We start from the raw sequence: 72,089 nt of genomic DNA, 5'->3' as shown, positions 1-72,089 counted from the left end.
TTTAAGTTTAGATCTCTTCTAAATCAGTAGATCTGACATTCGATTGATCAAATTCAGATTAGCATATCAACATGTCTAACCAGCCTAGTCAGCATGGGTAAACTCGAGTCAACAAATAACCTAGCATGAAACTAAATCTCTCAAGATGGCCGGGCAAGTTAAGATGAGTGGGGGTCCCCCTGTTGCTTTTCTTAGACACCAATCAAAATTGATCAGGTCAGACAATGGAACCAATTAAATAACCACCATCTAAATACTTACTTTAGACACTAAATTGGATGATTAGAATCAATTAAGTTAACCTATTGAAATGGATCTGAACCATTGAGCCAAATTTGATCTTGAGTCAATCAACTCACATCAAAATGTGAATTAATGTAATCAACTACAACTAAACTCAATTTTGAGCTCTTTTGACCTAATTCTAATCAATCATTGATTAGGTTCAATCAACTGCTCAAAATCGATAATGGGTTCTAGCCTGATCTAATCAATTTGATCCTAATTGTAATTTGATCACTAGACCTAATTTGTTCAACCTATACCCACATGCAATAGCATAATTTCAGATTCAAAAATAATTTTTAGATTATATTTCATTGCATGCATTAGTGGCTTATGATCTTGAAACTATTTTAGATCTAAATCTAATATCATATATCATATATATGTAGTTTTAGATCTAAATTAAAATATGTATCACATATACATCAAATTTTAGATCTAAGACTAAAAATAATATATCAAATATATGTATAATCAAATCTAAAATAATGATTAAAATATTTTAAAAATATATTTTAAGAAATCGATTCGCATCAAATTAGGACAACTTTTTCAATATAGGGGATAAACCTTATACTAGGATAATCTTATACCAGTTTGATATAAACTTTTAATCATTTTAATTTCAGATCTAAATATAAAATAAGATATATCACATATACTAATTTTTAGATCTAAAAGATTGATTTAATTACTTTAAAAATAATTTTTCAAAATCGATCAATCTTATGTTAGGACAACCTTTACAATATAGGGGATAAACCCTATACCAGGATAACTTTATATCAGCATAAGATCAATTTTAAATAATTAAAATTTTTAGATCTAAGATAAAAATTAGATTATATATGTCTTTAAAAATCAGTGGCTCTGATACTACTATTAAAAAATTAGGTAGGATGCATGTATAGATTTCAAAAATCTTTACAAGAATAACGAAAAAATAATCGGATTAAACCCTTTAACCCACATGCATTAGATCTTATCTAATCCTATCCAAGTTCAGAAGTAAAGATATATATATAATCTAAAAATAAAATACATATGAGATCAAATCTCAATATCTTAGCACGAATAGAAATTCACCGCTACCGATGATCTCACGTTCGAAGGTCCTCGAGCTGCACACATGTCCGACCTCTACAGGTATCCATCGGGATCAACTTCGAATCCTTCTTCTCATGGTATATCTTTCTTCTTCAAGTAGAATCTTAGCCCTTTAGAATCTCAATCAACTCTGTGGAATCAACTCTTGAACTGCAGCTCTTTTTCTCTTCTTTCTCGCCATAAAAGAAAGTCTCCTTAACCTTGGCATGTAGAAAGGTGGGATGCCCAAGTTTTGGGCATTGAAAAGAGAAGAGAGAGAGGGTGTGGCATAGAGAGGAGAGAGGGAGAGAGAGATCTGATTTTTAATCAAAATAACTAACTCATAAAATCCTAAGAGGTCTTCTCTTTACATAGGTCCTTTCTTGATCCAAATAGAAATCAATTAACTTAAAAAGGCACATCCTTATCTCATAAGGATTTCTATCTTTTTAATCTGATTTTTTTCAATAAAATTAGATTTAATTGGTAGGACATGAGTCCCTTTTGGTAATCATATGAGGTGCCCCAGTTAGATAAGACAATCTGAGTGGGTGCCCCATGGAATATAGGGCAGGTGGTTGGTGTGTCAACCCTTGGCACTCCATTCTAGGATTTTCATTCAAGAGAGGTGGCATGGCTCCTCTCTTTCTCTCCTTCCTTGCCAAGCTACAAAAGGAGGCGGGCCCCTGTTGCATTATCTAGGGGTTGGCACCCCTTGATCCTGTCAAAAATGGAGGAAGGCGCCACCCTTCTTTTCAATAATTCCACACACACATTAGGAGATAATGAGGAGATAATTTAGTCAACTTATTGACTTAATCCAATCCTCTTGGGCTCATAATTAAATGCCCAATAAAATCTAAATAGATTTAGGTTGGGTTTAAGACTATGGACTTGATCCAATTGAAGTTTCAAAAAGAATTAGGTTTAACCATGTGCTAGTATGGTTCTCTTAAACCCAATAGGATTTTAATAAATTCTAACCCAATTAGAATTTCATAAATTCAGTTGACAAATTCAAGATTAAATCTCTTAATGTATGATCCCATAGGTTTCATTCTATCTGATAGTGAGATATATTGTAATCTCTATCACAATATCGTCAAAATTCTTTTCGATGGGTTAGAACAATTCCAACTTTATCCTTTGAGAGTCATCGATTATCAAGATGACGTCTGATGAGTCTCACAATCTATTAGTGACACCGAGCAGTATATAGTAACAACCTAGTAGAATGAAAGTATGAACCCTTAAGTACGATTATCATATGATTTAGTCTTTCTATCGTGAGTCCCGACCTGACGGAGGTCATGGAGAACTCGTCAGACTCCATCGTCAGTCATATGCTTGATTGGCTCGACTTAAGTTCATTTATGAATTTTGTAGAAACTCTTTTTCAGTATTTACACTTGCTTTGGCCAAAGACTTTCTGAACTCAGTCTCACGAATCACATAGGACTTCTTCTTTCTATCAAGGTTGATAGATTCCATCGAGGTACATTTCACTCCAAATAGTAAATCTGAACCTATTGAAGCTAACATATACAGTAAGGATCCAATGGCTAGGGATCAAGAGAATGTGCAGTCAAACTTAGTAGCCTCGCTGCAAATAGTCAATGACACCTAGGTCAAAAGATCACTCACACCACTGCAGCATTGAGAAGATCACTGATGAGTAAGTAGACATAATGTGGTTTCTCATGCTGGTCACGCTCAGTACAAGTTGTTCTCTAACAACCACCCACACCCTCACACCAGTGTCCCTACACTGCAGATCCAAGACTCATTTGCCTATAAAAATGGTGATTGTGCATCAATCTTGAATAGATGGATTACTATCCTCCGTGATGATCCTTTGATCAGGAGCATTTAGAAATTAATACTAATTAATATATGTCTCAAATTCTCAACACTTTGAGAATATATAAAAATTATCTTTGTTAATTTTTAGGACAAATCATGGACATATAAATATGATTGAAATAAAAAAATATTTTTATTGATAATAAAAAATTATAAGTACAAGTTTAATCTTTGAAATTACAAAATGTATCAGCCAATATTTGACTTCTTGGGCACAACTCTAACACTTATATTCTTCCTCAAACTCCAAATTAAATAAACATAAGAAGGGATCTCCATTTGTCAATGCAAGTACATAAGAAAGCTATTAAAAAAATTGGAATGGAGATCTCCAAGAGCATTGGCACACCCATGAGCCCTTCATGCAAACTAGATAAAGATGAGAATGGTAAGAGTGTTGATTTAAAGCTTTATAGAGACATGATAGGATCTTTGCTATATCTTACTACTAGTAGGCCTGATATTATGTTCAGTATTTATATGTGTGCAAGATTTTAATATGATCTCAAAGAATTACACCTAAATATTATTAAAAAAATCATAAAATATTTAAAAGGTACTCAAACTTTAAGCCTATGATTTTTCAAACAATCATTCATAGACTTAATAGGATATTCAGATGCAGACTTTGCTGGATGTAAATTAGACAGAAAAAGTTCTAGCATAACTTATCAATTTTTTGGAATAAATTTGATCTCATGGTTTAGCAAAAAATAAAATTCAGAGGTATTGTCTATGGCCAAGGTCAAATATATTACAGTCGAAAGTTGTTGTACTGAAATCTTGTGGATTAAGCAATAACTCGAAGACTTTGGCGTAAAATTTAATAACATTCCCATAAGATGTAATCATACTAGTACAATTAATCTAATCAAAAATTCTACACAACATTCAAGATCCAAACACATAGAAATTATACCATTTTATTAGAGAACATATTCAAAACAATGCTTGAATTTGTTTATTCTAAAAAATAATTAGCTGATATTTTTCAAAAGCCATTAAGTGAAGATAGATTTTGTGAAATTAGAAGAGAATTAGAAATTTTGGATCCTTACGCTTAGTGCTATCTTTTTGATTTCACTAGATTTTTTTTTCAATTCTTTTGGATATACTAATGTAATCACTTCTTGTAATTATTTTTTGAAAATCAATAAAAATGTTAAAAACCTTTTTTGAAAATTAAGTGTGCTTAATGATTGTTAGTTGTTTAATATTTATACTTATTTGCTTGATGCATTGTACGCTCTATTTATAAATCTGAGGAGAAAAATATAAAGCTCATTTTTTAAAATCAACTAATTATGCATAATTTAGAAGAAAAAGGGGAAGGATCAAGAATGAATTTTCTAGCATTTATTATGAAAAATAAAGGAAGAATACATTATTGAAAATATTAAAAGAAAAATCTTCTTTGTAACTAAATAGCAGAAATTATTTTGGAAGTTAATAAAAATAAAAATTATTGATGATCATTTATCTTGATCTATTTATACACTCTTGTTATTTTATTCATTTGATATATTTTTAAAAAATTATTATTATACTAAAAGAAAATTTATTGATCAATATTTATACTTTGATTAGAGCAATCATGATTTTTTTATTGAACTTATTTATTCATACTTTGCATGATTTGATCCTATTATCATTTTTGATAATGTATTAGTATCAAGCTAAATTTAAAATATATTTTTATATTCCATTATGATTGATCATTTTTTAAAATAAATTTAAAATTTACTTTTTTTAAATCTTCAAGTGGTATCAAGAAAAATTTTCAAGCAAGTAATTATTTGAGTTGATTCTCAAAATAATTGGTATGAGGATGATTATTTTCACAATCGATATCAAGAAGATTTTTTTAAAGAAAATTTTCATATTCGGTATCAAACAACTCATTCTTGCCTTACATTATATTGCTTTATCTTTGGAAAAAGGAAAGAATATTTTAATCTCAAATATATTTTGTATTGACATATTCTTGATATGATTCTATTTGAGACAAATTTGAAAAATTCATATTTTTTTTGAATTTAATGGAATGATATCTCTTAAATAAAAGGAAGAGATATCTTTTGAAAAGATAAAATATATCTTATGCCTGATTTTGATACTCCAAAATCTTGAGTTTTGAATAAGTTCTATCTTTCTTGAATTTTTTTTTTTAAACTCAAGCATTTTTTTTTAACTGAATTTGAGAAGTATTTTTGAATCTATACTTTTGACAAAGGAGAGTAGTGTTATCAAGTTTGTATAAAACTTAATATTACACAAAATGAAACACATTTTCTAAAATTGGCCAAGGTTAATTTAAATTTAATAAGAAAAAAAATTTATTTTTTTCACTCTCAATTCTTATTTTTTTGGAAGTCTTATTCTAAATTTGAAGTTAAACTCAAGTTTAATCTGAAAGGAAGAGAACTCAAATCAAATTTTGAAAATTGAATATCTTTAGATTTGAGTCTTTGTTTGATTTTGTTGTTGCCAAAAGAGAAGAAGATGTGTGATGAGTATAATGCTTGAAATGAGTATATGTATATATATGAAATTTAGTATCAAATGCCTAAAATCTAAATTTAGATAAATTGAAACTTGCATAAAGTATTTGTTCACATGTGTTTACTTTGTCACTTCATAATTTATATTGACATATATTTTGAAGTAAATGAAAAATATAACTCCTATTGGCACTATCTTGTGTATCTTTTTTAGCACCTTTGTTATTTATGTAGCAGATTTATTTTATATAATCAAAAGGGGGGAGTAGTTTTTAATTGATGATGCCAAAAAGGGAGAGTAAATATATTATTTGGTAAAAGCAATATTTTTTGAAAATAAAATTTTCAAAAATAATGTGACTTTTATTAGCCCTATATTGTATGCTTTGTGTCATTTATGCAGCAGGATTTACCAATTTGAAAATTTCAGGGGGAGCAATGTTTTAACCAAAAATATAAATTTATTTTTCTACATTCATGATGTCAAAAAGGGAGAGTGTTTTGGTGCAACATAGTATAAGCACAAATGTATACTTGCATACATGACCCCTTAGCTCCTTTAGAAAGAAAATTGCCAAATAAAAGTGAATGCCTTTATAAGATGCATTAAATTGATCATATATGTATATATCTTGATCTCTAGCTCTTCATTTTAAATGGTACTACCTTTCTCTAATATTAAATTTACTTTATTTTGCTTATACTCAAATATTTTGTGATCATCATAAAAAAGGAGGAGATTGTTGCTCCAAAGGATATTGCTTCAAAGGATTGATTTTGATGAGCACAAAATATTTGAGAGGGGTACTAATGATTTATATCTTTGAAGATATTTTTAAAATTAATTTTAAGAGATGCATTAAATTTTTGATTTGTGAAAATATTGAGAGATGGCTAAAGTAGCAAATTTATTAAGTTAGAGATGTAATTAAAGTTTTTTTGAAGCCTCAAGATCATTCAAGTTGATATCAAATCATTTAGAGGTAAATTTCAAAGTTTTTAGAAGCTTAAAATTAAAGAAAAGCAAACTTGGGCAAAAAAGGGCGACCCCTAAGTCAACCCCTTCTGAATGGTATGCCAGCACGCAGGATTTTTTGAGTGGCATGCAAAAAGAGACGACCTCCAGGATGTCCCATGTGAAAAAGGACGACCTCTAGGTCGTCTCCTACTGTTCTTGAGTCGAAACAAAAAGTCATTTCTTGACTAAGGAAAAAGGGGCGATACTTTTTCAGGGGTCGACTTAAGAGGCACCCCCTGTGACGGAAAAATCTGCAATGATTAGTTTCCAGTCCGATTTTGGTATATTAAATACTTTTTAAACTCTCTCTAATGGCTCTAAATGACTAGTAAACCCTCTCTAGCATTGATTGAGGATATAAAGATATTCAAAGGAGGAAAAAATCAAGACTTATTAAGAGAAAAAAAGGCATTCAAACAAGTTTTTAGCTTTAAATCAAAAATAAACTTTCAATTCAAGTTTAACCACCTCTCCAAGGCTCATTCACCTCTCCATTCCATCAGAGAGTGTTCATAAAAGCTTCTTCATCATTGTGTAAAGTGCTTTTACTATTTTATTGTGCTCATTGAGGAGCTAATTTATGTTTATCATTGTAAACCAACTTTGTCTTACTTGCTATTTTGAGTTTGAGTTTTGGGAGGTTTCAAATTTTGAAAAGATTGATCCAAACCTTAAATCAGAGTGTAAAAGATTGATTTGTATCCACTAAATAAGTGTCTAGCTTGGGATAGCTAGGATCGGTGAGATCCGACAATATAATCATTGAAAATAATTAGTGGATTGAAATTCTCAAGTAGGAGCTTGGAGAGTGGATGTAGGTGCAAAGTTGGCACCGAACCACTATAAACCTTCTTGTTTATGATGTATTGATCTCTTTTATTAATTTTTTATATTAATTTCTTACCTAATTGTATTAGTATCCGGCACATCTTTTGCTCTTATTCTTGCACATTATATATCATATTCAAAGCATAATTTTTGTGATTCACTCCTCACTTAAATTTTTAGTAACCCAATTCATCCCCCTCCTCTCTTGGGTTGCATAGCTGGGCAACATTGATTTATATTAATGAATCTCATAAGTTATTAGTGAGCTATTTTTATTGGAATCAATAAAATTGGAATTTTATTTTCAATACCACAACTTGTGTATAGATTGATTTGATATATTGAATATGAAGGCAGTTCTTGCATGTCTTGCAGGGTTAAATCCTAGGAGCATGCGACTATCTATCATAACTAGCTCGATCATTGAGTCAGAGCATGATAGTTTAGTAGTATCAAAGCTTAAGTTCAAGATCATGAGAACCTAGGTTAGTGAGAGTGGGATAGAATTAAGATTTTGATTGAATATTTGAAAATAATTCATGGAACTAAAAATTCAATGAACTGTTTCCTAATATCTGATTTTATTTTATAGATATAAATTAAATTTCTTAAAAATTTATTTTGGAAAGTATAAAAGATCTATATTATTAAAATTCTGATTAAATACACCAAGCCTAGTTCTAGAAAGAATGTCATTGTGACTAAATAATTAATATATAGAGGTATCTTTTGAGTAATATAGATGGATTGTATTATATTGTGTTAGCAATAGATTTATTTTGAAAATTTGATACGATAGGATAGCAATCTTAAAATTATTGAAAGTCATTTTGAATTAAAAAACTATAGTTGTTTTGTTGATAAAGTAAGCAGAAATAAGGTAATCGAATGATTACTCAAAATATTATGAGTAAAGAAGACTTTTATAATCCTAGCAAGATCTAAGTAATGAAAGGGCATTTTATTAATAGTTATTAAAAATAATTTCTGCTATCTGATGTTTTGAGTGGATCTTCTAAAGTCGATTCGTCTCTTTAATTATAATGCTCTAGCAATTTACAAGATCATGATAGATAAGTTAGAAATTGATTTTTTCAAAAGAGAGATATTGATTTTTAATTGTCTAATTGAGTTGTCAAGATAATCTAAAGTTGGTATGACCCGAATCAAATTTAGAAGTTAATATTTTGATCATACAATGGTGCAGACATGGCAATTATCTCAAAGGATAATTATAATCCAATGTACCTAGACAACAAAATCTTTGCTTGATTTTATAGAATTTTAATTTGGGATCTTTAAAAAAAATTTGAAGAAGGTTGATCAGAGTTGTACAATGGAAGTATGGTAGTTTGAGTCATTTAAATTTGATTGAAAATATTGATTATGGTTTGAAATGTATTATGATGGAAGATATGATTTTTCAATGAAAGGGGCTTTTATTCATAAAGAAAATATGAGCATTATAGATTCTTAAACTAGTCATGATGTGATTATATTGATCATGCCAAGAAAAGTTTTAACCATCTTATATCTAAGGTTAGTTGATTGTTAATTAAATTTGGCCTATTTATCAAATATCTAAATAAATCTAGTATGATTTGTTCCCACCTTATGATCTTAACTCTAACATAGGAGTCATGATATTGATATTTATTCTTCTCAGATTTAATTTTTATGATTTAATTTTGAGATCACTTCCATAATTATCATGGATCATTTTTGCTTAAAGCGATTACCACATAATCATAATCACCTTCACAGTCACCTGATAATTTGATTTTAGTCAAGATGGGCCATTACCTTTTAGGTGGGATAAACCTTCATCATAGTATCTCTATCAAAATTTATTTGAAGCTCTATTCCAAACAAAATTAATTTTAATAAGATTATAAGGTTTTCTCATCCAATTAATCCTAACACAATCTTAAATGAACATGCATTTGTCTCAATGTCAGAGTCTCAATCACTTAATTAGTACTAATCTTATTAGTCTATATCTTAATCTTAAATGCGATAGAAAGCTTCTGATCACACTGATTTCGATTAAAGAGAGATGAGATCTCTGTTTGTATATCAAAAGGACAAAATTTCAAAATTAACATAGAGGTGCCGAATTGTGAAGATTCTTGAGAAGAGTCTATGCTTTGGTATAGGTATGTGCTTAAGGATTGTGGTTGACTCGAGAGGTCGGATTGCTTACAAGCTTTTAGTAATATGATCATATATTCAGTTTGACAGAAATACCAAGCCAAGATAAATTGATAAATATAAGTTTTGGGTGAAGCATCTTTAATTTCTGAAGATACAGATTTCTCAAATTTCAAGAATAAAATTTTATTTAAGGTGGGAGAATATGAGAATCGGTTTAACTGAACTCGGTTTGGAGTGAAGTTAATAAAGCTTGCTGACTCCACCATAATTTTTCAAAAATACTTTGATCAAAATAGGGGAACCTTATCTTTTGCCTGATCGTCGGTCATGGATGAAGATAAGGCCACCAAGCGGCTGGATAAGAGTCATGCGTCGGTGGAGAACAATCGAAGGCCGTTTGGGAGGTTTACACTGATAAATGGCCAGACTTATCTGCTATTGGATTGACCTTTATCCCCTTTCTAATTCTTCTATTTAAACCCTAACCCTCCTCTCCATTGATCCATCATCAAAGCCCTATGACCTCTCTCTCTCTCTTATTTCTCACCTCCAACAACCATCGGATTGCTACAATCTAGCCATCATCACCCAAAAATTCTCTTTTCTCCCCAATTTTCTCTATTTTCTATATTTTGGGAGCTTTAGGGTGTGATGCTCATCAAAATTTGCTCCACTGGCTGCAACCCATCACAACCACGATCACTGATAAGCCTTCCTCCCTTCTTTTCTTTTCTTTTGGCCTTGGGTGCCGCTGCCATAGCGGCAAGGAGCAGTATCCTTGTATTTTCTTTTCTTTTGACCTCCCTATGCATGACTAAGCCACCATCATCGTCGGCACTCCAATCAACCGCTCTACTCTCTCTCCCATGGCAACTCTATCCCTAGTTCGACTAGGAAAGAAAGAAAGAAAGAAAGTAAAAGTAAAGAAAGAAAAAGAGAGAAAGAAAAAAGAGAGAGAGGAAGAGAGAGAAAAAAAGAGAGAGAGAGGAAGAGAAAGAGAATCGGACAAGATCCGATTCGATTAGGTCTAAATTTATCTCTCAATGACCAACTCAGACTATCTAGATCGAGGCCCCTGATTGGACCTAAATCAAGTAGGATCTGATCCAAAAAGAATCCAATTGGCCCAGACTGAGCATCTCTCTCCTTTCTATGTTGGTTGAGTCAAATCAAATAAATCAGATCTTGATTGATCTTTCTTTTGTATCTTTTTCTTTGGATCAGATCGAGCCTAATTAGTCTAATTTTTTTTTAATTAATGAAATAGATCTGATCTAAGATTTTGATATAGATTGGAAAGAGCATGGATATAAGGATCATACCATGAGTCGAAGGCTATAATTTTTGAATTTGATTGATCTATGGCTGTAAGTTTTCTTTTATCTCTATATTTTTTGTATATAATTATGTATTTAAAAATTAAATTTTATATATAAAAATTATTAAAATATTTAGAATCAAAAAGTTTAGAAGTATGTATTTTATGCATGAAAAGTGATTCAAAATTATGGATCAAACATGATGTTACCTTGGTATGATTACAAAATTTGAAATAAGATGATTTTTTGTTTTAATGTTGCATGACCTTGGAAACAAGATTATATGTGTTTAACCTTGTATAAATTTTGAATAAAATCATCCTCTTGTTTTTGAAAATGAGATGTGAAAAACTTGATTTGACATCATTATGAAAATAAGTATGATTATTTGGTTATGGTGAAGTTATGAGAAAAAACTCTTTAGTTAGACTATGATCTAAGTCTTCCCAACAGGACTAATCGTTGGCCACACATCAGAAATTAGTTTCTTTTTGGTCTAGCCAGTTGGAGCTAATTACTAGTACATGCTGATGCATCACATATTTATTTTCAGGACTAATTTCTTTATCCTATCACGAGACTAATCGTAACCATATGAATCAGAGCTAGTTTCCTTCTAGACCTAATCAAAAGAGCTGATCATTAATATAAGTTGATGGATTGTGTATTTTGTATTCAGGGGCTAGCCTTTTCTAATCTTGTCATAGGGTTGATCGTGGTCGTAGTCATCAAAAACTGAGAGAGATATTTAAGTTTTATTATTATGCATGGCATATTTTGAAAATTAGAATTATGTTGATTTATACATCTATTATTGTTAATTGTTATATTTAGAAAAGAATTTAATCATGCTTGATCTCTTAAAGATATTATTAACTTACTTAACCTATAAAGCTCACTCATTTTCTTTTTTTTCAGATCCAAAAGAGTGTAAGGGGGCTAAAACCAAAGAGTGAGGAGCTTAAGATCTAGAGGACATTTACTCTTTCAACAAATATAGATTTTGATTTATGTTAATGAATCTCATAAGTTATTTGTGATGGCTTGGTCCAGTTGGACCAGCTCGTTAGAAATGGCTAAAAAAAAAATCCACCCAAAGAAAGAAACAAAAAAAAAATGGGAGAAGACTCCTATTGGGAGTCTTCTTCTTTGATGAATCCCAAAAAGAATGGGAGTCCTAGGGCCATCGAAAACCCTAGGCCTCTCCATAAATAAACCCTCCCTCTTCTTAAGGTCCTCCACTAGCAAAGATCAAATCTCTTTCTCCCTCTTTCCTCACATTCAAGCCACAGCCTCCTTTACTTGTGCTCACCAAAATCAAAGTCAAAACGTCTCAGAGCTTGAGGTAAGCCTCTCCCTTCTTTCTCTCCTTCTTCTCTTTCTCTCCATGGCCCCAAACCTCACCGTCAGCCATCGATTTCGCCGAAAACCCATCATGAAGAAGTCTCTTATTTTTTATCTTTTTTTCTTTGATTTTGTCGCCATTCGGCCCTCGCCACGGCCACCCACTGCTGTCCATCATCGATCGCACCAATAGTCCTCCGATTGTGCCACTGCACCACACTGAAGCACGAGCCACCAGCCCCCATGTCCCTCATTTGTTCAACAAAGGAAGAAAAAGATGATGAAAAGAGAAGAGAAGAAAAAAGAGAGAGAGAGAATTCTCTCTCTAGTCTCTCTCTCCTTTTCTCTTTAGGATTTTCTTCTCTTTACTCCTCTCTCTCTCTATCTAAACCATAAATCCCAATATGCATCTAAGATGAAAACATAACGATCCAAAGACGGTTCGATATTCATGCAAGATGATGGACCCCACCCTAGCCATATCAAATATCTTTCAAATCTGCTATTGATAAATCTATTGATCGATCTTGATTTGATTGCAATTCATACTTCATGATTCTTTGATCGAGTGACCTAAATTTGACCCTCAACTAGGAGACCTTGAATTACCTGGTATCTCGCTACCTGTCGAATCGACAACCCAACATACAGTTTTTTTCTTTATGCTTGAATTTATCAAATAGGAATTAATAATATTTTTGACATATTAAATAGTTTCAATAAATATGTCCAATGAAGTTTGAAGGGTTAGGATTCAAGAGGTGAGTAACCCCAACACTTCTTATTTACTTTTAAAATTATCAACCATGTTATCATAAAAAAAATATTCTATATTTTCATAAAATAAAGATGAAGTATATGTATTGTGAAATTCATAATTTATCATAAAATAGTGATTTATAAATATTTTAATATGAATAATTTTTTATGAAATATGAACTCCATACTTATAAAATGTTTATCTTGTTATAAAAAGAATGATTTCACGATTATTTTACTGTGAAAAATTATTTATGGATTATGAACTTTATGAAATTATCTAGTATCTTATTTATATATAATTTAAAAAAATATGATTCGATGAAATATGATTTAAGAATGCTTATTTTAAGAAGTATAATAAAAGACTCTCAGACAGCTATGTACGATGCTACCAATGGATAATAGTAATTGGCATATGATCTTGCCAGTGAATAATAGTAATTAGCATATGATCCTATCAGTAGATAATAGTAATTGGTATACGATCCTATCGACGAGTATTAGTAGTTGGTATATGATCCTGTCAATGGATAATAGTAGTTGGTATATGACTCTGCCAATGGGCAATAGTAGTTGGTACATGATTATGGCCCTGTCATTGGTATAATAGTGATCTTAGCATTTAGTCTAAGAAAATTATTAAGAAGCATGAGATGACAAAAGGACAAATATTTTATGACTTTATCGATAAAGTTAACCTAATTTATGAATTTATAATTGATGGTAAAATAATATTAGAAACTATGTTTATAAAATTACATGATTTATGTATATGCAAGAGTATGATTTATTTATGATATACTATTATGAAAATTTTATGTTCTAATGATAATCATCTTCTATAAATGATTTATTGATGCATATATAAATTTATGATTGACCTGATAAAAATGTGTAAGGTTTGCTTGTTGAGCTGGTATAGCTCATATCTTTTTCTTTTTCTATCTAGACAAATAAGGTTAGAAACGAAGGATGATCCAGACTTGAGGGTCTATGCTAGTGAGCTTGAAGATTTTATAGCTAAGTCACAATTTATGAAATGATTATAGACTTATAGTGAATTATTTATAAATTTTGAGATATAGATTGGTATTTGATTTTTGATTTAGTTGCTTTGAACCAATTTTGGTTTATTTGTTCGATGAATAATAGAATTGGATCTTTTATTATATATCATTTATAATGGATTTTAGCTGATTATGATTGATAGACTTTGTGTTATTGAGGGTGGTACCCTTTGGTAGTATGTCGTATTATGTCCCAGATTTGGAGAGTGATATTATTAGTGAGCTATTTTTATTTGAATGAGTAGAATTGAAAGTTTGTTTTCAACACCACTGCTTATGTATGATTGATTTGATATATCAAATGTAAAGCGGGCCTTGCATGCCTTAAGGGGTTAAATCTAGAGATGTGCAACTATTTGTCATGACTGGTTCGGGCCTCGGATCGGGGCGTGATAGATACTAGTTTAAAAATCAAATAAATCATGTTATTTAATTGTTTGAGAAGATGTGAGTTGTGTTTTATTGGCTTCCTTGCTACAATAGCAAATTAAAATGCCTTTAGAGAAGAAAGCTTGCAAAGTTTGCACGCTCCATCTCCTGAGTATTGTCTTAAGCTGATATTATAATATCCAACATGAGCCAGATCTTTTTATTTTTTTTCCCTTTTTTCTCCAACCTTCTAGATTTTTTTCCATATGCGTAGAGCTTTTCAAATCTCTTACAACCTTCATGTGTTCAGATTTCTCTATACAACCCCATACCTGCTACTGCCTCCTCTTGAGCTTGTTGCACTTCCAATGTAGGATTTTGCTAATCACATTTTGATCCAATAATGTCTGCATTGTGCAGCATTAATCGTTCTCCTTTATTGTATCGATTTGATTTCCTTAAAATCTTGTGAAAAACCTTCTAGTGTTTCATAGTGACCACCTTATTCTGTGTTTCTACCTTTACAAGCCCATACCTGTTGATGCCTCATCTTCATGTTCACCACATATAACAATGTGAAACCAGTATCTTTTAGTATATATGATTCCCCCAACTTGAAAAGGCTAGGTTTCTTCCTTCAGTCCAGAACTATCAAGTTACATTCTTGTGAACCTTCACTCCATACTATTAAAGAGAATTGCTTGCTTAGTTCACCATCTTCTCCTACTACATTAATTAACAAATCTTCACACTAATTGCTGGTCTCATGTGCTTGTAAGTTCATTTCATTCTACTTCCAGTATCCCATTATTTTCAATAAATGGATTTTTTCATAATTATGACTTCAAACTGTTTGACTACAACTTAGTATAAACCAACCGAGCCATGGACCATTTGGTGCACCGATCGATATGAAATAAAGGTACACGTCAAGTAGGGCATATCAGCATTATGGAAGGAATCCTAACAACTCCAAACAACACTGTAAGAGAATAACTCAATTTTCTTAAAGTCTTGTGTAAAGCCTTTTAGAGTTTCATATTGACAACCTCTGTGTTTCTACCTTTATGAGCTCATATCTGTTGATGCCTCATCTTCATGTTCACCACATACAACAATATGAAACCAATATCTTCTAATATGTGTGATTCCACCAACTTGAAAAAGCTAGGAGTTTTTACCTTCACTTCAGAGCTTTCAAATTGCATTCATGGGAACCTTGACTCAAACTACATAATTATTAATTCTACATAAATGATGTCTACATTGAAAGGCTAAATAACACTTATATTCTTGCTTCAAGCCTTTTGTATGGACTTATCATGGGAACTTCTTAGCAAAGGATATGGTTCCACCATATGCAATCTCCTTTGATCCCTAGTAGTACCGAGGCATTGACAAGTATCATTACTTCATTTATTTCAAAAAAGAAAAAGTTTGACATTAGTTCTTGAAGTTTCATCTCCTGAATCCACTTGCATATGGCGATTTAGTCAAAATACCCTCTAGCATTATACCATCCAAATTGATTCCTTACCTCACACTACTTGCTGGTCTTATGTGCTCGCAAGTTCATTTCACTTCAGCATTGGGTTCACCACTACTCTCTTTTTACTGAAAAAAAAAAAAAAAAAAAGAAGAAAACTTTACTTTAGCATCCCATTATTTTCAATAAATGGATCTTTAATAATTATGAATTCGAACTGCTCGACTACAACTTAGTAATAAACCAACTAAGCCATGGACCATTTAGTGCACAAATATGAAAGGGAGGTAAACGTTAAGGAGGGCATATCAACATTATGGAAGGAATCCTAACTACTCCAAACACCACTGTAAGAGGATAATTTGCATTAAAGAGGCTTTATGTGTACCGAAAGAAGGGGCATTAAGTTGACATTTACAAGTTCAATTCAAAGGCACTTTTATTTTCACTCAAGAGATAGTAGATCTAGAAAAAGTGCCATCCAATGGCTAAGGTAGACCAGCCTCCCCTCTTACTTTCTGATGACCAATTTGTGAGAATGGTACTGGAGTCTGAACATATGGTCCCTCTCCAGGCTAGATCTAAAAGTCATAGTTTAGACAGATTCCAAGGTCTCGCAGCAGACTACCCTAAAGGCAAAGGGCTTTTGTTGCATACAATTATTGGTAAGTCAACTAAGAATATATTCCAACAAAAATATTGGGAAGAAATTGTATATGAAATCCTCAAACTATGATTTCATGTTACATGGAACGACATACTAAGAACTCTCAAAGCTGATAGGCCAGGTGGAGTATGGTCTTGCCACCAACTCTTAAAATGATCTATTATCTTTCTTCTTTTTTTTTTTTAAATTTGATAAATATTAAATTCTGATTGATGAGGTGGTAGTTTGGTTAGGCACTCCATGGACTTGCAACAATGAATCCCTGGTTTCCCACGGTCAGCTTTATAGCAAACTTTGTCGTACTCATCATCTTTTCATCTTGATCATTATTGGATAATGGAATGAACAAATCCTTCATTGACTATAAATAGCAGTGACCAGTATTCCCCACCATAGTCAAGCCATCAAGGTTGGATCTTCTGCAAAATCTATACTGGTAATCTGTTGCAGTTAAATTATTGACAAACTCTGGAATCTACTCTTCAAGTTCGCATGAAGGCATTGAAATATGTCAGCTCAGCTAATCATCGGTTGACACGACGGCCCATCTCGGTTGCCGAATTCCAATGAGGATTTGCCAGAATTGCACTCATCCAGACCTAAAAAAATAATAAAGCCATGCACAAACAGTTGGAAAGGGTCATTCAAGGATCCAAGCAGACTATGCACACAGCACCAAGCACACACTTGATGCAAAGCAATTAAAAAAAGAATGCAAGGGGAGTGATTTTTAATCAAGACATGTCATAACCCACATCACCAAAGGATCAGACAAGGGGTGCTTGGTTACATGGTTTGGAACCTACATACGGGTTCGGGTTGTATCCTTTATGTAAAAAAAATGAAAGATCTGTTTTCAGAATCTCAACCGTTGGATTGCATTTTGTACAGCGTTCGAAGTATAATGTGCCTTCATGATCTATACCAGTTGTGTTTCGAAAGTGTTGCAAAATGCGATCCAACGGTTGAGATCGCGAGAGTAGATTTTCCATTCCTTCGTGCAAAAGATACAATCCAAACCCACCCACATGCCTATCAATCCACGTAATAATGCCCTTATTCTAAAGCAAGTTCCCCACAATTTAATAAGGGATGGTTAGGGAAAGGAAGGCCTTTTAATAAGAGATAATTAGAGTCAGGACTCCCTTATTTTATGTGGTCTGGATTGTGAGATGTCAGCATCTTCCTCATGCTTAGGAACGCAGTATGGTGAGAGGGAGGGAGGGGTAAGGAACCAAGGGAGGACCAAATGGTTTTAAGAGAAGATTTAGGTCTACCAACTGGTGGTTGGAAGATTGAACACCTTAACAATTCCAGCACCAACTCCCAAGATTGAAGGAGATAGGACGGTCCTTCAGACTTGGCTAAGAAGAGAGGTAAAAGAAGAGATAGAAAAGAGAGAAACAGAAGCCATTCTCATGCCTTTTTGAAGGTGAGGAGGGAGTACTATTCTCACGTGCAAGTTTAGAATGTTGGGTCCGATGATGATAATCTAATGAGATTGTGTGTGTGTGTGCGAGTGAGAGAGAGAGAGGGAGGGGAAGAAATTTTAAAAAAGAATCATTACTGCACTTATTATATTAGTCTGGGTGGTGGTATTGGAGATGAGTAATATTATATAGGAGGAGGAGCAAAGGAAGGAAAAGAAATCGCAAGGGGGCTGGGTGGTGATTTGAATCCTTGGGATCGGTTTGTCTCCGTATTGGGAGAACTTCCCACCGCGGATCGGCTGCGAATTCGTGCTTTCCTGCTCCCCATAAGGTGCACAGCAGCCCTCCTCCAGCGGCTTCACTCTAAACAAAGTCTCCACCCCTCCTCCCTTTCTGTCTCTCACAGTCTCTCTCAGTTATTAATGTTATTCGTACCCACCTAGAGGCGCATGTATAATTCTATATCTACACTTTTTCTTTGTACAAATCACCATCTCATTTATTTCCTCTTCTTCTGCTGCTCCTTTTTGTCTCTTGCTCTTAATATACAATTTATTTAGTCTAATTATTCTTTTGTATCTGGTGGGTGCAACAAACTTTCTCCCTGAAAATTTGGTTTTTTCTTTGCAAGGAATAATTGACTGGAGATTGGTTCTGTTGTTTTTTTTTTCCTTCTTGGGTGCTCTCCACTTTCTTGGGTTTAATGAGCTCTTCTAGAGATGTGGTTGGTGTTCTGTTTTCCTATTTTGCTTAATTTTGGTCTTTGGCTGCCCTGCTTTTGAGTTGGGGAAAGCGTTTCTTTCTCTCTTTGTTTCTTTTGTTCTTTTGGGGTATGGGGTTTGGAATTTTTGGGACTCTTGGGTGTGTTGAGCAGGTAAAGGAATGGAGCTTTTGAGATGGGTTTTGGGTTTATAGGTGAAAGCCCCTTGCTTGAGAGATGCTAAAACGGTGGGGAGATAAAGTAGAATTATTTGGGCTCTTTTGGTGCTGGTTCTTCTGTTATTTATTTCTGCTTTTCTGTTGGTTGGCATAAATTATGGTGTGCTTTGAGCTGAAATTGTGGGAATTGAGATTCTGATATCTTTCAGTAGAAGTATGTTGCTTGCCTTACTTTTGGATATTGTTCAAGCATATAGCCTTAAAAGGAAAGAAACTCGGTTTATTTGTTTGATTGTTTATCCAGGTTGGTCGTGAGCGTGGTTCTTTCATGGCTGAACAGGTGGAACAACTATGAACAGTTTGCTGCTGATTACTATTCCGATCATTGTATCAAGGTAAAGGCCGGAGGCTATGGTGTTCAATCATTCTATTATTTGTTTGTGTATCACCTTATTGATCCTCATACGTCCTTAATTTGTTTCTGTAGTTTCTTTGTGTATCCCTTTTTTTTTTTTTTTTTCCTGATTATTTTAATTTAGTGGTTCGGAAATCATCCTCGCCAGAGCAGTTACTAAGCTTAAAAGTATGAGGAATGGCTGCCGGATGCCAGTTTATGATCCAATTTCACCCCCTTTTCTTCTTTTCATGTTGTTCTCAAGACATTCTTGGTTACAAACGAAAATCAAATCAATAAACCATTTTATATGTATAATAAATGCCCACTACTTTCTCTTTCAAAATCTATGCTAATTTTTCCCCTATGTTTAATGATTTATTAGTTAGTCTTTGTATGTGCCCTTGTTCTGGTACCTGCTGACCTCCTGTTTTCCTGTGAACAATTTCTTGCTTTGAACTCATTTCTTCACAGAGGACTCGAGCTTTCTGTATTCTGAAAAGTAATACAGTTGGGAGCCTTCCTGACTCCTCATGACAGGCAGCTAGCCTACTACTGTACCCAATATTGTAATGATTTATTCTTCATCTCCTGCTATTTCTGAAGATCTCGAACTGCTTGAAATCGAGGGAGAGAGAAATGGCTACTTTCTACACCAGCTCTACCAATCAAAGAGATGCCATGCCAAACCTGTGTCTAAGGGATCCAGGTCATACTCCATATCCTGAGCCATCAATTACTGGCAACATGCTATATCTTAACTATCCATCTTCTAGTCCATATTCAGATGCTTTGACAGGCGATGCTCAATCACAGCAGAACTCTGTCGAGCTCCCTGTTCCCACTGCTATGATTTCACAAGGCTCATCTGTGGAAGGTGCTCACATGGTGTCTTCTCATCTTGGCAAAAATGCTTATAATGCTTGGAGGGATGGGAGAATTGAGATGTCATTCATGCAAACAATTGGTGGGCCATAAGTGGTTCAGGAAATCTTGTTCGCAATTCTGTTAGTAATGAATGCCAGATGGGTCTGCAGACACAGTTGGGCACCTTAAATGGACAGAACTTGTCTTTGCAGCAGTCAAATGTTTCCACCATGCAAAACCAAGGACTGTCACTGAGCCTTAGCACAGAAATTCTGGTTCCTTCATTTCAATACAGGCCTACTAGCTCAGACATATCTCTCTTTGGGCCACACCAGTCAAATTTAGGTAATGGTGGCTCATGTAGAGATGATGACTCTGGAAACAAAAATATGCATGCTAACCTCTCTCCTTATGGAGTTTCTAGTCATACAAGTTCCGTTCCAAATTCTAAGTATCTCAAGGCAGCACAAGAGTTACTTGTTGAAGTTGTTAATGTCCGGAAGGCTTTGAAGCACAAGGCAGATAACGGCCAAAGTGTCCATTCTTCTGCTGGTACCACTGGTTGTAAGGATACTGATGGGGCATCAAAGAGTGAAGGGATGCCTTCGAACCCTCAAGAGTCCACTGCCAACTCTTCTAGTGAGCTCTCACCCTCTGAAAGACAGGACCTTCAGAACAAGGTCACGAAACTGTTGGCTATGTTGGATGAGGTGCGCATACATTCATTTTTCCAATACAAAGTTCCTTTAGTTGAAATTTCCTTGATATGTAGGAAACAAAAAAACTGTAGGCTTTACCAGCAGCAACGCCACTAAAATTTTGCTAGTTATTTCTCCCAATGATTAGTATTTGAGTTTTTTTTTGATATATGTTTTAAATTAACAGAATAGTTGTAATTTCTCATTCTGTTGTGTAATCTAAGTTTTATTTGGATATAGTTGCATGTTTCCAAGTAAAACTGGAATTTAGCATGAATATATATGTCCATCTGTTTAGCACTTGTTTCTTTTTTTGTATTAGACTGTTCAGCAATTGCCATGATGAGTAACTTGCATTAACTTTCTGGAAGTATCTTCATCATTCAAGTCTTTATTGGCGGTATATTTGCTGCTTTATGCGCAGTTTCATATATATGTATATGTGTTTGCTCAAGAGAGATGTCTACGTTCATAAGTAGATAAATTGGCAATCTTATTGCCTGATCACTAAAAGTCGCCATACATACTCCATTGGAATCAACCACTCTATTTTTTTTTTAATATATGTTTAACGAGTGTAGAGGCACAAATGAAAACTTTTGAGAGATTTTTTTTCATGGTTTTTGTTGACTCTTATATTGATTTCTCTGAAGGAAAGAGGAAATTTATTTGATAGACCCAATACATCTGTTCCGTAGCCACATCAGGTGAGGCCACCTACTAACCCCTGAGCTGATCGCCTTATGTGATCAATCAAAATTCTCACACTTGATGAGACAGTTCTTGCTTTAGATATATCGATGCAACTTTAACAATTTACCACTTTAAGAAGCTCACCTATTGATTTTCCATAGTTTTGTCATGTACTGCCACTGCCTTGTTGGCACGTAGGTCGGGAGTTTTGCAAAATTGGTATTTCTGCTTTCCACCCTAAAACTTTTTGGATTCCTCCATTTTATTATTGCCTAAATGGATCTGTGGCCTCCATTAGAATTGAAACTCAAAATTGGCCTTGCTTTATTACTTTTCTTATGAATACAAGAATGGATGAACCTAATCTCTTTAAAATCAGAACGTATGTATTGGATAACACAAGCTTCAATGATAATATTGTGTTTTTTTTGGTTGAAAATCCTTATGTTCTTCTCTTTCCAACATGCTAAATAATGACCGTAGGTATTAGACAAAATATGATGAACCAGCACGGTATTATGTTTTCATTATAAAAAAGTGTTATTGAGGAAATTTGAGACTGTGCTTTAAGATATTAGAATTATGTAACATCTTCATGGCATCATTACAATTCATAAGTGAATTTCCATATAACTGTACTTGCATATTGTACAAACTGAGTGTTCCACTGATATATGGTGAAACAAGGTAGAAGAAAGTGAGAAATGAATATATTAGAGTACCTTAGAGTGTTGATTAATTAAGTACAAAGTGATGGAGCATTGATTGAGATGGTATGGAGTACGGACATCTGAAATTGAGGTATGAGATGGATCCAGTATCGTCGTACTATAATTTGTGTTGAAGGACGTAAAAAAATGAGAAGACCTAAGGTGACATTGATGGTGGTTTCACGAAAGAATATGGAAAAGCTTGACGTAAGGGCCTAGGTAGGAATATTTGTTGAGTGAGGATGAACAAATCTAATGTCAAATGGTTAGGACAAGGATTGATGATTATGGTTATGGTTTCTTGACTTGTTGGAAACATTACAGAGCTAATCTGCACCTTCATGTGATAAATGTAGTTTTTTGTTTATCACCATATAGTTTTTTTGCGTATCACCATGTCCTGCTCTGGACTTGAATATTGCATATCATATGTTAGCGATCATTCTTGTGATTTCTAGATCCATCTAACAAGTAAAGGATGGTGTCCAACATTTTGAAAACCTTCGATGAAGCAGTTTGCACGGTTTCTGGAAAATGCATCAGGTATTGGAAGCTAGTAAATGTGGAGTGCTTCTTTAGTGGTCTGTTGAAGTGGACTTCAAGAAAATGGTATAATAAGAATTAGATATCTCATAGAAATTTTAATTAAAAGTGATTACACATACCATATCAGAAAATGTAAATGTTTTAGGTTACTAGCATGTTGAATCGCACCCTAATTTGTTCCATGGTCTCAGTCCCCATGCATGGTAATCATTAAATCTATTTAAATCCTATACTGTGATTTGACAAGTTGATGGTCCATGGTGATGTGGGTTCAAATTTAAAACATAAACGGAAGCATGAAATCTGATCTCAACTAGCTTTAACCAACTTCATGAATCATTTTTCTTTGATAAACCCTATCAACTTGCTGCTTGCTAGCATTTCAAAACTATAAAGAGGTGTGGACCTCGTCACATCGCCTTGCAAAGTTGATGACTAAAGACAACTGTGATAGACATTTTTGTTTCCTCCTTGAATTATGCCAAAACTCTTTTTTCACCAACTAAACTTTTACCTACAATTTACTTAAAATTGACCAAAATCCAGATATCCAGTTTGGAAATGTGCTTTGAGGTTATAATACAATGGCAAACTCATTTTAACTTTAGGTATCAGTTATTGCATAAACCTTATAAGTTTGATACTTTAGTTGGTTTTTGCATCAAAGTTTTTTGCCAGGGCAGCTATAGATTTGAATTTTTAACAGTACAGAAGGGTTTGGTAACTTCCTAAGGTTTGCATTTTTCCCTATATATTTTGGAAGTAAACCACATAATAGATTAAGGTTCATACTTTGGATAAAGTCAGTAGAATGATGTTTATGAATTTATGGGTTTACAAGTTGATCTATATATTTTTTTTAAAAAAAATTAGTTCATAAAAAATAGAATAGTGAAATTAAGCTTATGCTAGTTATACTGCTAAGTATTAATTTAAAAATTACTATTTCCATTGTTTAGGAAGATTTTAGGCTGCACATGGGCAGCCAGGAGACTAGGTAGGTGTGAGGTGGGTTGCAAAAGTCAAGGCAACTTAATAAACATAGTGATGAAAATAGCTATATCCAAAAAAAATCGAAACATATCCAACAAGATTTAGTAAGTTAATGAAAGCTATCAACTTGAGAAGAATCATACTCATAAATCAGTTTCATGCTCCATGCTCAAATTGGTTGCAAAATATTGTGGTAGGCACTAGGTGGCTGTCCGGTGCCTTGTTGTGGTAGGTGCATAGATGGCCACAGTGGCAATCATTTAGAACAATATATTTATTGCTTATATTCCATGCAAAGTTAATGAACATTGCTTTATCTTAGAATTTCCCAGTGTCTTGTTTTTGCCTCTTAATTAACCGATAGCTTATTAGAGATAACAACATCATTGAAAAATTATAGACAAGCTATTAAAAAAAAAAAACTAAATCCATGAAATGAAGGTAAGTGAAATTTTTATTTCATTTTTGTTATTAAAAGTGCATGATTAAATTAATTTTTGTCTTTTTTTCTGAAATCATTTAAGTGATGTCATAGTCTGTGGATTTAACATCAAGTCAAAATATCAATTTTCCTCTTAGAGATTTTGTATTTCTTGGTTGATTTGAAAAATATTCAGGAATTTTCTTATCAAAAAATAGTATACAATTGATATCTTGATTTCTACTAGATTCATAAATCTATTTTAAATTTTGAAAGCAATTTTCAGATAAGAGTATTAGAATAGGGGAAATATATTTAACTTATTAGGAGATGGCGGTCTATATGTAACTAGTGTTGGGAACTCTGCAATATGCCACCCTAGAGAAGACAGGGATGGCTGTGACCTGTGAGTATAATTAAAAGATTTTTTATCATTTATAACTTTCTAAAATAGATTCCAATCTTTGGCTGGTTCACTTGTTTCAGTCCCTTAGGGCAAGAGATGAGCAATGATAATGCGTTTCCTAAAGATAAGAGTTTCTTTTCATGAGCAGAGAGTGGAAATGTGCAGTCAGTCATCCAATCCAAGGAATTTGTAGGGACATATACCCATATGTTTATACCTATATAAATCATGGGTGGATGCATTTGTGATAAAAATTTGTGGATCCATACCAGTCTTCTTTCAAAAAATAAATTATTTTATTGCTATGCTTTATGATGAGTAGAAAGAGATCAAATCTACGAACAAGGATTTAATTATAAATTCAGTTTGATTATTACAAAAGGAGATGGATTCTTCCTATGAGGGGAGTAAACCTGGGCATTGTTACATTGGCATCCAAGCTTGTATCTCACCCACCCTCAACTAAAAGTCAAAGTTTTTTTGAGAATAAAGTAAAATATCAAAATTGTTATATATCAGAAAAAGAAAACAGATGTTTTGACGCTTGTATAAGCTGCTTTAATTTTATTTATTGGCCAAATGAATATGCTCAGAATTCTTTTCCGTTGATACCTTTTAAATTACTTTTCTAATAATGAGAGAAGCAATGAAAATACAATTTCTTTATAAAGACAAAACATGTGCCTTTACTAGATTTTTATATATTATGGTTAATTTTCATTCATTGTTTTACCTATAATTGTTACCATTAAGCCGCATATTAGAGGCTTGCGATAAGGCTTAGTAACAAAGAGATACCATTCTTAATTAAAAGGACATGAAAGATAGGTTGAAAGAAAAAGAAAAAGAAAATTTGTAACTTTGGCATATTGACTGTGAGATTTTTTTAGTTGTATTTTTCTCCTTTTGCTTAAAACTACGTGACATGGAATGGTATGCTATTTTATGGCTTAAATGCCTTAGGTGCTATATGTTTTCTCAATACCCAACTGCCTCCACTAATTATATGAAACAATCTTTGTGTTCAATTACCACAGGTATCAATTGTTTTACCATCATCCAAATCCATGTATTATAAATTTTTTAAAAAAAGAAAATCAAATTCATATGCACTTTTATGAACACAAACAGTATGTTTTACTTACAAGGAGAAAATTTCAAATATAGGTAATTAGATTTCAATTGTTTTAAATAATGCTTCTTGGGTTATCTGTAATTCTAACATTTTTTTGAAAATGACACTTCCTTACTGTTACTTCACAGTAGTTGGTCCACGTCATTCACTTCTTGTCATAGTAGGAGTGGAGTCATCCGCTATCCATCAACCGGCTTCTTGGTATGATGGGATTAAGCAAAGAACTTTTATTTGGGAAGTGACGTTCAAATTTTACGGTTTAGAACTTAAGGTGGATTTAGACAAATCTAGGTTTGTATAGCCAAAATTACTGTATATTATGCCCTATGCATCTATCTAATCTAGGTTTTGCTTTCAATTCTGTTAATGTATGAGGATCATTTTTGTTAAGACATCAAATGAAGTGTGTGAGATCTACAAAATTCTGAATTATCATAGAATCTTAGTTTCAAAGTTATGATGATTGATCATGATCATTAAAAAATAGTATTACCCATATGTCAACTCAGCCACTTTTACTTTTGGCTATAGACCACTTCTGAAGGGTAAGATGAGATTGTCAATAATGTATTGTGAATCAGATTTTTAAAACTTATGCTGGTGATGTGATGGTTGATATGACTGGAGTATTGGTAATGCTACATAAAAAGTGTGGAGTCATCAAGATGCCTTTCTAGGTTTTTTGCTCGAGTTCCAGGCCCTTGACTTTCAAAAGTGTATTAGGCAGCTGCAAGATGGACAAATTGCATATGCTTGAGCTTTATTTGAAGAGATGTGACCTGTGAGATGGATGAATAGGATCGTGGGAAGCAATGTTATCTAGATCCTTGGCATTATTGCCAAGTGGATGTGTCCTCAAGTGTTTGGCACATGGACTCCAGAAATATAAGCACAAGGATATGGCACATAATGGACATGATATATGTATGCATTCAGATGTGTACGTACATACATAGACATATTTATAATGTGCACGATAATGTATGTCATATTAGACCTGTCATTGGGTCGGGTTGAGTCAGAACCTGGATATCCATATCCAGACCCGATCTTAGTTACTGGTATCGGATCTGGACCCGAATACCCAACGGGTCTAGCCTTGAAGTATCAGATCCGGACCCTAAAGGGTCTCGGGTATCCGGACCTGGTTCCGAGATCCGAAACTCATTTAAAGTCTCAAAAAAAAAATCTAAGAATTATACAATAACCTAGAAAAACACCTAAAAATTATACAATCATATGATCATACAAATAAAAATATAAAAGTTATTCAAATTCAACAAGTAAAACTCCAATTAAAGCATCCAAAAACATAACAACATACAATTATAATAACAACATACAATTATAATATATATATATATATATATATATATATATATATATTATTCAGATCCTGGATCTATCAGGTCTGGGTATTAAATATCCAGACCCTATCCGTTTACATGATGGTTTATCGAATCCGGATCCGGGTCCGGGTAAACGGGTCCACTACTAATACCAGACCCAGATCCGTCGGATAAATACCCGCGGGTCTCGGGTCTGGACCCGATCCATTGACAGCTTTATGTCATATGTGTATTTATGCATGTATGCTAGGTTTAAAATGCTATGGAATCAGGCCATCCAATTTTTTCATAAAATGGGATACCCCACACATCGACGCTTAGGATGGTGGATGTTTCATCATGTCCAAGGTTTTAAATCTCATGGGATGGGGGCATCCCGCATCTTGCCCCATCTCAATGGCTATCCCGATCGGACATCCCGATACACGCTTGGGATGTCTTTATATATATATTATTTTTTTTGAATTTATCTTGAAATTTTACTGAGTACTTATTATTTAAATATTTTGAACTTTTAAGATAAGACACAAATGAATATGATTTGTCTGATTTAAAGGAATATATAGGATAGGAATTCTGGCCTAAGCAGTATTTGATCATGCGTGAATAGATGAGTGTCAAATGAAGTCATGGGCATCGATCAGAGCAATTGTGTGGGGCCTATGAGTATGATGCTCAGGCCAAAAGAAATCACAGACTTGGAATATTTTGAGAGCTATATCTTGTAGATGTGATCGAACGGACGAGATCGAATGGATCGCATCGTGCAACCCATGAGAGAAATCCGTATCATGATTGCATGCACCAGGTGCAACTGGATCGAGTCAAATCCCATAATGGATGGCATGCACCAGGTGCAATTGGACCGCATCAAATCCCACAGTGGATAACACGCCATGCGACCCCTTGTATTTCACCAATTCCCAATTGCATGCTATCGATCGTGCATATGCTTCAGGATTTAGCTTGGTTCACTTAGACTTGGTGCGTGCACTAGGTGCAATTGGACCGCATCAATTCCCATGGTGGATAACACGCCACGCTACCCCTTGTATTTCACCAATTCCTGGTTGCGCACTATCCACTATCCAAGATTTGTCCTGGTTCACTTGGACCTGGTGCGTGAAATAATTTCTTGTCCGAAGGTCCTGAACCCTTTTTCCTTCCCCTGCAGTCTCTCTCCTCCCTCCTGAGTCCCGATTGGCTCTTGCACTCTGCATCGGAAAATCCGATGGCCTCCCTCCTCTCTCTTCCATTCTCCTTCTCAAGCTATCCTCCCACCGACGTACTTTGCTCGAAAAATTGGAATCGAAGAGCAGACGCCATGCTCCCTCCAGCGACGATGCTGATGCCGATGCACGAAAAAGGTCAGTACTCCCCTTTCCTTCATTCTCCCCTCCTCGGGCGACGAATGAGCTATTCGAACTTCGAATCATCATTGGCATTTGAAAAGAATAAGTTAGGACATGGCCGAGAGGGCCGTATCGGCCCCCGATCCAAATGGGATGAAGATGAGATGGTCAGGATGAAGGCCAGAATTGCGTTTCGGGGTCCTGCACCCATCCCTAGTGCCGTAATGCCAACATCAGCAAGAGACTTCAAAGTGGCAAATCTAGCCATACATGTTTTATTGTGTGGTGATCAAATGTCAAAACATTAACACCCCATACAGCTTAAAAATGAAGTGTCTAGGTAGAGGTAGAGCAAGGATTAATCTCAAGGGGGTCCACATGCGTTGTATTACATATTTAAAAACAATCAGAACATGATGATCATGGTTTTAAATCCCATGGGATGGGGCTGTCCTAATTTTCTTATGAAATGGGACGCGTCGCTACCTCAGTTTTCTTATGGAATGGGACGCGCCGCTATCCCGCCCTTTCCCGACACTTGGGATGGGAGATGTGCTGATCGGGATGTTAGTGTGATGGCCCTGTCCCAATATATAGAATGGTATCCCATCCTGGTGTCCCGTGAGACGACGCACTGGGACCTGAAACTTTGATGATAGTCCTATCAATGCCATACAGTTTCAACATAAAATTGGCACCAGTATGAGTATCAGGATGCTGAAAACCATCCATCTCGGTGCGTACTAACCATAGCAATGTGTATTTAGTTTGATCCTTAGTTGCCAAAATCTGTAGTTGGTAGGGCTGCAAATATGGGAGAAGTAGATACTTTAAGAAGCACTTCAAATAAGGAAGTACTTATGAGGTAAGAAGCTTCCAAAGTGGGTACATTACTTCAGGTAGACTTTTCATGATATTAAGGTTTAATCCTAATATCTTAGGAAATCTACCATGACATGATCTATTGTTCTCACTAAAGGACTCCTTAGTTTTGACTTCATTGTTTTAGCAGGCTATCTCAACCTACAGCAAAATAGAAAAAGAGAATGTCAGTTGGGTGCCAGAAGCAAGTTTCCTGTTATATGCTACATTAAATATTAGTTTACTTTTCATGTCACCTTCCACTAGAATGAATGTGCTGGTCTGCTGGTGATATTTAAGTTTCTTCTACAGGGATTTTTTGTTGTTTGTCTATAAGAATGCCATAATGTCAATCCTTTGATCAGCAATGGAAATTTTACTATTATTATATGTTAACTGTATTCTTTTCTGGAAACCAAGTAAAGATTTTTCAGATGGGGTTTAGCTCTGTTTATATTTTTATGGGTACGGAGTTATGTTTATCTGATGCCTATTATTTACTCTGCCCATTATTTACTCTGTATCTGTTCTCTCCTTAGCATAAATGAGCTTAGACATGCAAAGGTATACGTATCATGGTTGGTATGTGAAGGAAGCGATCAAATATCACAATACAATAAAAGAGGTAGCTAGAGAGGGCCTTAGAAGTCTGCAAGTACCTGACATAATCTTATTAGTATGCCAAGATCCAAATGGTAATCAATGTGGAAAGGCCCTACAAGAAATTCAACTGATATATAATGTCAAAGAGTTCACACTTGTAAAGGCTAGTCGAGGCACATATTTCACACATGAGTTTACCCTAATTAATCTTTCCAAGATAATTTTTGATAAATTTCAAAAATACTTGTTAAGGAGAAAGTTGAATTGTATAAAATTTCCAACATAAAATTTAGATTAGAGTACTACTACAGATCACTCCTCATATTGCTGCTTATTTCACGAGGTTGATGTGGCAGTTAGGTATTGGTGTGGTACAGGGGTAGGTCAGTGGTGTTAGTGGGGTCCCACCTACCACTCAGTCAATCACTGACTTCCAAATTAGACCGAAGGACTTAGTGATGATCTGGCACATGATCTCTAGCTTTTCCATAAATTTTAATATTTTTATTGACACATGATTACTTTTAATATCTTGAGCAATATACCTATATATCTACAATGACTTCTGTGCCCTTATGTTAAGTGGGGAAGTTAGTTTTATAATTATTTTAAAAATATTAGACTTTTTAAGGATTTTCATTTTTTATTCTGAACTTCGATTTGTTGTAATCAGATCCTCAAACTTTTATAATATTGCAATTTCTCTCCGAGTGCTATTTTCATCTGATGATCGTGACGGAATGTCACGTGCTATCATATGATACATAATGGAAGCTGATGTAAAATCCTAAACATCTTTCCTATTTCTTCTACTTCCAATTTCATTACTTTTTCTCCACGGCTATCTCTTCTAAAATTCCACTTCCTACACCACCATTGGCACCTCTATTTATACCATCATCATCTCTAAATCTGGCTCCATGGAGGCTACAACCACCATCAAGACTACTTCCATCACCATCCTTTTTATCAAGTGTTGAAAAATTTGAATTTTAAGGTCACAAAGATCTTGGTTGTCTCTTTTTTTTTTGTTATTTATATTTACTTAGAAAATTGTGTGATTGATAGGGTTTTTGGGTTTGTAATTATTCGAATTATTGGTTCGTTTGATCTATAGCTAATCTTATAAACTCACAATGCTAAACTTGGAGAACCTAAATTTTTAAAGAAGCCGAGAAGAAGATGAGAACAACCAATCCTAATCCTGCATGCTTTGTTCTCCCATCTTCTTCTTCTCAAGTGGGTTTTGCTATAAAGGAAAAATAATGAAATGGAAAGTAAAAAACCATAGCTAGAAAGAAGAAGTGGGGAAGAAGAATATTAAGATTCTACGTCAGCTAATTCTATACTACATCAACTTCTACTATGTCACGTGATAGGACATGACATTTTCATCACGGTCATCAAATGGAAATAGCACTCAAGGAGAAATTGCAACATTATAAAAGTTTGAGAACCTGATTGCAATGAATCGAAGTTCAGGATAAAAAGAGAACCCCCAAAAAGTCTAAGGTTTTTAAAGTAATTAAGTCTTAGTTTTATTATGCATCACTAATGATTTTTGATCCTTCAAAGAAGATTAAAAGTATATTCATTACACTTTCTTTGTGCATGCGTGCATCTGTGTGTGTATCTTTGCGCTTATTATGATAGAAATGCTTAGTATCCCCTTACACATTGAACATAGAAAATATAGGTTGGCATAAATTTTTTTAAATAAAGAAAAAATTCATGCCTTGCTCCCACATATTTGTTTTTTTCCTTGATCATGTGCATTGCTTGTGTTTATTTATAGTATTGAATGTTAAAGAAAATGAAACATGCATCAAGAAACCTAAATTAACAAATTTTTAAGTTATGAAAATTTACTGATAGAAAAGGGATAGGAAAAAGAAACCTAACTTGATATAAAAATAATTTTCCTTGGAGAAATCCTTAATCATGTCCACTACATGTATCTTCATTTCTAGTACTAAATCAAAAAAAAAAAAGGATCACATATAAAGATGTTTAAATTAGTATTCTAAATCGTGAAAAAAAAAAGAGACAAGAACAAAAAGTGGGAAGGAAATATAAAACCTAACTTAATAGTTTTGTAAAAAAAATTAAGTTTATGAGGAGAAATGGTTTTATAGGTACAACTTGGTTAACTTAACCAAAACACCAATATGACCCGCACTTTGTGAAATAATTTTAATTCTCTCTATCATGGTTTCCCATACTGCCCGATACTGGGCATACTGTACCAGTATGCTGTCTCATACCATACCAATACTCAATACACTATCTAGTACCATACTAAACCACGTACCAACACGATAATAAGATGGTACCAGTATAGGATCCCGTACCGAGACGGTGAATTTTGCTTTCTACCAAAAGAATTAGTTTTCTAGAAAAAGACTCAGTTTAAAGTTGAGGGCAGCGTTATTTTTTAACTTACATTCTATTTGTAACATCTTAAAGGGTACTCAACCAAAAGGTTTGAGTGGCTTCTCTTTTGATTGGAGTTGGTCTTTTTCTTTTTTTGGTGGTTGTTGTTCTTGTTGGACTATGCTAGATAATATGTGGTAGGAATGTAAGTCTTAATTGAAGGGAGAGGAACCACTACCATGTTACCATGTAGTGACTTCTTGTTGGAATGTAAATTTTCAAGGCTACCCTTTAAGGATATTGCTTGGTTTTGTTTTTTGCCCTTGCTGGATCACGATAAATAAAATTGTGAGAGGCGCATGATATTTGTGGGATGGATGAAAAAAGTGTGGGGCTATAGATAGTGTGAGGACAAGGGACAAACTAAAGCCAAATGAAGGGAATATGACTAAAAATTTTGGTTCATTTTTTAGTAGTGATCAATGAGAAGTTGGAGCCATGAGAACTACCTGGCTATTGTAGTATATTCTTTTGATAAATAAGCATTTTAAAGGTATTTGTCTAAGCTGCCTTGATGGGCAGGATTCCAGGCTTCCAGCCACTTTGCCTAGGGCCAAGTCAGTTATGTGGTCCTTTTGTGCAGCCTGTTCACATACCAAGCACCCAAGCAATTTGCTCCCCAAGCCACCGGGGCCTTGGTGATCTTGCTGTCTAAGCAAGTATTAGCTGAGCTGTCATTATGCGAAGCTAAAGCAGGCAGTTAACCCCCCCCTCATCTGTTGGTGCCCTAACACCATATATTTGGTATTGTTTATCATTTAGAGTTGCCATGGGTAGGGAATGTCAGTTTACTAATAAAAACATGCACCAAAAACAGGTCCTTAGGTACATGTAAGAGTATTTACCATTTAGACTTCTTAATCTATTTGTACCTTCCAAATTATTTTATTTCTTTTTTGAATTTTAACATTTTCTTTACATAATCTGCCTAGTGAGTAGTGACTAACTAAAACTTGCATTGATTGTTTCCTTGACCATCAAAAAATCATTACCACTTTTAGAACACTTATTTACGAAAAAAAAAAAAAAGCATTGCAAAAACCACACCAATAATGAAGAAAAACTCCTGAGCTACACTATGAATTTTTTTCCTTTTTTCATTTTCTTTTGACACATTAAAGAATGCAAATTAATTAGATATTAAGAATTAGTAGCTGGAAAGAGCATTGAAGGAAGCAAAAATGAAAAAGATTTGGCTTTACGTGACTATGTGAAGTTATTGAAGAGGGTGTCAAGACCAGAGACAAGGATTTGGAAAAAGAGTGGCTTTATAATTATCAGGCATCTGCATTTGATGGAAAGATCAAAAGAGAAAAACGATGAGCTGGGCCCACTTGTTGCCAACTTGGGGAGAGCATAAGTGCACCACCTGGTGATTTGGCTATTTATGTTCTGGACATAAACAAAGAATATGCTGAATAGATGGTCAGTGTTGACAATTTTAGCAGTAGTTCTGGTGAGGCAAGTGAGTCTATAGCATGTGAGAAGCATGCATCTAAAATTGGGCTTTAAACTTTACCTTTTGTATTGTAATGCTTCCCATAGTTAAGTTTTCCTTTTGATATTTACAAAGAAAACTATGAGCTTACATCATTTTTGAATGATAACCATAACCATAACTATCAGGCCATGTCCCAAATATTGAGGGTCACCTTAATAAATTCTTGTTCATCAAAATTCCTATGTACAGCTGTCTTATATGTTAAAAGAAGGGAAGCCCCAGCATTTATGAATATTGAACTTGGATTTGTTTCAAAGTTGTGTTTTGCACAAGAGCGAACTGACATCAACTCTGCACTGTTTTCATGTGGGACTTTTAGCAGCATCTGTGATGGTTATTTGTGAATGGTCTAATTAATGAGTATTAACATGGATTTTCTACATCAGAATTGTGATGGGGAAGTTCAAGGTTAAGGGTTTGAGAAATGAAACTATGTAAAGAGTATACATTAGACTGTAGCACTAGTGAGAAAGAACAAGTGATTATGAGCCATGATTTGCCGACATATTGGTATCGGAGCATACCAACCGTACCAACACCATGTTGGTGTTGAACCAGCATGCAGTTTGGGGAGCATACCGAGTGCTGGTACGTTGAACCTGTCTCCATGCCAGGTGTACTGACATGGTAAGGATGGTCCCAGGATAGGATCTGACTCTGTTATGAGCCTTCAATCAAGGTTCCAGATTGATGTGCTTTAAATACCTATAAACAAAAACTTTACCTTGAGTCTGTTGTGTAGAGAAATGAATGGACAGTCGACCAGACATTGCTAGTACGGTTAGTCATGATTTGTATGTTGATGATGTTATTGACTGATTCTTACCAATCAAATTGAGGGAAAAATTTGAAGTGCATTATCATGGATGGCTATGCCATATTTTCTACTGTTTGAAATGCTTGTGTTAGAAAAGCCTAAGGACAATATCGGAAATGAGTAATTAGAGGAAGCTTAAGAGGTTGCATCAGTAGAAGGCAAAGTGATAGAGCACTTACTGAAAAAATGTTCATGCATGAAATTTCTGAAGCAAGCATTCAAAAGGGGAGATTATTGAAATGTGCGGAAGCATCAGAAAGGAGGTAATATATATTACGAGAAAACATTTGATAAGGATAGCATTGTTATTTCATTAATCCTTGATATGGACCATGGGCAGAGAAAAGCTGTATCTTGTCTTGGTTTGTTTCTACTATCTATTGATCACTTTCGTCACCTCTTAAGTAGAGGGTCCATTTCAAGTATACATTGGATACTTCTGCTTATACCTTTATCTCATTTATTCTATCATCATAATCACCTTTTACATAGGGGATCTGTTTCAACTTTATATTGTATACTTCTGCTTCTGCCTCTATCTGATCTGTTCTATCATCAAAAGCTTCATTTTTTTTCTTTCTGATTGTGTTGAACATTATACACGCACATTGATGTTGAGATTTGAGGAGATGTCCCTAATCTCTGATGAAAGACTACTGTATGCCCCTTTATCTCATTGATGCTGATTGCCTTTCAAGTATGTAATGATTACTCCTGCATGTACCTTCATCTCAGCTACTGCATCATAAAAAGCTTCAAACTTCTTTCTGATCATCTTGATTCTTGAGTACTATAAGGATGCAGTCACTGATGTTGAGTTGCTGTTGCTAATCTCTGAGGGAGATTATCTTTGTTTTGTGACACCCTTGGATTATTTGCTACATTGTATAACCATCCATGCCGAGGAATCAGAAGCATACCTTCTTTCACTGAGAATTTCTTAATGGATCTGGGTTATGAGTTCTTTTAATAAAATTTCATTGCTGGTTCAAAGGAGAGGATGGCAATAACTGAACTTATCTCTGAAAACAAAGCAGAAGATTATGTACAATTTTTAAGGATAAGTATTTAACTTGAACCATGTTCACAATTTCATCTTGCATTGATTTTTGGGTCTAACTGAAGAAAGTGTTTACTATTTATGATTTATCAATGCAGAAAAGATGCATTGATCAATATTCAGTTAGATTCACATATGAAACTTCATAAACCTGAAAGATTTTTGGACAAAGGGCTCGAAACATCCTGAATTCTGCCAAGAAGACTACTGCCAACAATATGTTGTCAATTGGATCGATGAGGATTTGTGTGCTTTACTAATTTTATTGCATGATAAATGTTCTTGCTCTTTATCTGTGGATTAAGTTGCACTTCTTTTGTCTGTCATTGCAGGTCGATAGCAGATACAAACAATATTACCATCAAATGCAGATTGTAGTGTCATCATTTGACATAATTGCAGGTTTTGGAGCTGCTAAACCTTATACTGCACTTGCCCTTCAGACAATCTCTCAGCACTTCCGCTGCCTCAGAGATGCCATTGGTGGTCAGATTCGAGCTACACGGAAAAGCCTTGGAGAACAAGACAGTTCAATTAGCCAGGGAGGTGGAATTGCTCGCCTCCGTTACATAGACCAGCAGCTAAGGCAACAGAGGGCCATGCAGCAGTTTGGTATGATGCAACAACATTCTTGGAGGCCACAGCGGGGGTTACCCGAGTCATCTGTATCAATTCTCCGTGCTTGGCTGTTTGAGCACTTCCTTCATCCGTAAACTTCAACTACCTCCTCCTGTAACTTCGATGATGTTACTGTGTATATTTCTTATTATAACTGTTTTTTACCTAATCTTTTGCCAGTTACCCAAAGGATTCTGAGAAGCTGATGCTTGCAAGACAGACAGGCTTGACAAGGAGTCAGGTTTGCTTCTCACTATTTATATTATCGAGAACTTTAAAGGATTATCTTTGGGCTTGGTTAGGATGTTTGCCCCTGTTTAATGATCAAAGGCATGTCTGATTATGTAGGTTAATTAGAGAGCAAGTAAAAACTGTCATAATTCTACAGTTCTACTGTTAGTCCCTTATTCTGCCTATCTGCACCTCTACCTTCATCATATATTATGTTGATTGCCTTCCAACTTCCGCTTCATGATCCTTACACAACTATGTCTGTGATCACAGCTCCTCTATGCACCAATATATATGAGCTCTCTTTGCACTTAATACCATTGTTACCTAGACACTCGCATCCAACTGCAAAAAATTGAGTCGGATACATATCCCAACTGGATGTGTTAGACATTGGATGCTTATGAATTTTTTTGTGGCTTTTAGGGATTTGTAGAGAGCTGGACTCTAACAATAACGAGGGACTGTCCATCATGACATTAGAAGATAAGAAAATGTCTTTAATTTATAAGATACAAATATTATCATGGTATGCCATGCTGGTGTATATCAAGCAAACTGCACTATACACTGCTAAACGGTATGTGGTATAGGTGGTGCACACATATGCCAAATTGATCCGATAGCAAGCATGCCGCACTATAACTAGATGGCAACGTCAAGGTTTTAAATCCCATGGATGGAAGTATCCCGATTTCTCTATGGAATGGGATGCCGTGCTATCCTGTCCCGTCTTGTTCTGACAGCAAGCCCGATCATGCATTCGGTGAATATCCTCCATCTATTTCTCCTTCTTCATTCATTTCTTTCTTGTTTTTCTCTTTTTTTTCTTTCTTTTCTTCTTTCTTTTTTTTCTTTTCTTCTCCCTTTTTTTTTCATTTTTCTTCTTCTTTCCTCATTTTCTCCCTTTCTTCATATTTATTTTCTTTCCTTCTTTCCTCTTTTTTCTCCCTCCATATGGATTTTTGGAGTTTCGAACCCATCCTGGTCTTGTTTTCTCATAAGAAGGGGATAGGATGGCTAGGATGCCCCCATCCCATCGGAATATAAAACCTTGAGTAAGTATAGGGTCTGGTACACGATTGAGAACCTTGAATATGATATTGTTTGATCAAAATTGTATGCTATCCTATGTATCCATGTATCTTCATTTTCTCTAAGTGAGTCATACAATTGGATACGTGTCTAAACCCGATTCCCTATTGTGTGATCTTATGTTGGGTCCCACTATCTATATAATGCGCACTGTCAAACATACTTAAATCACTTTTTTACCCATCCTACACATGGCTCACCATAATATTATGTTGCAAGTACAATATTTAGAGCATGACCCTGTTCAATCCATGACAATCAGGTGCCATTTATTTTTATTATCTCCTCGTTGTTTATCATCTGCACTCCCTTTGTCTAGGTTTCAAACTGGTTCATTAATGCACGAGTTCGGCTTTGGAAACCGATGATTGAGGACATGTACAAAGAAGAGTTTGGTGGCACTGAGATTGACTCAAACTCTTCATCAGAGAATCCGCCCAAATGTAAGGATGAGATCCGATCTTCGGAGGACCGGGAGGACTTACAAAACTTCTCAGCAGAAAGAAGCCAGACAAACCAACTTAATGACTCAAAGTCCAAAGCCATCCACACCATGGATACAGGTGGGGCTTCTGCCAGCTTTCAACATGAAACAAATTCTAATAATGCTTATATGAATCTTAAACTGAATGAGCAAAGACCAACTAGCGATGATGGTAGCCTTCTGCAAGACACTCTTACCCACTCGGATGGGAGTGGGAGGTATATGGCATATCAGATGGCTGAGGTGGGTCGGTATGGGAACACTGGGTTCTCACTCACATTGGGCCTACAACACTGCGATGGAAGCGTTCCTATATCAAACAATCAGCACCGCTTTCTTACAGTGAGGGGGGAAGATATTTATGGTGCAGCTGCTCCAATTGGAGCTGATACGGCTGATTATGAGTTCATGAATATGGAGGATCGGCAGCACAGATTCGGCTCATCAAATCTACAGCATGATTTTGTTGCTTGAAGCACCCATTGTTGCAGTGGTGGCTGTTCACATTTATGACGTTGGAATAATATGCATGAAGCTGCCGTTCGATACCGCTTGCAATTGTTAAAGAAGAAAGAACCATGAAGCTGCCATTTGATACCACTTGCAATTGTTATAGAACAAAGAACTTTAGGTTGATATACGCTGTAATATAGGAGTGAGATAAAGCGAGTTGGTGGAATATACAGGGTAGCATGTTGTAAAGATAGAAGCATAATTTTGTGTAATGTGTAATCTGTTAAAGAAGAGAATATGTAACACTATTATTTGAGTATCATCCTTTTGTATGCTGTTGGAATGGCTTTAGCCCTAGTGTGATAATAAAATTTCAAGAACCCGTGATGGTTATAGGTCCCTCAGGTGAAACCAAGCATCTCACCTTTCTAATCCAATGTGGCATGCTATGGATGAAGGATCTTGATCTAATTCTTTCCCATGGTTTATGTGTTGATGGAATGTTTCATGTACTGCAAATAAGGGTTACATTTGTAGCTGTGTACTATGGCTTCACATGATAGTGATTTACTTCTCTATCACAAGTGTTGTGCCAAATCAAGATATATGCCAGAACTTGCAAGCACAAAAATTGATATGCAACCATGCATCAAAGTGTGGTTAGAACAAACCTAGCATGTATAGGATTGACCTTGTCTATAATACTAAAAGAATAAAAGAAATTAGAGCTTGTTGATAGCACCAGACAGACTAAATGAAAAGCCATGAGTGAACCTAGGCCTGCTTTACTTTTCCTAACAAGAGAATACTACGGTAGAGCGCGAGACCTGTATCAAATAAGATAGATGCTTCCGTCGAACAGAAACAACCATCTGATCAGTCCAATGCTGGGGACCTCCTACATTTGTTCTCCTCCCCTTCCAAGATGTTTGAATGATCTCTCCAATGTAGAGTAGAGGTGCGGCAGTTTGTATAGTCAGGATCAAGTTGCGTGCAAGACCTACATCCAAAGCGATAGAGCCAAATCCTTTCTGTCATCCTCTCCCAGCACCAAAAGAAAGGAGAGACATAACTTGATACCGGCTCCTCAAAATTTGGCAGTCTCAACTTCATTAACCACCATCTATTGTATCACTTTCTGGCCTACACCTGCTATCTCAAGTTCCAGATTGAACTAATTTATTGATATGAATCATTCATGGGTGAAAAGTGAGTTTTTTGAGGTCTTGGAAGATTGACGAGATGAACTGCTGGCTTTCGAGTACCAGATATCCATTTAAGACACTATGGATGTATTTATCCTATTGACACGTCCGAAGGAATCAATTTTGGATTTATTGGATGGCAATTCACAGGCAATGCACATACACCATACATCACATACATGTTTCAGAAAGGAACAACAGTTAAGCGGCGTAGAGATGCACTATGTGTCAGACATTTTTGATGCAGCACAATTACAATTGAACAGAATTACCAAAGAATAACATGCACTCAAAAGTATTCAGATTGTATTTAGATTTACTGCAACATTTTCAATAAACTACTAGAAATTTCCTTAGATATCTATAAGCATGCGACGGGAAACCACGGCACAGGCTATATCTTTCAACATGGAAAAAATTTATGCATTATTTACAGCAGAAGGTTGAATGAAGCTGTCATATCGAAGTCTCTCTATACCTTTAGATGGCAAACTCATCAAACTGGGCACATAATATGAAGTAGCACATGTATGGTTTGCAGAATGATTAACAACCAAAAAGCTATACAGATACACAGTGTTGACAACATTCACCATCTGCATTCAATTGATCAGCCCCCAAACAGCTTCAAAAAAGCATCTATAGTCACAAAACATAAAGTGCAGCTGCCAATTTTCATCAGTCCCTGCAGAAGGAGAAAAAGAATGCTAGCTAAAAAATATATAGACAAAAGTGAGGGCAACAAAAAAATGCAGCAACAGCAAAAAAAAAAAAAAAAAAAAACCTTTAGATTGTGATCCATACTGTAACAAGTCAGTTGCAACAGTCAGCTAAGATATCAGAAGTCAAAAGTCCTGTGAATAAGTCATGGGGATTCACCTGTAACAACAAAAATTATTTATCAGGAAAAGCAAACCTTGCATACTAGCTGATAGATTACGGAAACACGCATTGTTAATAATCACAGACCTTCTATACAACAGCTTCACATCTTCTCTCAAATTGGGGCTTTCTAGAAACATATCCTGACTGTTTGAAATGTCAACCGTTTCTAACTCAAATTCTTGATGATCACAATATTCATCCCACTCAAACCACATCTTGGACATCAGCTCTTTCCTGAAGGACATGCTATGATCTTCTTCCTCTGGGGAATCAGCAGCCACTAATCTGTAAGTGTATACTTTTCTCTTTTGGCCAGGTCGAAATGCATGGCTAATTGCTTGACGGGTAACTGAAGGGTTCAGGTGAACATCCAAAATCACAATCCGTGATGCACCTACAAGAGATATGCCCTCCCCACAGGTCTTGATTGAACCAAAGAAAACTTTGGCATCAGTGGATTTGTTAAATTGGTCCATGGACCACTCTCGATGCTCAGAACTTGAATCGCCAGAGATCATAAAAATCTCCTTCCCCAAACGCCAACCCTTCATATTAATTACCAACCTCTCCAAAAACTTCAATGAGAGAAGGTAATGGCTAAACACTAATAGCTTCTCTCCAGTAGACTCAGACAGAGACAATAAATTGAGGAAAAATTTGTTTTCACACCATCTCTTACATTCATTGAATCTAAGATATTCTCAAACTTCTCATCACTGAAAATGCTATCTCTGTCTCCCGCAGCATTTTCTGAAATATCCTTGAGCTTTGGGTGGATATAGATGGCACTTCCCACAGAACTTCGCTTGAACTTTTCAAATTTTCCTAACTCTCTGACAATTTCTTTCTGCTTGGAACTGAGATTCAAAAGTACAGTAAAGTCAACAAGCCCAGGAAGTTCCTCCAAGAAATCACCTTTATAGTAATGAAGCACATTCTTTGTTAACTCACGGAGGTCCTGTATTACTGTAACTCTCCTCTTATAGCTGTCATCATTCTGCAGAGTTTCCTCAATCAAATCATAGAAACAATTATCAGTACCATTCCTAGACAACCTCCTATTACCTGATATTTTTACCCTGATCAAGATGCGCTTAACAAGAGCACGAGAAGACTCCATCTTCAGGAACTTTGGGCATACAAGGTTCAATATATTAAAAACCTCTCTTACATGATTCTGGAATAAGGTTCCTGATAGTACTACTTTACGTGGTGTCTGAACTTTTGCAAGCGAGTGCAGCACATCGGTATTTTCATTTCTAGGAGTGTGGCCTTCATCCAGAATCAGAAGGCTTGGTACCTTCAGCAGTTTTTCCTGGCATGCAGCCGCTATACTGTCAACAACACCACCACAAACAATATTTGCAAACTGCTTATAACCCAAAAACAGGATGCTCCTATTCCCTTCCCAACTTTTCAAAACATCCAGCTGCTGAGATCTACTATCAGCCTTCAAGGAGTAGAAATCATACAGAAGGATATCTTCCACTTGCCAGTGCTTAAATTCCTTCTTCCATGTTTCTAAAATCCCCTTGGGAAGAACAACCAACGGTCTTGCAAAGGGATACTTTGCCAAGAAGCTCTGAATAAAGCTAATGAGCACAAATGTCTTACCAGATCCTGGAGCATGTGCTAATATGCAGCCCCCCGGTTTCTCTGTCACCAAGTTTTTGACCAAGAAACTAAAACCTTCCATTTGATGGGGCTTCATTTGTTTTGTATGTCTTGGATGAATAGAAATATCAGCAGCTATAAGTTCATGTTCAGAGATCTTAGATTCAGAATATTTAAGTCCATCTACATCTTTAGATTTTTTTGACCCAGACATGCTCATCCTAATTGCCCGAGGTCCCTGATCATACAACACAGAAAAAGTAAATTTGATTGCAAAATAAAACCTAACCTTCTCATAGATCAACTGGTTATATTGCTCGCCATGGTTCAAAGAATGACAAATAGGAAAACTGAGAACATACTGTAGTGCCATCCCTTCTTCCACAGGTATTCTGGAAGGAAATGGTTTCAAAAACATTTGGATCATTTGATTATGACGCACGTCTAGACATCAATGTGGATCCCAATTTCAAATTATGCTGTTTGATTAATAATCATCTTCACTTGACTCTTATAAACTCTAAGACGAATTTTGGCAGGTTGCTTTATGATTCATGAACTTGAAATGCATGGCAAATGAAGAAGGTTCTAAGTGGCCTTCTAGATTTCACTTATGGCCTCATTCAATCCTAAAGTAGCCTTGGCTAGAAAGTCACATTCAAAGAGAGAGTCATGTCCACTCAAGATGCACCACAATTGTCATGGCTTAACTTGAACCCTAATATCAGAACAGAAAGAATACCCACAGTCAATTGTAAGTAGCCAAAAATGAAGACTGACATTCAAATCACGAAAAAGAGGAAAGTGGAGTACTTTTAGCAAAATGAAATCAGACAAAAAATTAGGAGGAACAGAATACTAAACAGACTTTCTTATCTTAGCTATTAGATTGAAAAGATGCTGAAAAGGAGTTGGTAGAGTTCTATACATAGCAATAGAGTTCTATATATGGTACAATTTTCTTTTCAAGCTCATTATAGGTTTCAATAAATCAGAACTCATCAACTAATACCATAAAGTGCACCAGTATGAAATTTTCTGCTATCATAAGATACCCCCTTTGCATGCATTCTAACAAATCTAAATGAAGTTTTTAATCTAGCACATCTAACAAAGAAAGGGATCCTCTATGTTGTTTGCTTTATTAAGCAATACATTAAACCAGGGAAAAGATATGTAAGGTTATTCCAGTTTGGAATGCCCTAATATAAGTTCGGTTCTGTTTTTCATGTACAAGAGGAGGCAGAAAGGATCCTGCCATAATTAACAGATACAGATGATGATTCCCTAGGAAGAATGAGGCAACCAGATTCATAAAATTTTTTATTTACGTAAGTGGGCAGATTCAAACAACTAAGTGCATGAATCATACCTGCCCCCAATTTTTGTTTGGCCCACACATCAAGTGCAGCTGGTCTGTGAGGTTCATATTCTATATGAATGTTTTTCTCTGACTCATTTTCTTACATGATTTTTCAACAATTAAATGGAAAGTTATAATTTATAACCAACAGGACAAAGTTAGAGGGGAAAAATACATCGTATCCATTGTTTCTTTTTTTTTCCTTTTTTGAGAAGAATTGTATCACTTGTTTCAGCAAAAACAATCGAGTATCGTAGGACTAAGATGATTAAGACTAGAAATAACCAAATAAATAACACCTGTACTTATCACTTGTACTTATCAAGAAAAAGAAAAAATCAGCGCTATAACTCAAACTACAGTAATTATGGTATCCCAGTACCTTCATCCATTGGTAATCAAAAATGGTCTCAATGCTTTTCTCAATTACTCCACAAATCCGGCACACAAGACCCAAGTCATCCTCAAGCAAAAAGGAATGGTTACATTGTTGCACTTCCAGTACAGGTTCTGATCCATCCAATGATGTAACACCCTACAACCAGCACAAACATTGCATCATGACCATATTGCATTTGGATCATCATACTGCATTTAGAAGAAAGAATAATGCTACAGTAGGCAACCAACATTTTGATCGCTGCAAGAACTTCAAACATATAGAGACACAGACAGAAGAAATCTACTCCTGTTATTGTGCATGTATGCACGCCTCTACATATAAAGCATCACACATTTCTATACAGCTCATGCAGCAAGGATGAGCTTGAAATTATTGTTTTCAGAAAGTGTCCTTTTAAATCCAGCAATCGCTCATGAAAAGTTGGAAACTTTGTATATTTATACACCCTTCTGAAAAGATTTCATTCTGTCTACAGCTTTCACAAAATTAAGATCTTAGCATCATTTTTGTCTATATAGTACTTAATAGTGCAGTATAACAGTAAATGAAAGAAATGAGATTGCAAAACACTGGGGATAGTTTAAATATAGAAAATGCCACTCTCACCCCCTCCCCAACCCCACCCCACCCCAACAAACACACACCACACACCCAAAAAAAAAAAACACAATGGGCATTTCGGTTAATATCTTCATATAGATCTGCACCTTCTGATTTTTATTATTGGATATAATTGGCAAGAGGGCAAGTGGTTTCTCATTAAAAAGGTGGAAGCCACACATCTGATTAATTGAGTTCCATGATCAAGCCCTAGTAATGAAAATCTTCCACCCAGACCATTGCACCTGCTTTGGAACGTCCAAATTCTTGCTCTGGCATCAGCTTCCTAGGCAGATCTGCATTTTTTAGAGCTCAGCTTTTCCATTATGGATTACTCAAGTCACAAACATGTAACCTAAACCTATTAAAAGTAGGATACAGCATTACTGTAATGTTCATATATGGATCACACAAGCATTACTTCTAGCCAATATATTAACCATTGTGGTTTGAAAAATCCTCGATAATTCTGTTATCCTATTTCTTCTCTAATTCTCTCTTTCTCTATATACTCTTCTATTCTCTATGTTTCTATCTTTCACCCTATGGCCCCTCTCCCTATTCTTCTTCTTTATGTTGTTTGTATTGGATATCATGCCTTAACACTATAATAGTTTAATTCATTAGATACTTTGTGGCATTGGTGAATTGACATTTTTCTACACCATGCTTGTCCGGCTATCTTATGTTAGTCCGAGATGTCTGACTAAGTACAAGATACCTATGATCCACAAGAACATTGCAGGAAACACAGTTCCATCAAGCAATTGAGGGATAACTAAGCTTCCACTTTCTGGTGTATTAAACCAATCACAGCAAGAAATAAGTTTGGGTAACTTAATCATGTAGCTGCTAGGTGACTATATTTTTCTATCTATCTTCCTCTATTAGTTAAGCAACAGGTCCACATCATCATTGTTGTGTCACTAGATGTTGACTGGTCAACATGTGAGATTTTTGGTTGAATCACATTTTCAAGACAACTTGTGTTTTCATTATCATTATGATCATTGCATGTACCATGGAAGCACATTTTTTTCAGCACATGCTAGGAACAAGTTCAACATGTAGGGATCACAATCCCACATGAGACTACACACATGCTCACCAACTTGACCTGCATCTAAGAGCATAGGTTGTCCAAGTGCACAAGGCAAAGAGTAAGTCACAAGTTTACATTCACACGGCCTGCTGAGGGCACACTATTATTGCCACAGCTTGTGAAAAATTTAATCAGATCTGCAAACCAGTGCGGCAGAGTAATTAGATTGGAGAAAAGAATCAACCAGACAGTCAAGATTAGCTATTTGTCAAAAAGAGTAATAATTTTTTTGAGAGACATAAATAAGTAGTACTACTTATGTTCTATAAAAGATTTTTCTTAGAGAAATAACTTGTTCAGCATTAGGTGGAACTCCAGATGCCAGCTGCTATAACACGAATTGGTTATGCATCAGAGGATGTTACTTTTACCTAAGTTACAGCAGACAGACCTAAATGCAAATGGTTGTATGATCATATGGAGGGAATTATGATACAATATGCTGAAATCTAAGAAGCTTGCAGTGATTTTGGTCTACCTAATCACACATTGCTTGGGTATCAGGGTCACAAAAGATGCAATAGCCAGTAAGTCCAATTAATATCAGTTAGTTTGGCATCTAACAGTCCTTATGTCAAATTTCGAATCTTAACCTACTTGTGCAGTCCTGGGAGCTTAAATTTTAGCTTGGCTATTTTATAATCCTGAACCTGTTTCTAGGACAATGGCAGGAATACATTTGCTTTATAAGCTACTTTGACCCTTGAGAGCATCATATAACAATAGGCAAGTTTTACTAGGCTCAAAGTCCATGTAACTGATAGGGCCTGCTTGGGTCAAAATGGACATATAGAGTCCATAATTTTCATGTTAAGAAGGAAGGCAAACAAGAACTAATTAAAAAAAAACTATTCCCTTTGCTTCCTCATTCTCTCCAAGTTGCCTAGTACACAGATGTCTATCTCTTCAAATAATTCAATTCATAAGGCATTGCAATGATTATCTCCCTATTGTTTTAGGGTAAGGATTCACAAATCAGCTTGATGACCTTGTCAGATTTTTACAGGATGAGAACATCATCTTTGAAGTCTCCCAAAGCATATTGAAACCCTGTGCCATTCACAAAAATCACAATCTATGCATCTTCACATTTTCTCACTTCAACTATCACATTCACCAGTTTAGCGGCTATGATATATCCCCTATGCTTTCCACTCGAGTCAACTTGACCACTTGTTTCCTATTGAAGAGTATTTTGCTAGTTAACTACTAGATACTCCTAAAGCTTCAAAAAGAAAGATCCAGGATCCATAATTTGGAGGCCAACCTGTTATACACTGCTTTCATTTGTTTGTTTTTTCTTGTTTTTCTTTCCTTTTGCAGGTTCATGAACAAGACAGAGTGTGGAGTTAGTCATCCATCCAAGAAATTTGCATTATAACACATACAAACAATATCGAAACACACACAAATACACAATATTTGAATATTCTATAGCCAATAACATAATCATCCAGCCTTATCCCCACTATTTGGGGTCAGCATCAACATGGGTAAGCTAACTAGAAAGATTTTTGCAAAAAACATAAAGTTAATACCTTTGAATATTCTATAGCCAGCGACATATCTTTCCAAAGATCTTCTAGACCATCATTGTCAGAAACTCCCTTAACATCTTGATCATGATGTTCCATGATTGATTTATGATCATGTCTGCCACCAAAAGAAACAGGTGATGAACTAGCATCAGATTCTTTTGCCACATTATCTTCGCTACAGAAAGTTTCAGCTTCTTCCTTTTGACCTTTCTGACCTCATATTTCTGGTTCTGCATGTGGTAATAATAATATAGATAATTCATAAAACAGAGTTCAGCTTCTTTTAAAATCAACACACGTATCAATATGTAAGAGAAGTTTATTACAATGCCAACTCAAGAACGTAAATAAAGTCAAAATATATGGAGGAAAAACCTTCTGTTCGCTGACAACCTGAAAAAATTGCAAATATGCAACATTGTTATCAATAAAATGATGAAAAGCAGGAGTTACAAAAAGAATTAAAAGGCATACGCAAGCACATCAGTATAACTTTTACGATTATAAAAATAAAATTTTCTTCTCTTTTCAAAAGATAGTTGGATATAGTGAAAACTAAGGGCATGTTTGGATTATTGAGCTGAAAATTCTATGGAATTCATAGGTTGGGCTAGTACAACCAACAAAATCATAGGATTATAGGCCGGGCTAGGCCTATATTCATAAATAACTAAGAGTAACATTGGAGTGAGCCAGCCCAAATCCTATAAAGCTAAGGCCTTTTTTTTACTCCATATAGGATTCGGGCCAGTCCACTTCAAAGTTTTTCCTGGGTATTTATGAATATAGGCTTAGCTCGGCCTATAATCCTATGATTTGCTGATTGTACTAGCCCAACCCACGAATCCCATAGAATTTTCAATCTAATCATCCAACAGGAACTAAAGCAACTTTTTCTCCTAGGACTAGATGATTTGACCTTGGCATCAAGGTTCCCAATATCAATACCAATCCGGCTAGCAGTCCCACCTAAGGGAAAATCATGGCAACAAAATCTAACCTATAATTAGGGCTAGCAAAATATGATCTGACTCGTATTCGATCCGCCATAAACATGTTTGGATTTAGGCTAAACGGATTTGGGTCATAAACGGGTTGACCCATTTAATCCGTTTAATAATTGGGTCGGATATAGGTTTTAGATATCTGACCGTTTAACCCGTTTAATATTCAGATCGGGTTGAGTCAGATAACCCATTTTAACCTGTTTAACCTATTTCTGACCCATTTAACCCGACCTGTTTAACCTATTTAACCCATTTAAGATCCGTTTAACCTGTTTAAAATCTTTTTAACCTGTTTCTGACCCATTTAACTTAACTTGACCTATTTAACCCGTTTAACCTGTTTAACCTAATTTGACCTATTTAATAAATGGGTTAAACGGATCGGATCGGATTACCTGTTTAATAAACAAGTCAAGTTCAGGTTTGAATTTTTGACTCATTTAATAAACAGGTCGGATTTGGATTGACGATTTTTTGATCTGACCCATTTATGACCCGATCCGTTTATGATCCGACCCGACCCGATTGCCACCCCTACCTATAATTTATCTGAGATTGTGGAGGTAATAGCTATCAAATATAACTAGCTTATAACCCCATGCGATACATGAGATATAATTTTTAAAAAAAATATTTTATTTTATTTATCTATTCTATTATATAGAATTATTTTATTTTATTTATCTATTCTATTATATCTATTCTATATGTATTTCAAAAATAATTATCATAATAAAAAATTATATTTTGTGCATAGCATGGATTATAAGTTATCAGACAAATCTTGTGAAGATCAATGATCCCAATTCTGTGAAGCTCCTTTATAAATCCATCATTTCTTACTACTTTTATCTTTAACCATTTTTAAACTTTTCCATCTCTCCTTCCGCTTATCCTTCAATTCTCTCCTAACACACCCCCCAAGTCTCCCAATAGCAGATCCGACAATGTTGCTCGTCGGCCACCACTGCCACCAATGGTAGCAACATCTTCGAGCTCAAATAGAGTAAAAATATATCAATATAGTAATAAACGACGGTCTTATGAGATATCGATCATAAATCGATTGATGAGCGTGCCTCCAACTGATGGCTCATGAGAGATTTAAACTTTAGAAATGGAGAAAATTTTTTCTTTTTTTGGGTATTGAAATTTTGAAGATCTAAACTTTAAAAAATTTTAAAAAAAAAATAGAAATCTAAACTTTAAAAATCTTTTTTCTTCTTTTTCTTTTTCTTTTTCTTTTTTTTTTCTTTCTTTTTCTTTTTTTCTTCTTCTTCGCAATAATTCTTCATTGTTATCCTCCTTTTGAGAATAATCAAGGATCTCATGAAATCCTTCTTTTCTTTTTTTTCATTTTTTCTTTTTCTCTTTTCTCTTTTTCTTTTTCTAAAAATATTTTTTTCTTTCTTTTCTTCTCTCTTTTCTCTTTTTCTTTCTTTTTATTTCTTCCTTCATAGGTACCCACTTCTCCTCGTCGCATCGCCCACCCCAACGACCACTGCATTGATCATCACAGCCGCAGTCACCCTTGCCCTGGCTGAAGCCATGGCTGAACCCACCTCTATCTCTGCCTCTCCCCACCATGAATGAGGATCTGTGGTTGAAAGGATTAGGTCTCGTAGCTATCCCCAATGCCCCGGATTTTCCTAACTGGCGCTTCGTCCCCCACCTCCGCACCTCCCTCGACCTCCTAATCACTATCGTCTCCCTCCAGATCGCTCGCACCACCCTTTGGCCCCACTCCTAAGGAACCCACCCCGCCAACCCCGACTGTGCCCTCCATCTCGCCCCCAATACCCTCCGTTGCAAACCCCCTCCCCCGCCTCCTCGACCTTACTCTATCTTGGTGCCACACTCCACCGTGCACCCCTCCCAATCGCCATCATGCAAAAGCTTCGAAGCAAAAAAAAAAAAAAAAACATGTGTCGCCCCACCAAACCCGACTATGCCCTCCAACTCACCCGCAACACCCTCCGCCACACCTCCTTCCCCACCTCCTCAACCATACTCTGTCTCGCTCGCGCCCCCCTTCTAATCATCGCTGTGCAGAAGGTTCAAAGCAAAAAAAAAATGTCATCCTGCCGATCCCGACTGTTCCCTCCATCTTGCCCGCAACACCCTCCATCACACCCCCCCTCCTCTCCCGCCTCCTCGACTTACTTTGTCTCGCCTGCGCAACCCTCCATTGCGCCCCCCTCCCAATCACTATCGTGCGGAAGGTTTAAAGTAGAAAAAAATATGTCAGATAGTTAACCACCCACATGGCGGACGGAGACTAATGCCTCCATTTTAATATATATAATATAGATTAGCAAGATACACGTGTCAAACGGAGGCTCTATCAAAATAAAAGCCTCCGTTTTATCATCTCCACTATGCCTCCATTGAAAATGCCACCCGCTAAGGATCCCCGTCAGGTAGCCCCTACATTTGTTATCATGAGAATACAGCTCCATATATTGAAAATTTTGTAGCCAAAGAAGAATCTTTTCGATTAAAAATCCCCAACACTACATACCATCTTCACCAAGATTAAGCTCTCAAAACGGAACCAACTCACACCGCCACATCTCGTACAAAATCCCATATACTTGAGAAAAAACCCAATCAAAACCTAAGAAACCCCTCTAATCTCTCTCAAGTTCTCTCCTTTCCCACATATATCTGAAAAAGAAACCCTACAAAATATCATGCTTCTACCAAGATTAACCTCTAAAAACTTCAAGCAACTCACACTGCCACAACTTGCACAGAATCCCTGTACCTGAGAAAAAAATCCAATCGAAACCTAAGAAACCCCTTTAATCTCTAATTTTTTCCATCTTTTCTTTGTTTTCATTGATTTTTCCTATGTTTTCCACCGTTTTTCCTCTATTTTTTTTCCATCCTTAAGTGTCCCAACCGGGTGGTAGGCTTGGAGTGGCCGAATAAGGAACCTTAGACAATGGCTGGGGTTTTGTGTTGGGTATTTTCTTTCTTTTTCCATTCCTCAAGAGTCCTAACCAGGTGGTAGGCTTGGAGTAGCCAATAGGGATGATGTCTAGATTTTTGTGTTGTGTATTTTCTTTTTCCATGGATACATGGTGGAATTTTTTCATGGACACGTGGCGGACAGAGGCTAATGCTTCCATTTTAATATATATATATATATATATATATATATATATATGCCTCAAATGAAGGATATGCCTATGGATCGTATGCTAGCTATGCAAAATAGAATCCAATTATGATGATGATCTAAAGAAGTCCAAGGAATGCTCCACTAGTATATCATCAGCTACAACAGTGTCAAATCTTAAATCACTTCAAGGGGCTCATCTCCTGTATGCTATCACATCCTTGCGAACTTTACAAAATGCACTATGATCCACATGTTGCATGGCATGAGTGAAACAAGAGTTGATAGTAAATGGAATTAGACTGTCTGCAAGTTATATGCACCCCACCGTATACACTACTACCTCCCTAGCCACCAAATGCATCATCAAACAATCATTAGCATCATTGCTCACACTGTGGCATGATCTAGGAAACCAATCATTGGAGGATTCATTGGTCTCAGAATATAAACCAACAAGCTCCACATCAACCCTCTCCAATGAACTACAGATTTCTTTCCTTTCTCTTTCTTGATACTATAACAAATTTCCTTCTTCCTTGGCTACTCCTAGCTGACTAGCTTTGTTAGGTGGCTTACTAGGCCCACCACCTTGACTGGCCCTACCTCCCTAACCGGATTGAGTGTATGGTGAGCTCTGCTCAACATCTCCCTATTATATCTCTAGATGGAGGTTTCAAACATAGAGCCTTGCAATCATGAAAGTCTCCCCCCTAATCTCTATAGTTGCGTTGTTATTAAACATCGCTTTGCCCATTGCTCCATGTTCACCTCCTCCTTTGTTATGATACTAAATGGTCAGAGAGGCAATCCTGACTCATCAAGCTTTGACTTTGTTTGTTGGCCCTCAAGCCAAGCATGCATGGGATCCTCATTGTCATACAAAGTAATTATAAAGTGGATCATTATATTTCAATTCCTCCTCATGACTGCACTTCAATCTAAGCCATAGATTGTAGTGCATGTATACTAAGTCATTTGATTTCTTCTACATCAAGTGGTTCCTCTTTTTGTTTTGCATCAAGTGGAAGGTTGACTAGTTACGCTCATAGCCATTAGAGGAGAATTGTGAGAGGATCTAGATTACAAAACTTCTAAGATTTTTGGATGACAACCTAAAATGGAACCACCATTCAGCTGCAAATGCAATCATGTAAACTATACATTAGATATCATTTATCATAAAACATTAGATCAATTAAAGTCAATATCCAAAAGTACCTACATTCATATTTACTCTACTTTCAATTGCTACCTTCTCAACAAAGCTGTGAGAGCCCTCCCTAGAAGCTGTAGTCTATGAAGCACACCACAAGTAGAATCATACCTTTGCTTGATTTGACAAAGTAATTATTCCCATTTAATTTAACTAGGGTTGGGCAATGCTTAACCCGTTTAACTCGATACAACCCATTGTAGGTCAGGTTGGATTAACTCTTTAATAAAATGGTCAAGTTCAGGTCTGAACTTCTGACAGTTTAATATATAGGTCAGGTTTAGGTTGACAAATTTTTTACCTAACTTGTATCCAACCTGACCTGCATCTGGTCCAACCTTACCCGATCTCCTCCTACTAGTAGTAATGGTAGCATCAGGTTTCGCCTTGTAAACAACATTGTGCAAGGCAGTCAATATTTCCTCATCCAAGTCTATTCCACAAGATGGTATATTGGAACCCTGGATGGTGGTAATAGGCTACCAAGACATGCAATAGATTTAATTAGCAAACAATGGATTGCACGATATTTTTATAAATAGGCAAGTATTAAGGATTGTACATGGATTACCTGCTAGATACACTTTCTTGCCCATTTGGCAATCCCACCTCTCCTCAATGATAATAATATGCTCATCAACATGCTTCACAACCGCCTGCCTAATCTTGGCCTTAGCAATCATCATCATATGATACACAAAACCCATCTAAAAGCACCTTTCACTATCCATAGCCCTAAGCACTCAATACATGGATGCCAGTGCCCTATCTGCTCTCAACCTACTTCTAGAATGGTTGGCTTGTCATTAAACTTTGCACATGCCTCCCTTCCATGCCATGATGAGCATATCTATTCCCTATCACTCTGCACTCATGAACATCTAGCACGAGCCTACCTTTTCAATGAGGCCATTGAGTGCAATATAGTTCATGCAAAGTGGATAACCGTTAGCCTCAATATCTCAATCCTCGCGTGCTTCCTCAACATGTGTGGTTGTAAATGAACTTAGTGATGGCTTGGGTTGTCTCCACCACATGCTTCACCTTGCAGATATTGATTGTCCATAAGTATCAGGTCTATGTCATGAGAGGCACATGAAGTTCAGAAAATGTCTAACCTTCTAATCATCAGAAAATCCCAATGGCTGTGATCCATTACCAGTAACCACCTACACAATGTCGCTCCTCTATACGATCAATGACTTACTCCGACAACTCAAGATATATCGGGCACCATGCATCTAATTAGAAACATCAACCGACTTATAATAGAATGTCTTTTCGTCGTAATATGTCAAAAAATTGATGATGTTTCACCAGCTAAGGCCCTTCTAATCATCACACATCAACATCAAACTATAAGTATCCAACTTGCTCTAATAAGAGGCTATCCATCTCTCCAGCTCATCCTTGTCATCATCAAAACACACCATATATATCCCTCAAACCTGGAGGATAAACACCTTGACCAGCTTTCTAGGTGGAGCTTCTAATAGGTAAGGAGTGTTATATGTGGCATTTCCAAGGATGTGACTATAATGAAATTGAGAAGCAATAGCTCTCCGCATATCCCTTTTCTTATCCTTGACGAGCATGGAAGCAATCCTCTGCTATTTTGAGTCTTTCTTGGGAAAGGTATATGGATCTGTAATAAATGGCAGCCCTTATTGGTATATCTCTAGGCCTCTTTCCCTTCTTGCTAATAAAACCCCAAATATAGATGCTATCCAAATACCACCCTTACCAACAACCTCTCTCACTTACTAACTCCTCCTATAGTCTGGATCTCTTCTAGTAGAATCAAAACCATAACATCTCCATCAAGGTTCGCTGTGTCAATACCGAAGTCCAGACTAGCTGACCCGCGGTATGGTTTAGCCCATGTGCCGCTCTATACTGGACCCGAACTAATATAATAGAGAAAGGATGGAGGGAAAACAGGAGAGAAGAGAGAGAGGGAGAGGACAAAAGGAGAGGAAGAGAGGGCCTCCGAAGGGAGCCAAGCTCGCTCTGCTATTATCGAGCTCGATAGAAACCAGAGAAGCACAAAAGGAGAAGAGAGGGAGAGGGAGAGGAGGTCGTCAGAGACCTTCAGACCGCCGGTGAGGCCGCGAGGCCATTACACCATCACTGAGGCCAATGAAGGCCAAAGGAGAGGCTCCATCCTCCTGATCGAAACAAAGATTTCGACTCCTATTTCGTATTTTTTTAGATTTATCGGGCAAAGTCGATAACTGTGTTGCCAACTTCCTTGATTTTTCTTTTTATGGAGGACTTTCGATTCAAGTTGGCAACTGGATTGCTCCTCCTTCAGCATTCACCAGCCTCGACAGCAGTGTGGTGGCCTCGTCGACCCTCCAGAAGCCTCCGAACTTCTCCGACGGTCTTCTCTCCCTCTCCTTCTTCCCTCCCTCCACTCTCATCTTGCTCCCACCAAGCTCAACAGGGGTGCAACGAGCTCAACTATCCTTCGATGGCCTCCAGAGGCCCTCTCTCCCTCTCCCTTTCCTTCCCTCCGCATTCTCTCTCTCTTCCTCTCTTTCCTTCTCCCTCTCCACCTCATCGACTTCTCATTTCGAATGCTGGAATTGTCTTAGTAGGCTGTCGGTACAGCTCGACACACCCCGAACCAATCAGTTCAGTGAACCCTAATCCCTATACTATAAGGGCCCAAACTATGCTCGATACCAGGCAACCTCTTCTCTCTGCCATTAATTATTTAACCCATCCCATATGGCAGCCTGGGGCCTCCTCCATGTTTGTTGGATCTAATGCTTCAATCTTGTGGATCCCTAGAGTGATATGATGGTGGATCAACTACCTCATGATTAATATATGCTTGTTTTTTTGCACTTTCTTCTTGCTCTCTCTGAACTCATTAAAGTACTTCATCAATTATCAAACCTTTTTGTGGACAATCTTGCATGCAGCCATATTAGAGTAACCAAGAACCAAATATTGCTTCAATTTCACCACCCCACTCTTCCTCCACTCTAGACTCTACATTGCACTAAGTGCATCTTTACTGGTGCCAGCCCAAGATCATTCCACCATGCTCCCAACCAAAGTCAGCATCTTCATTTCTTTATCCTTCTTTTTTCTTCTTAAATCTATTTCTGCAAGTTTAAACTGCATACATCATAAATGGCCTCGTTCATTACCATGAATTATATAAAGTGGATCTACACTTTTTAAAAATTTAAAAGTATATGTTTAGACATATCAATGACTTTTATAATTTAATTTCACTTAATATATAGTAATTTATAAAATAATAAAAAATATGCATATTATCCTAAAACTGTCCCAATTATCAATAAGCATTGCCATATTTTTCTTTATTTTTAGTTGTATTAATAATTTTTATGTTATTAAATATTTAAAAGGTTGATAAATTACAATTTAATGCAAAAAAAGGCTGAAGTGTTTCAGAGAATATTTGCAAATTATATATACATAATAAAATTTTAATATTTTTATTTTAATAAAATTTTAATATTTTATATTTTAATAAAATTTTAATATTTTATATTTTAATAAAATTTTATTATTTTATATTTTAATAAATTTTTATTTTATATTTTAATAAAATTTTAATATTTTATATTAATTATTTTTAAATTTATTATATAAAAATAATATTTAATTATAAAATATCTACAAAATTAATTTTAATGCGTAGTAATTTAGAAGTGTACCAAGGGTGTTGCATATGTTTTCTTAGTCACCACATATTTTTAATAATTAATTTGAATTTGGGTGAAGATTTCAGTAGCTATAACAATGCCCGAGTTTGCCAAATTGCTACCCAAAAAAATACAATAAGTAATATGCATGCCCAAAACATGCTATCAATCTTTTCAAAATTATTATTTAATTATGATTTTTTATTCAAAAATATATGTTTTTTAATCTATAAAATTACATGATCAACCAAAAGTCATAATTTCTTTTTCAAAGCATAGATCACCCTTAAATCTACAATGTAGCATGAAATCATGTCAAACTAAAAAAAAAAATGTGCATGATCTTACCTTGTTTTAGCAATTTTTGGCCAACTTTACGCCTAAAAAGGAAAAAAAAAAGGAGAGAATAGAGGGAAGAAGTTTTAAAATTTTCTTTTTTGGTTTGAGCTGTAACCTACAAAATTCTTTCCTTTCCTCACTCGCCCACACTCCCAGTCTTCTGAAGTTCAAATGGCAAAGAGAAAGCGGTCAAGAAGGCCCTTTCTCCTCTACCTATTCAATTATTAGCTCACTAGGAAGCACGGATACGGCAAAAGGGCTGCTGTACCCATGTCAAACACATATCCGATACGGAAACACCGGGGACATGGTGTGATACGTACCCACAGCGTGTCCGGCTGTTTTTCTTCTATTTTCTGATTTTTTCCGGATCCGATACGGCTGGGTACGGTTTGATACAGTTAGGATATGAATTTTGCCATTAATGAAACATCAAAATGGCTAGGATATGGCTTAATGATGCTTAAAATGGATACTAAATTTTTCCATTAAAACGGTTGCCATTTTTGCTTGTAATGACTGTGCATTAATGATGCTTACTTTTCAAACATAGGTGCTCTTAAGCTATGAACTGATGATTTGTGTTTATATGTTAAATTTATCTTGAGTATTTATACTTTATATTAATATTATATTAATTTTATATTTTTTAATATACCGTATCCCAGCCGTATCGTATCCTATATTTTTAAAAATGTGTATCTCCGTATCCGTATCATACCGTACCTGCATCCCGAATCGTATCTGTGCTTCCTAGTTAGCTCACAACAGACAGATACTAATTTGAACTGAGTGGAACCAAACAGTTCCACTCAATTCAAATCAGTTTTGATCAGTTCCTACTGAGTCCCGAACCCAACCCCCCCTTACCAACTGAGTTCTGCACCGATTCGGCATGACACATCCTGAACCAAATAGTTTGGGTCGGTTTTGAGAGCCTTGCTTGGCAAAATTTTCAAAATTCCCAGGCAGCAATAAGAATTGAAAGTTGAGAATTGCTACTTAATGCATCATACATGGCCCAGGTATTGCACGATAGAGAAAATCCAACCTAATTGGTTTTTTCACCCAAAAGACCAAGCATTACTTACAAATCACCTGATCATGCTTGAACAAATGGTTCAAGATGGGTGAATTGATGACACTGCATGTGTCCAGTAAAACTAGTCCAACCCATCTCCAATTTATTATTGGGCTGCTAATATGGATTAATTGACTTCTAAGTTCCCTTGGTCATTATGAATAGACAAATAATGTTTGACTAAAAGCCCTCTAGTTTCTTGCAGAAAAAAAAAAGAAAGTTTAGTACCTTGTGTAGTCTTTTATCTTTTAGTATTTTATAGAACCTGTCTTTTCTAATGCAGTCACCCCTTTAGTCATGGACTGATTTATTTTCTTATTCATTAAGTGCATGTGTAGAGATGGGGACATGTCCCACACCTATGCCTATAAATAAGGCTGCATTGTAAGAGTGAACTCAAGTGGTTTTTGAATAAAAATTTTACAAGACATTTCTTCTAAACCTAGCTTTCCCTTATCCCCTTTGAGAATTCCTTGAGGGTGGCAAGCACATTATCATGGTTATTCTTCCCTTATCTCCTTCCCTGTTACTCAACATCACCCCTCCTTTCCTATTTAGGCGTGCATTACTGTGAATAAACCCAAACATATCCCTTTAAAGTTTAAACCTTCAAGGGCTGAAACTTCTGAGCGCAGGATGAAGCTACTTAACTTCACTAGCTATATGGATGTACAACATACATTATTTTATTGAAGAAGAGAGAGTGATTCTGATTTTGACTCATCCATTTAGAAGGTGCAGCAGAACTAATAACAGAGGCCAGGAATCAGTATATTTCTGCCTCAATTTGCTCAATATTAGCTCCTAGGAGGAGTGATTCATAACTAGTGTATGTTCCTTATTGGGACCCATATTAATTACTAAAACAGGTTGAGATATTGGAGCCAGCCTGTTCCCAGAGGCCAGTTGAAGGTGCTGAAACAAGTTAGCTTAGAATCCATGTTAATCAAGCCTTTGCAATGTGATTGGAAGCTTCAATGCAAAATACCATGACATAATTGAACAAAGTTACATATGCAGAGAAAGAAAATTATAGTTGCAATTCAAGAATAAAGGATTCGATATCCAGAAAAATGATCTGATTATTTAACTCCATGAACTAGAAAGGCATGCTGCACCAAGCAATCAATGACTGCTCAGCCCCTAGGCATCCATGATCCCATTGAAGGCTCCTCAAAGCAACCTATGACCCAAATTGGAAATCTGCTGAAAGTACTGTCCAGTTCAAGTTTATATAGCAGTAAATCCATGCCATCAAAAAATCAGGAACCAAAACAAACAGAACGCAAGAGAGGCTTTGAACATATGAACTTGGCCTTATCCAGAACTTTGAACAAGAATACAGGTAAGGAAATTCTATATGATACAAAACTTTGAATTTAAATAAATCAAATTTTAATAGTATATGTTTACATTCTAATTATATACTATCATATGTGTGAGGCCTGGCCCAAGCAATGAATCCTAAGCCCAAAGCAAAAAAAAAAAAAAAAAAGAAAAAAAGAAAAACAGAGCAGGAAGACTCCCGATCGGAGTCTTCCTCTTCTCCGATCAAGAATCGGAGTCCTAGGGCCATTGAAAAACCCTAGGACGAGCTCTATAAGAACCCTTCCCCTCTCCTCTATGGGTAGACCCTTCCGTCGCCGTCGATTGCCGGAGATTTTTCTCCGATTTTCCCGTTTGAAGCCGTGACTCCTCGACCCGTGTTCGTCGCGATTTCTCGCCGGTGGGGGTCACCGGAGGTTGTGGTAAGGTCTCCCTCCTCTCCCTCTCTTCTCTCCCATCTTTCCCGTGCCTGTGTGCACGATGGCCGGCGATGGGTGTCACCGGATTTAGTTGGAGAAAGAAACCCCCCTGTTCGCCGCCTCTTTCCTCTGATTTTCCGGCGCCGACGGTCACGCCGACCGCCGGCCCTGGTCTCTCCGAACCCGGGAGAGTCGGCCGTTGCCGTCGGCCACCTCCGGCCATAAGATGGCCGTGATCGACCGATCAAGGCACGGGGACCTCTAGGTCCCCTGTTTCGGCCCAATGAAAGCCCGGGAAGAAAAGAAGAAGAAGAAGAAGGAAAAGAAAAAGAAAAAGAAAAGAAAAAAAAAGAAAAAGAAAAGGAAAAAAAAAAAGAAAAAAAAAAAGAAAAAGAAGAAAAATAAAATAATAATAATATAATAATAATAAATAGGATTTTCTCTTCTCTCTCTTCCATGAAGAAAAAGAAAAAAAAAAAAAGAGAGAAAGAAAGAAAAGAAGAAAGAGAAAAATAAAATTAATTAATAAATAATGAGATAAATAATAAAATATGAGAAAGAGAGTTTCTCTCTCTTCCCTCTCTCTCTTCAGCTTGAATTAGTATTTTTCTCTCTCTAGAATTGGATTTTCTCTCTCTACTTTCTCTCTCTAGATTATCTCTCCTAAGATTTCTAGAATTTTGAGAAGAATGATGATGAATTTAAATGATCCTCGTGATGGATTTTTGATCCGTGATCGTCGGACGGTACACCGACATCCACTTTGATCAGATCAAGTATTTTTAGATTTTATTTCTCATGATCTTATTGAATTGTCCACATGATAATTTTAGCATGATTTGATCTGATCGATCGAATTTGTTGAATCATATTGTCTGAAGAATTCAAGATGAGTTTTCTCTCTCTAGAATTTTCTCTCTAGAATTTTCTCTCTCTAAAATATTCTCTCTTGATTGATTCTCTCTCTAAAAAAAAGGGTTAGTGAATGAAGAAATTTCTTTTAATAAGTCTGATCTGATTCTAATGAAGAACTTTGATCCATGATTGTCAGACAGCGTACTGGCACCCACTCTAATCAGACCATGAATCTTTAGATTTGATCATCCATGATTTCCGATCTAGCCATGACTTGATTTGATCACATTGATTTCACCAATCGAGATATTGGACCCATCGTAATGTTGGATTGTGTCACCTGATCAATTCGAATTGTACCTCATGAATTCTCTCTCCTCTGATTTTCTCTCTCCACTTGATTTTATGAAATCGATGAAGAAACCTTGGTCCTATCACTTCGAATCCGATTTGATCTGATAGTCAAACTTTGGATCGTTTAGGTCCTAATTAGATTTTGATTAGATGAAATTAGATGATCGGATCCAATCTAAACCGTTGAAATATAGAATTCGTATTCTTTCTAATTATTCAAATTGATTCTGTATAGGATTGTGGATGTTTGATCATGGGATATCGCGATATGATCTACGAACAGAATTTTTGGAAGAAAATTTATAGAATTTTATGGATTTATTGGAATGCGTTCGAGGTAAGTAATGTTTCACCTTTTCTAGATTCATCGGCAAATTATAGTGTATTCTTCTGATATGATTTATGAAACGATGCATGAATTGGATGAATGGTATTTTTGTTATGAAAATATCTTATTTGAAATGTTATGATGAAGCATGATTGAATATATTGATTTCATGATGCATTATATTGATTGATTTCGATACTACATGATTATATGTTTTATTATCGAAATTAGAATATGAAACATGATTTATGAAGAATTATGATATAAGAAACAATAAGAATTGACAACCTGACTGTGTTGAGGACCCCGCCAACGGGGGCATATACGTTGGCAATTGACTGTCCTAAGGATTTATGTCGCCAGTAAGACCAGCGACATGTCGCCAGATAGACCAGCGACAAAACCGCCAGTTAGACCAGCGGTTCCAAAGGACTTGGCTGCCAGATGATTCGCAGCCCACCGCAAGCAGATACGCGGTATTATGACCCTGCCACAGGGATAATGTGGTCATAGCTCATGGTTGACGAAAAGAAATTGAAGAACAAAAGAAATTGAAATCCCGAAAGAAACTTGAAATTTCGAAAAAAAGAAATGAATTTGGCATGAATTATATTGCATAATTGAAATTGATTTCGAATTGATGAACTCTATATGCTTATTTTCTATAAATGATTATTTACTTATATGCCTGATGAAATCTGTTGAGAAGTGATCGTTGCTTACTGGGCTGTCTAGCTCATTACCTCTTATTTTACTGTTTTTACAGATGTTGAGGAATTAAGATGATACAAGATATGAATAGAGGAGTGATTAGAAGCAGAATCTTCGTATTTTTATTTTAGGTTGGAAGGCTTATTGAATTTGATGCAAAGCCTTTGAATTATTGTTGAATTTATTGAGATATTAAAGAAAAAAAAATTTTTAGGTCGTTATGTTTTGGATTTAAATTATTGAATAATTATTCCGCTGTTGTTTTTAGGATAGCATGATAAGATGCCTTGCATGCTTATGGAAAGAGTTTTCTATGAGTATGCGGCGGTTGCCGCGACCCTCGATTCACAAATCTCGGGTCGGGGGCGTGACAATTAATATGGTATCAGAGCATAAGTGGATGAATTATGAAACATAGAATCAGATATAGAATGGGTGTTAGTGGATAGACACCAGGGACATTATAAGGTAGATCTTTGATGATTGTAGTGGGAGAAATATTTATAAATTTTGACTAAACATTGAGATTATGTATGAAAGGATCACAATAGATTATAACATATAGAATTTGAAATATGATGGATGATCTATGGATCATGATATGATTACTTAGATCTTGATCGAAAGTAATCACAAAAGGATTGATATAAAAATTGTATTGTGCATTATGGTTATTAATTTGATCATTGGTTATTCAAGTGAATCGTAAGTTCAAATTCGATGTGAGAATAATATTATGATATTACTTCTAGTTGAGAGATTGACTATTATTGGCAAGATAAAGATTTGATAATAAAATATTATTCCAGAATGGGCTAAGAAAAAAATCTTTTATGATGTTTGATTGGAATATCTATCGAAATTGAAGTTGGTATGTGGATTATATATAAAGTGGCATATTATGATGAATACATATTTGAGGATATTGCAAAGAAACCTATGTCTTATTGATGAAATTGATTTTGAGATTGTAGAATATTCATCGTACCGGAATCTTTAATCATCATCCTTAGATCTAGATAATAGATCTTATTATGTCTCTTAGAGACTACATAATGTGTATGAAATTTCAATTTAAAGATTTCGTATCTAAGTTGATCAAGAGATTTTCTGATATTATTGTTGAGGTTGTTAATGAAAAATTGATATCTTCAGATTAAGATAAAAGATATGATTTATATTTATCTCAGATTAAGAGATCCATGTGAATTTACAATTTAAAAATTTTGGATTTAAGAATTGATATGGAGTTCCTTTGCTTTTGTTAACGAGGTTCTTAATTGAATCTACTATTAAATGGAGATTTGATTTTTGAAGCTTATATGATTGTTATGAAAGGATATTTGATAGATATTGAAGATCCTGATGATAGAAATTTTAGAAAAAAAAATAATGATTTGAAATTCTTATATATTCTGATTATGTCCAAATTTGGTGGAGCATCGAAGGATTTTTTTTTTTTTTCATTAATTTGACTTATAAAGATTTTTGGTTTGAAAATTATCGAATTGAATTGATATGAGAATTGAGATTTGATTCATATTGATTATAGTAAATCTATATGATGGTTTAAATATTATATTGGACTCAAGGGTTAATCAAGATTATTGTACACCAGTGAAGGTATGAATGAGAATCGAAAGCTAATCTTTGATTTCAATTGAAATTTGAAATTTGAGGATAAAGAAATAATTTGATCCAACTTTTTTTTGGTGAACCTAAGAAATTTTGATTGTTAGATCAGAGTGCGCAGCGGAAGCATGGTAATCTGGACTACTTTGAGTAAGTCAGGAATGTTGACCCTTTGAGTTAAAGAATTATGATAGATGATATGGTTTGATACAAGAAATTTATTGATATTAGAAATAATAATATTTTAAAATTTTGAATTATTTTAGATATCCTAATGTGACTTTTTAAAAGTAGTGCTTCCATCTACTATGCTACAAAAATAATTAGCATCCTAATTCTAGGATGAGTAGACCTTTGATTTTAGATTTAGAATATTTAGAGATAAATTTTTTTTATCCTAGAATTAAATTTTATAATTCTCTAATTACTAGGAAGAACTTGAGATTGTTTATCGAATGATGATTTTGATCTTAGATTATTATACTCAAATATTTATCTCCAGGGTATAATGAAATTTGAAGTTAGAACTCTTTTGATCATTATTATTTCTCAGACTGAATGAAAAAGATTGTTATCTATTGATATTGACGATTGTTCTACAAAAGATGGATTGGAGTTATTCATAATTTGATAATGAATTGATTAATTAAGAGTTGTTAATATTTAGATAAAGAAAATTGATATGCTTACTTAGAATAGAGACATTGATTTTGATTATAAGAAAAATATAGTTTTGATTTAGATCAATTTTTGAGTTATTGATTTTATTATGGAATGACTTAATGATAAAATTTGCTTCAAGAATTAGAATATTTAAGAGTTTGAGGATTTGAGTAAGAAAATTTCGATGACTAAAAATAATGATATTGATTCAATCAACAATGGTGATATTGATCTTTATGAAATAACTTAATGATGAAGTTGTATCGAGAATTAAAATATCAAAAGCTCGAGAATGAGATTGAAATGATAAATCTTCAACCTTTGAAAGTACGAATAAGAGAAAATATTTTTGAATTTTGATTGATTGGGATGTCATCATATGACTCATAGAAGTATGATTTCCTATCTTATGATGGGTTGAAATTAAGAGTGATTAATATTTTGAAATAAAATGAATGATGATGATGAATGAAGTTCTTATGCAAGAATAGAGACATTGACCTTTTTCTATTCACAAGAGATAGATTTGATTTTAATTTGAGTCATGAGATATTGAATATTAATTTTTACAAGAAATGAGATCATAATTTTGAAATCTTGAAATATTGAAAATCTTTGAGATGTTGATCTTGATGAATAAGAAAATGAATAGTTCCGTATCAGATTGATATTAATGTATTGACTTTTTCTTATGAAATGATTTAAGAATGAATTTATATCAAGAATTAAAATATTTGTGGATGAGATTCAAATAAGAAACTATGAAGACTCAAGCAAGGAAAAATTTCGAGGACGAAATTTCTTTTAGAGGGGAAGAATGTGAGGCCTGGCCCAAGCAATGAATCCTAAGCCCAAAGCAAAAAAAAAAAAAAAAAAAGAAAAAAAGAAAAACAGAGCAGGAAGACTCCCGATCGGAGTCTTCCTCTTCTCCGATCAAGAATCGGAGTCCTAGGGCCATTGAAAAACCCTAGGACGAGCTCTATAAGAACCCTTCCCCTCTCCTCTATGGGTAGACCCTTCCGTCGCCGTCGATTGCCGGAGATTTTTCTCCGATTTTCCCGTTTGAAGCCGTGACTCCTCGACCCGTGTTCGTCGCGATTTCTCGCCGGTGGGGGTCACCGGAGGTTGTGGTAAGGTCTCCCTCCTCTCCCTCTCTTCTCTCCCATCTTTCCCGTGCCTGTGTGCACGATGGCCGGCGATGGGTGTCACCGGATTTAGTTGGAGAAAGAAACCCCCCTGTTCGCCGCCTCTTTCCTCTGATTTTCCGGCGCCGACGGTCACGCCGACCGCCGGCCCTGGTCTCTCCGAACCCGGGAGAGTCGGCCGTTGCCGTCGGCCACCTCCGGCCATAAGATGGCCGTGATCGACCGATCAAGGCACGGGGACCTCTAGGTCCCCTGTTTCGGCCCAATGAAAGCCCGGGAAGAAAAGAAGAAGAAGAAGAAGGAAAAGAAAAAGAAAAAGAAAAGAAAAAGAAGAAAAAGAAAAGGAAAAAAAAAAGAAAAAAAAAAGAAAAAGAAGAAAAATAAAATAATAATAATATAATAATAATAAATAGGATTTTCTCTTCTCTCTCTTCCATGAAGAAAAAGAAAAAAAAAAAAGAGAGAAAGAAAGAAAAGAAGAAAGAGAAAAATAAAATTAATTAATAAATAATGAGATAAATAATAAAATATGAGAAAGAGAGTTTCTCTCTCTTCCCTCTCTCTCTTCAGCTTGAATTAGTATTTTTCTCTCTCTAGAATTGGATTTTCTCTCTCTACTTTCTCTCTCTAGAATTCTCTCTCTAGATTATCTCTCCTAAGATTTCTAGAATTTTGAGAAGAATGATGATGAATTTAAATGATCCTCGTGATGGATTTTTGATCCGTGATCGTCGGACGGTACACCGACATCCACTTTGATCAGATCAAGTATTTTTAGATTTTATTTCTCATGATCTTATTGAATTGTCCACATGATAATTTTAGCATGATTTGATCTGATCGATCGAATTTGTTGAATCATATTGTCTGAAGAATTCAAGATGAGTTTTCTCTCTCTAGAATTTTCTCTCTCTAGAATTTTCTCTCTCTAAAATATTCTCTCTTGATTGATTCTCTCTCTAAAAAAAAGGGTTAGTGAATGAAGAAATTTCTTTTAATAAGTCTGATCTGATTCTAATGAAGAACTTTGATCCATGATTGTCAGACAGCGTACTGGCACCCACTCTAATCAGACCATGAATCTTTAGATTTGATCATCCATGATTTCCGATCTAGCCATGACTTGATTTGATCACATTGATTTCACCAATCGAGATATTGGACCCATCGTAATGTTGGATTGTGTCACCTGATCAATTCGAATTGTACCTCATGAATTCTCTCTCCTCTGATTTTCTCTCTCCACTTGATTTTATGAAATCGATGAAGAAACCTTGGTCCTATCACTTCGAATCCGATTTGATCTGATAGTCAAACTTTGGATCGTTTAGGTCCTAATTAGATTTTGATTAGATGAAATTAGATGATCGGATCCAATCTAAACCGTTGAAATATAGAATTCGTATTCTTTCTAATTATTCAAATTGATTCTGTATAGGATTGTGGATGTTTGATCATGGGATATCGCGATATGATCTACGAACAGAATTTTTGGAAGAAAATTTATAGAATTTTATGGATTTATTGGAATGCGTTCGAGGTAAGTAATGTTTCACCTTTTCTAGATTCATCGGCAAATTATAGTGTATTCTTCTGATATGATTTATGAAACGATGCATGAATTGGATGAATGGTATTTTTGTTATGAAAATATCTTATTTGAAATGTTATGATGAAGCATGATTGAATATATTGATTTCATGATGCATTATATTGATTGATTTCGATACTACATGATTATATGTTTTATTATCGAAATTAGAATATGAAACATGATTTATGAAGAATTATGATATAAGAAACAATAAGAATTGACAACCTGACTGTGTTGAGGACCCCGCCAACGGGGGCATATACGTTGGCAATTGACTGTCCTGAGGATTTATGTCGCCAGTAAGACCAGCGACATGTCGCCAGATAGACCAGCGACAAAACCGCCAGTTAGACCAGCGGTTCCAAAGGACTTGGCTGCCAGATGATTCGCAGCCCACCGCAAGCAGATACGCGGTATTATGACCCTGCCACAGGGATAATGTGGTCATAGCTCATGGTTGACGAAAAGAAATTGAAGAACAAAAGAAATTGAAATCCCGAAAGAAACTTGAAATTTCGAAAAAAAGAAATGAATTTGGCATGAATTATATTGCATAATTGAAATTGATTTCGAATTGATGAACTCTATATGCTTATTTTCTATAAATGATTATTTACTTATATGCCTGATGAAATCTGTTGAGAAGTGATCGTTGCTTACTGGGCTGTCTAGCTCATTACCTCTTATTTTACTGTTTTTACAGATGTTGAGGAATTAAGATGATACAAGATATGAATAGAGGAGTGATCAGAAGCAGAATCTTCGTATTTTTATTTTAGGTTGGAAGGCTTATTGAATTTGATGCAAAGCCTTTGAATTATTGTTGAATTTATTGAGATATTAAAGAAAAAAAAAAAATTTTAGGTCGTTATGTTTTAGATTTAAATTATTGAATAATTATTCCGCTGTTGTTTTTAGGATAGCATGATAAGATGCCTTGCATGCTTATGGGAAGAGTTTTCTATGAGTATGCGGCGGTTGCCGCGACCCTCGATTCACAAATCTCGGGTCGGGGGCGTGACAATATGTACATACATATATGCATACATATATAATGTATATACTATATATCATACATATATGTAGGTTTCTCATGCATCAAACTATGAGCATCCATATTCCTGGAAACACTGACCCGCTTGATCAATGGAAAATTCATCTGCTTTTTAAGTATTAACAAATAGCATTATCAGCATCCAACTCTCAGTGTTTAGCATGAATTTGTCAAAAGAACGTGAGTAACATCAATTTCCAGCGATCAATTTAGAAGAAAAAAATTTTAAAAAAAAGCTAAAATATAGAATCATTATGTCTCCTGCATTCAGTTCAGCTCATTCAAATAGGAATTTATTGAAAAAGAATATTTTTGGATTACTTTTTTTCAGGATATTCAAAAAATATTTTAACGCTCTCACTTAGCTTTCTACAATGTTGTGCTCAGACAGCAATTATTTAGTTAACAAAACTGTCTCCCCACCAATGCAATGAACCGTAAAAATTGATCTTACAGAACCTATGATTTAGTTCTCTTCTTTAGCCATTCTAAGTAACAATGCCATAGCAGTGGTCTGAGATTGTTTGAAGCAGACAGAAAATCAATAACAGGGAACAACAGCACTCAAATTATTGAAAAAAGTTAAAAAAAATAAAAAAAGAGGAAAAAAAAAAGAATAAACTCACTTCAAGATCTTGAATTGGCTGCTTCTCCATCACTTTGCTTAAGACAACTGCCTCATACTGAACAGAAGGTGGCACTTTGCCTGTAGCAGCAAAATCATGGGCAAATTTGACATTTTTCCGCTCACTGGCTGCTGGCTGATTAGAATGACCATCCCATGCTAATAAGCCAGCTTGCCTCAAACATAAATGTAATTCTGATGATAGCCATGCTTGAAACTCGTGGACCTGACATTCAGAAATGCAAGAATTCTTGGTACCTTTCCGGCAAACTCCATCTTCGTCATCAGAATCAATAATTATCACCGACGTCTTATTCTTATGTTCTTTGGTTTTGGGGCAAAGATATGAGCTACCACTTGTAATGTGTCGCATTTTCTTTTGCATTGTGGAATCAGAATTACCTTCAACACACTCACTTGATGGATTAAAGCAAGCAATTGAGACAGACTGAGAAGACTTGAGTCCTGGACTTGAACAGGGATCACCAAGTGGACACTGCTGAGCTTGTAGAAAATTAATCATTTGAACCCGCTGAGCATGAAGAGTTTCATATTCCTTGGTCACACTCCCATACTTCCTATCATCCATTCCTTTCAAAAGTTTGGGTGAATATAAGCTCGCACTCTCAGGCTTGCAAGAGGAACTTTGATCCACATTTTGGAATTTTCTTCGCTTATGGTTTGCAAGATGCATACCTGCCATTGAAGTAAAAGATGGGCTTCATAAACACCATATAATGAAACAAGTAAAACAATTGCATCAATAATTTAATTAAAGCAAATGGAAGTTTCAAGATAAGAATAAGCTTAAATACAAACAACAAAGAGAATTTGCCTCACACAGATCAACCATAGGAACTTAAGTTTCACAGCCACGGCCAGACTACCAAGTACATCACATTAGACCTTTGCACATGCTACGCACGTGATTGTGAAGAGCAAGGGTCATGGCCTCTGGTATCAGGAAAAATACTAAAATAAGTGGAATCAAAACATGGGATGGAGAAACAGGAGTATTAGCATCCAGATATCCCTATACAACTGTCTTGACCGGTCAGTTGATTGGCAGGAAACCACCTTTCCTATAAATAAGGGACATCTACCAATTCGATCTGCCGAAAACAAGAGATGTCAATATTCCATCTTTGAATAGAATATGACCAAGAGATGATCTCCTCTACTTGACAATAATCCTATATGCTAGCTGAATGCTTATACAAAGGCCTCTTATCAAGACCAAAGTATATGAAGAGTGCATGTCATCTAACGCATTTTTGCTCAAACAGTCCTCCTCAAGATGAATCCACAACTAGGGCTTTGAATGAGCCAGCTGTTCATAGGCCAATTTATGCTTGGCTCAAAATTTTGCTGGAATTCAGCTTATTAAATTACCAAACAAGCCAAGCTCTACACTTAGGGCATGTTTGGTTGGGGGGAAGTTGGACTCTAGAATGAGAATAAAAATGAATGACTTCCATTCCAGATGTTTGGTTGGAAGAGTTTCATTCTGTTGGGTGGATGTCTGGCCAGGAAACCACCTCCCAGGATCTTTTCGGTACTGCGCGATGCAGCAGGAAGAAAGAAGAAATAAAACAGAAAACAATCAAATATGTGGATCAGCCAAAAAAGGACTCGCCTCCACGGGGCATGCAAACTTCACTATGAGAAAAAAAAATATTATAAAAGGAGATCTCACCCTCAACCCTCGTACACCTAATTTTTTCCTCAAAAGAAGTTCTCCTTCACAAAAGCTCTCTCTCTAGGAAGACCCCCATGAACCCTTGAAGCGACTGTTGTCCGCTGTCCAGGAGCCTCTTTGATCCTTCTCCTCTCAACGATGCGCGTCTCTCTCTCTATGGGTTTGGGCTCTTCTCGGATCAATGCCTGATAAAACAATGCCGCACACCAAAAATCAAGCCACACACCACCTGTTTACGTATCAGGCCTTTTAAAGGCTTAAAAATCCAATTAGAACGGGAAACAGACTCCTAAGAGCACCCAAACAAGCCTTCTGACCGTTGGATCTCGATCAAAAGCAACCAGAGCCGTCAGATCGCGATCGGTCCATAGAACAGTGCCGTGGACCTCGAGAAATGCGTGGCAAATGCCCACGCGGTCCACCCGATCGGCTGTGCACCGCCCGATCCATGGTGGACTGGCCAACGGGCTCCCAGCACAGCACACTGGGCCTCGGCCGGCTCGCGCGCTCGCGCGCCAGGGCCTGGGCCGCGGTCGCACCACTGCCGCTCCACCGGCCCACCGCCAGCCATCGGTGGTCCTCCGCCACTCCGAATTTTGTGCCGATTTTTCTCGCGTGTATCTTCTCCGTTCGGACTCCGTTTGGGGTGATCTTGGTCTCATTAGACTCTGTTTTTCGTCGCGGATCTCGCTGTGGGCTCAATATGGATCGAATCTCGAGATGACAAATCCTAACAATCTTCACCTCGACTCGATATTCGCCTCCTCCTGACTCTGAGAGCTTCTGGATCTCCTCGTCCCTATATCCTGAGGCAATCGCCTGCTGATCATGGATGGACAAACATGGGAGTCGAGCCAGGCCGCTCGATCCCATCTCCGTATGCTATGCTCCTCCTGACTTGAGACCTACTCGGGGCATTATCATGCGGCAATAGGAATCTCACCTTGCGATATCACCTTTCATCCTCCCGAATTTTCTGTCTCGTGCTCGATCCTTCTCCACCTGGAGCTCCACCTCACTCTAGGCTCCTCCTGGCTCTTGAAGCTCCACCTCGCACTGGACTTTCCGTCAGGTAATAATTTCTTCTCTTCCCTTTCTTTCCCTCCAGAACAATCCTATCACCGTGAAGCACCTTCAGGATTCCTCCACCAACTACCGTCCTGTAGTCTTTCGAATATAGTCTGCTCAGTGAGATAAGATTCTGCCTGAAATCGGCTATGTATCGGACCTCCTCCAATCTCCTCACTGCACCATCATGCGTCCTCCAACTGACCGTCCCGATGCCTCTGATCGCACAGCATGATCCATCCACCAGATAAACAGTGCTCTCACTGTTCTCCAAGAAGTCAAATTGCTCCTCTCTACAACATACATGATAGGTACATGCAGAATTAAAATTCACTGCTAGAAAGAAGTAGATATCTTGTCAGATATCTCCAAAATATCTTCCTTTAATCACTACTGACCGTTGCTACAGTAGCCATCGTCCGATCCCTGAGTTGAGAACAATCTCTAGCTAGATGCCTCAACTCTTCACATCGGTAACATCTGGTTTTGCTCAAGTCCCTCCTAGACTTGGACCGCCTCGTCGTGATCTCCTGTCGCTCTGTCTACCGTCTCCTACTCCTTCAGAAACCACCAAAACTGAGCTACCGCCACCTGAGCTCGAAGCCAAGTTCTCTCTCCTGAGAACCTCGTTCTAGAGTATTGCCGTAGTGACCTCGTCTATCTTGATGGTGCTCT

General features: G+C 35.9%; 2 protein-coding genes across 2 annotated transcripts; one reads left to right on the top strand and one right to left on the bottom strand.

Annotated features, from left to right (window-relative positions):
* The first annotated feature begins 18,193 nt into the window (after window positions 1–18,193).
* On the top strand, window positions 18,194–39,182 carry LOC105042243 (BEL1-like homeodomain protein 7). The gene is given in 8 exon segments (XM_010919370.4): window positions 18,194–18,630; window positions 19,363–19,453; window positions 20,059–20,161; window positions 20,240–20,419; window positions 20,422–21,029; window positions 36,230–36,606; window positions 36,696–36,756; window positions 38,161–39,182. Coding segments are annotated over 8 exon segments (2,061 nt in total). The 5' UTR covers window positions 18,194–18,628; the 3' UTR covers window positions 38,800–39,182.
* Window positions 39,183–40,257: 1,075 nt separating this feature from the next.
* LOC105042242 (protein CHROMATIN REMODELING 35) lies at window positions 40,258–68,808 on the bottom strand. Its single transcript, XM_073253734.1, is given in 7 exon segments — window positions 40,258–40,668; window positions 40,768–40,862; window positions 40,953–41,529; window positions 41,532–42,720; window positions 44,228–44,380; window positions 47,489–47,718; window positions 68,649–68,808. Coding segments are annotated over 5 exon segments (2,019 nt in total). The 5' UTR covers window positions 47,585–47,718; window positions 68,649–68,808; the 3' UTR covers window positions 40,258–40,668; window positions 40,768–40,858.
* Window positions 68,809–72,089: the final 3,281 nt, after the last annotated feature.

The sequence above is a fragment of the Elaeis guineensis genome, chromosome 3 (assembly GCF_000442705.2).
Source record: "Elaeis guineensis isolate ETL-2024a chromosome 3, EG11, whole genome shotgun sequence".
Taxonomy (NCBI): Eukaryota; Viridiplantae; Streptophyta; class Magnoliopsida; order Arecales; family Arecaceae; genus Elaeis; species Elaeis guineensis.
The sequence above is the reverse complement of the archived record's forward strand: the minus strand, read 5'-3'. Positions and strand labels throughout refer to the sequence as shown.